General features: G+C 37.5%; 1 protein-coding gene across 1 annotated transcript; it reads right to left on the bottom strand.

Annotated features, from left to right (window-relative positions):
- Positions 1-27,550: 27,550 nt before the first annotated feature.
- On the bottom strand, positions 27,551-60,822 carry LOC149181226 (protein DSS1 HOMOLOG ON CHROMOSOME V-like). Its single transcript, XM_089416516.1, has 2 exons — positions 60,589-60,822; positions 27,551-28,026 (listed from the first exon to the last, which is right to left on the bottom strand). Exons 1-2 carry the CDS (start codon positions 60,689-60,691, stop codon positions 27,896-27,898), a joined length of 234 nt encoding a protein of 77 aa, XP_089272642.1. The 5' UTR covers positions 60,692-60,822; the 3' UTR covers positions 27,551-27,895.
- Positions 60,823-72,089: the final 11,267 nt, after the last annotated feature.

Genomic DNA, 72,089 nt, shown 5'->3' with positions numbered 1-72,089 from the left:
ACTACCGGACTTGGCTGAGGTCGATGGTGGTCCCTTGCCATGACCTTAGACAAGCTAGATTACCACAACAAGATTACGGATTAAAAACACATAAATTTATAAGTATAGAAGTTGATATCATTGTATTAATAGTCTTCAGTAATGCATAAGTACAATGGTTCCAAACTAAATTAAAACAAAGTTATGTAGTGTTCATAATCACAATTCTTCTTTGCTTCAGCTCGCTAACCTCTAACATTGGTGGTTGGCCCTCTTAGAAATATTATGACCCAAAGATAGATGTAACTAACTAATCAAGAGAGATAATTCAAGTATGATCTGAGCTTAATTAAGATAATCCAGATTCTCAAGGATCACTCGTTCATTCTATCATATCCACAAAAATCTGATCCATTCTATATTTAGGTTGAAGTCGTTGTTATTATTATCATGAACATGATAATTTTCCTCAGAATGTTCATGAGTTTGACTGATGCCAATCCTCGAATAAGGTACTGAATGGACTACAGAATTAGGTACCGAATAGAGTACAGAATTAGGTACCGAATTGTTGCCTAGTGCACTCCTAGCTAGACATTGAATCATCAGTGACCTATCAATGCATTCAGGTCTCCATCCTCATATTTAAGAATCCTAACAATATGTCAATAAAACTGAGTCAAAAGAGTATAGGATGGAACAGTTTAACAAGTATAGGATGGTTCTGAGGTGTCAAAAGGAGCAAATGGTGTAGGATATTATAAAAGATAGTAGGATAAGGTGTCAAAAAGTGACAAAAGTAGTGCCCAACACTAAGGGAAGAGGAGAAAGTGAAGGAAGATCCATTGGAAGAAGAACCAGAGGAACCAGCAGGAAAGCAAGCAAAGGCTAACCAAAACACACCTAAAATTCCTTCTAAATCTCCTAAGAAATAGTACCCAAAAAAATCATCCATCGGAACAGATAATTTGGGTATTTTGTGGAGATTGCAGGGGTCTAAAACAGTAGGGTCGAAAATCATAAAACCCTAATCATGGCCAATGAATCTGTAAATGACCCTCCTGATCCTACAGAGGAGAGGTTTTCACAGCTTGAACAACAAGTCGCAGACATAAATCGTAATGTAAACCTCATCATGGAGGCCTTGAGAAATAAGTTGGGGATATTTGGATAGGATGGGGGTTCGAATGCAGAGGATAAATCATAACATGGATTAGAAGATCAAGGAGAAATGGAGAACCATTCAAAGAAAAAATCTAGAAAAGATCAACTCGATTCGAGTGTCGTGAATTAGTATATGTTTAAAATCGAAGAAAAATTAGATATCAAGTCGTACCACGGTGAGATCGATGCTCTGAAGTTGAACAACCAGTTGTAGCAACTGGAAGTTTATTTCAGCGTCCATCATATCGAGGAAGGGAAAAAGATCTCATTCGCACCACTGAAATTAGAGGGACATGCACTGACTTGGTGGGAGAGCCACACGAAAACCCTAAGGTTGGAGGGAGAACCTCCAGTAACTAAGTGGAATGATTTCAAAACCCTCATCAAGTCACATTTTTATCCCATTGGGTACATGGAGGACTAGTGGATCTGATAGCAATACTTCAGGCAAAATTCGTGCCAAAGCATATAGGAATACACCACGAAATTCATAAAGATAAATATAATGTTGGGCATCTCTCCAAAGAACCCAGATGTACTCCTCAAGTATCTAGGGGGTCTGCATTTCCATTTGTGTGAGCAAGTTATGTTATTCAAGCGAAAATCAGTGGACGAGGCTTGTATATAGGCATAGTACCTGGAGAACATAAGTCTGAAGAGGGTGCAATCAAGTGGATTGAAGCAAAAGGAGAAAAATGGTTTTGAGGAGGGAAATAAGAAACAAAAAGGGGGAAGAGATAAGAAGATAGCAGCCACAGCACACCAATGCAAATATCCTAGCAACCAGTGCAACATTGATGGCCATACAAATGAGAAGTGTTGGAAATTGCATCCAGAGCTAAACTCGAAGAATAAGAAGAAAGATAATAAGAAGAAGACTCTCATGGCCACATACTCGAGCAACCATGTCGAAAGTAGCATGGACGTGGATGAGAATATTGTTTTTACATCAGTGAAAAATGAGGTGAATCTCAGTAGCCTTCAGCAACGGGAAGAGAAAGAAATGACCGAACTCTTCCATATAAAGATACAGGTCAAGAAGACAAAGATTGATGCTCTATTTTACTCAGGATTGCAGGTGAATCTCATTGCAACATAGTTGGTCAAGAAGTTGGGGTTGGAAGTTCGTGATCATCCAAACCCATATCCACTAGGATGGGTAAATAAGGATGCAGAGTTGAAGGTAACAAAACAATGTAAAATTAGATTTTCTATCAGTGCTAATTTTATTGATGAAGTACATCTAGATGTGGTTCCCCTTGATGTATGTGGATGTTGAATAATCTAGGGCAAGTGGGATTAATGTGATTCTTCTTATCTCAATAACTATTTATGAGGCATTTTTATTTTCTTGTTAGCACAATATTCTCCTTTGCATTATTAGAGTGTGTGTTTCATATTTCATCAAATAGCTACCAAAAGAAAAGAGACAAGAACAAAAGAAGTTGGCATTCTAACAGGGCCAAAACCTCTCCCTCTTGGAGAGGAAAACCCGCACATAATTCTTCTTATAAATATTCTAATTGACGAACACCAAGACCATGACCCTTGACTTACTATGCCATTCCAAGACCAAGCCACCAATCCTCTCCTTTGTCACTACTAAGTTCTTCATCATCACTACTACTTCACTAAGGAAATAATTGTTGCACACCATTGTTGCCCCTTCGTTGATACCCTTGCTGCTTATTTCCTAAGACCAAGATCATGATTGAGTTCATTATGCTAATAAAGGATTATTGTGTGATCACTGAGCTTCTTCTTGTCACAGTGAGATCATTGTAATCCTTCTTGTCAAGACAGTGGCTCCATTCAATATGCCAAGATAGTGATATCATTACTATGAGATCATTTTACCATGATCATGTTGATGTTGTGTGTACTACTGTGTAATCTGAAATCATCTTCATTATCGAGATCATGACTTCCTTCTTCCTTTGCTAAGACCTTGTGACTGTGTTCTCCTTTCACTGGGAGCTTTATTATCATATTTAAGTCGAGACTGATATCACCGAGAAGGTTACATTATCCACTGAATATTCGAGACTCTGTTTTTCCTGCACCCATCCAAAGTTGCATAATGTGATGTCCAAAGTTTCAGAGTGATCTGAAGTTGTGTTTACTGTGGTGACCCCGGCAGGGTATTTATAGTAGTCACAACTCCATAAATAAGCTGGCATTACAATGTGGAGCATTATGTCTATTTATTGAGCCGACGTGAGTGAATCTAATTCTTTTAGGCCGACATGACTGTCTTTTATCTCGCTTTGCTGGCAGTCTTCTTCTTTGGAGGATGGTGCTTGTCTTGGAGGGCTACCTGACACTAAGTTGACCCATAGACATGCTCAAGAAGAGCTCTTTAACATGACTTTAATTCTTTGATTTTTATAGACCTATGGAATGAGCAAGAAACTCATTCAAATAATTTACAAAAATAATATTTCTTTTTCTTGACAAGTAAAAAGATCAAAATTACATTTACAGATACAGAGCCTAGTTACACTTTTCTTCAACAGTGGAGTCATGTTTGGGAGTCCATACATGTACATGTGTGATGCAATATTCATGAGGACAGATAACCAGTATCGACTCATTAAGGATGGAAATTCATTCATCATCAACACGCACAAAGGCATGTCAAAAAATTTCATTGGTAAGTGTCAACCAATCCAAGAAATTGATCAGTTCCAGCAATAAGTATGTTTTATTGTTTTTAAGAGAAAGTCAGTCTGTAGAGGAGTCAATAAGAGGCAAGGCATCCCTCAAGGGGTGTACTAAGGAACATAAACAACAATTGGAGGTGTTTTTACAAGAATACAAGGAAGTGTTCCAAGAACCTAAAGGGTTACCACCTAAGAGAGAAGTGGAGCACGAGATCCAGTTATTGCCAAACTCTCCATTGCCAAATATAATATTGGGTTGTACACACAATCTGTTATAGAAGCAAGTGAGGTGAAGAAACAGTTGCAGTGTTTGCTGGAACATATTTTCATTTAACCGATTACATCACTATGTGGATCACCCATAGTCATTGTGCTGAAGAAGGATGGGAGTTGGCAAATGTGTATAGATTACAGGGTGTTGAACAAAGTCATGCTCAAGAACAGATACCCCTGCCCAGGATAGATGATATGTTGGATCAGTTGTAGCAAGAAAAATACTTGACTAAGTTGGACTTGAAGTCTAGATATCACCAGGTTTGAGTCAAATGAAAAGATACATGGAAGATTGCCTTCAAAACCAAGCAAGGTTTGTATGAGTGGTTAGTCATGCCATTTGGCCTATGTAATGCACTAGTTACATTTATGAGATTAATGAATGATATATTGTGCCCTTTTATAGAGTCATTTGTTATTGTCTATTTGGATGATATACTGGTATATAGTGCTACCTAGGAGGAGTGTATTTCACATTTGATGCAGGTGTTGGAAACATTGAAGAAGCACCATCTGCTAGCAAATCTTAAGAAGTGTGATTTTTCACAACAACCTTTGGTGTATCTATGATATGTGATTGGTGGAGGACAACTGAAGATAGATCCTTCCAATATGGAGGCCATCATGAAATGATCAGTGCCTACTAATGTTTTTGAGGTTAGGAGTTTCATTGGAGCAACATAGTACCTAAGGATATTCATAGCCTCATTTTCAGCGGTAGCAGCACCGCTCCATGCCATAACAGCAAGTGGCAAGAGTTTCCAATGGGGAAAAGGTCAATAGAGGGATTTCGAGGAGCTAAAGAAGAAGATCAGTCAAGCACCAGTTCTGGCATTACCAAACTTGCAGCGGCCTTTTGAAGTGGATACAGATGTAAGTGGGTATGTTATGGGAGTTGTCTTGATGAAGGGAGGAAGGCCTGTATGCTACCATTCTGAAATATTTCATGGGGAAGTTCTTAACTACCCTACCTGCGACAAGGAGATCTATGCCATGGTGCAAGTTGTGAAGAAGTGGAAGCACTAGCTGATGAGAAAGGAGGTAGTAATCCACATATATCACTAGTTGTTATAGTAATTGCAGGCCCAGAGTAAGTTACAACTGACCAGGTATTACAAGTGGATGGGTTTTTTATAGCAGTTTCATTTGGTGATCAAGTATAAGAAGGGAAACACAAACAAGATGGTTGACATGCTTTCAAGGCCACCCACATCAAAGATTATAGCTTAGAGGACTCTTATGCACATGGAACCATTCACCCATGATGCATACAAGGGGGCATATTAAAAGAATGAGGACTTTAAGGACGTGTATCAGCAGTTGCAAAGTCAGAGTTATGTGCACAATGGCAACAACATTGTTGACTACCATATCCAGGATGGGTTACTCTACAAGTTGGATAAGTTATGTATTTCTAAAGGTGAGTGATTGTACTTGATTAGAGAGGCTCATACCTCCATGGTTGTAGAGAAATTTGGTGTAGGGAATACCATAGATAACTTGCAGAGGTATGTGTATTGGCCCAAGATGCAAGAACAAGTATCTAGGTTCATGAGATAATGCATGCTTTGTTGTATCAACAAGACTAGCAACAAGAAACAGGGTCTATATCATCCCTTACATGTACCTACTCATCATTAGGAAATAATTTCCGTGGACTTTGTGGGACGTTTACCAACAACTAGGAAGGGACATGACTACATGTCGTGGTAGTTGACAAGTTCAGCAAGATGTGTGTTTTAATTCCCTATAAAAAGAACCATCAATGGGCAAGAAGCACCAAACTTGTTCTTTGGACAGGTCTGGGTGCACTTTGGGATACTAAGGAGCATCATTTCATACAGGGATACAAGATTTCTCAATGCATTCTGGACTACATTGTGGGAGAAGATGGACACAAAGTTCAAGATATCTACAACATTTCATCCACAGACATATGGGCAGATAGAAGTAGTCAACAGGGCTTTGGAGTAGAATCTGAGGGGATACAACCAGAATCATATGAAAACCTGGGATGAAAATCTCGTACATATACAACATTCTTACAACAAAATAGTTCACACTTCTACAGGAAAGTCCACATTTGAGACTTTTTTTGGATATTTTCCACCTTCACCTTTGGATATTACATATGGGCATCAAGGAGTGAGGGAAGATCTTACAGAAGATGCTTTGAGGGCTGAAAATTTTATAAAGAAGATAAGGTAGATCCATCTACATGTACAAGAAACACTGCAAAAGTCGCAGGAGAAGTATAGGGCTAGGCATCATTAGCACAAAACAGAGAAATCGTTCAATGTGGGGTGACAGAGTATAGCTGCAGTTGAACAAGGAGAGGTTGCAGGGACCTGGTAAGAAAATCAAGGCTTTAAGGTATGGTCCCTTTGAGATACTATAAAAGGTGGGTAATAATGCATATCGACTCAATAGACCACCATATATGTGCATTTACTCAGTCCTATATGTAGAGAATTTGAAACTCTATGAGCCTTCCATGTGAAACTAGGAAGAGGAACAGGTCCTACCTTCTATGGAGGATTTGGCACTAGATGCTCAGGAAAAGTTGACAGAAGATATAGTTTTTCAGAAGAGATCCAATACTACAAGACAAGGGCAACATGACCTATGGTAGATTAGGTTGAAGGGACAACTTCCAGGCAAAGCTAAATGGTACACCAAAGAGAAGGTGGAGGAAAATTTCCCTCGCCTCATTTAGTAGAAGCTTTTGGGGACCAAAAGCCTCCCAAAATGAGGAGGTGTGATCCAGATTGGATCATTATAATTTTTTTCATCCATCTTGATGCAATTGGAGTGGAAAAAGTGGAGGAATTAGCTCACGAGACCATTTTTACTAGCGGGACCTAGTTTGGCGAAACAGGGTTTGAAACCTTTTGGGAGCATTTTAAGGCATCAAACGATTTTTTTTGGTGGTAAAACTTTTTGTGCTTTAGCATTGCAATATTTCATGTTATTATACAAAGATATCTTTCCAATGGCGCAAGAAGCACATCAAAGTCCGTATGCAAAAGTTATGCTACTCAGAAGTTGACCTTTCTGTTTTCACACCTATAATTTGGGATAATGTCACGTCAGCCCCCATTAATCATGGAAAAGGGGCTAGCCACGTGACAGTGATGTAAAATACTCTAGAAGAGTTTATATTGTAACTCTAGTTAAGAGTTGATGCAGTAAAACTTAAACACTAGTAGGGTATTGGGCTATGTTATAATCGAACCACTATGAGAAAGAGACATTCCATTCTTTTGAGAGCATTTTATTCCATAGTTGAGAAAAGATAGCCAAGAGGGATAAGGGGTAGAGCACATTGGGAGGATTTGTGCACTGTAGTAGCCCACGGGCCATAGGTGTTGCTTCTTTGTACCTACAGCCATATTTCCAGACAGAGAAATAGAGGGAAGCAGCCTCACCTTCCAGTTGGGTTTTCTCCCAAAAGGGTTTCGTAAAGCATATGGCGTGTCTTATGTGTGTATGAGCTTATTTTGTCGTTCTCTACTTTTCTACATAATTTCCATTTGCATGCATGCACTAATTACAGTTAAATTTACAGATCTAGAGTTTTAAATAAACTATAATAGTGTTGAAATTCATAATTTTAATATATTATTATAGATTTGTTGTGACGAACTATCCAGTGGAATATCCACGGTAGTTTACAAATCAAAATCCAAATTGGTTTGTAAGGGATATGCACGGGTAAAAGGAATTGATTTTGAAGATACCTTCACTCCCATAGCCAGAATGGAAGCCATACAGATGTTCTTGGCATATGCTTGTTCCAGAAAGATCAAAGTATATCAGATGGATGTTAAATCAGCTTCCTTGGATGGAGATTTAGAAGAAGTGTAGATAGAGAAACCCGAAGGATTTATACTGAATAATAAGAAATACTATGTTTCCAAGTAAAAGAAAGCACTATACGATCTCATGCAAGCCCCAAGAGCATGGTATGCCTGCATGGACAAATATTTGCAGAAGCAAGGCTTCATAAAAGGAAGTGACGGCAGCAACTTATATTTTAAGATTGAACAAGACAACGTCATGCTCATAGAAGTGTATGTGAATAATATCATCTTTAGCAGTGATGATGACAAGTTGAAAAAGAAATTTGTCGATGAAATTCCAAAGGAATTTGAGATGACCTTACTCGGAGAATTAATTTTCTTCTTGGGACTTCAGATTTCTCAAGAAGAAGATGGAATATTCATCTCTTAATCTAAGTACATCAAAGACATGTTGAGGAGATTTTGAATGGAGGATTGCAAACGAGTTAGCACTCCTATGGTGATAACATAGTTACTGATCAAACGGGAACTATTACCTCAAAATAGGTACTCGAGGCCAAAAACCCCAAAAAAACATGAAAAACAATCCAAAAATGAAAATTGTTTATGCCAGAATGATGTTTTTTTAAGGGTAAATTTTCAAGATTTTTTTAAATGGAAGTAAAAACCATTTTTGTTTTGAAAAATAGATGAAAAAACACCCTTAAAAAAAAGTGTTTATTCTGGAATAACAAAAAAAAAATCGGGTTACAATTTTGACATTTTTTAGTAATGGAGTTAAAAATAAAATATCCGGACTTTGAAAAAATGTAAAATTTCAACAATTCTCGAACATGATGTTAAAGTGTTGGGCATGGAATCCCCCCACAACATGTTTTGGGGCTTAAAGCCCAAGTTTTGGTCAAAGGTTTTGTAACGCTCCGCGAATTGCGGGCGCGAAGCGCCAAGTATAGGTTAAGTCATAAGGTTGTCTGCCCTAAAGTAATATAATGTAATGTAAAGTCATATCAACTTGTATAAATAGAGCAAGGCTCTAAGTTGTAAAGATAGTTAATAGAGGAATTGGAGAGAAAGAACACGAATGGTTCAAGCTTAGGGTAAGATTCTAAGTATATTGGGACGTAGTAGTAGGAAAAGGCTCTGCAGCTCAGTGCACAGAGGCCTAATAGAGTCCGCAGCTGAGTGCGCGAACCCCTGCAGCTGAGTGCGCGAACCCCTGCAGCTGAGTGCGCAGGGCAGTGTCAAGTCTGTAATCTAGATTGAAGATTAATAAAGAGAAGTTGATTCCTATATGTTGTGCATTGCCTTCTTTACATTTATATTGTTTTATTTACCGCGCACACTAATATGATTGTTGAATATGTTGTAATAATCATTAATATTATATAAACCAGTAAGTAATCGGATGATAACAGATTAAATAGCAAGTAACTTTGGTATTACACGGGTTGCGCACCGAGTAGGGTTGCGAGGAAGCAACACCACAGGTTGCGACGGGATAATAAGTGCACGTAGCGATGGGTCAAACCGCGGACCTCCAGAAGCTCATCAGACATCCCCAAGGTGCGGAAACCTGGTTCTAGCACCCTCCCATACTACTTCGGGTGAGACCTCAGTCCGCACTCCGCGGACTGTTGTCGAAAGGACCAGTAGTACTGGGATTTTCTTAGCTAAATCACTTCTGAACCTGGGTCATGCCCATACAAGCCAACATAAAGATAAAATATCATGTCTTGAATCCTGATAATTCCAACTATTTCCATCCATGTTATTAAAAATAAAACATCTTGACTCTAAAAAACCTTGAAATTGTAATTGTTTTCAATCATAGCATTAAAGATAAAATATCATAATTCATAAACACCTTAACATTTTGACAAATTTTCAACCTTGTAATTAAAAACCTTCAGTTTGTAACACATCTCAACCATGAAATTATGGACAAATTATATGACTAAAACAATTTTTAAAAATGAACAAGTAAATGAAAAATTCATTATTCCAAGAGTAATTTTTAGTGATGGAATTAAATATAAAATATTCTGACCTTGAAAAACTGTAAAATTCCAACAATTCTCGGACATGATGTTAAAGATAAAATATCATGTCTCGAATATTGATAATTCCAACTATTTCCATCCATGTTTTTAAAGATAAAATATCTTAACTCTAAAAAACCTTGAAATTGTAATTGTTTTCAACCATAGCATTAAAGATAAAATATCACAATTTAGAAACACCTTAACATTTTGACAAATTTTCAACGTTGTAATTAAAAACCCTCAATTTGTAACACATTTTAACCATGAAATTATGGAAAAATTATATGATTAAAACAAATTTTTAAAATGAACAAGTAAATGAAAGATTCATTATTCCAAGATTAATGTTTATTTCAAAGGCTAAAACTATAGCTCTTTTCAAATTTTAGCCTAAGACAACTTATCCTATTGTAAGAAAAACCTAAAAATCAACCATCAAAATGAAGTGTTCTTTTTAACGAGGCATTAAAATTTCAACAATTTTAAAACTATTTATACCAATGATAACAATAAATAATATCATGGCAATATCACTATATAATTTAAAAAATCAACATTAATTTCTTATATTTATTTACTTTTAATCAAAATATCAACTTTCGTAGATTGAATATCACATACATTAAAGCATATAATCCAAAAAACATAGAAATGACCTATAACTTGATGTAAGATCATATGGAAGTAAAAAATATTTATTTCAAGTTACTATGCAAACATCTCGAAAGACATGAATTTCTTTTAATTAAAACATTAAATCCATCAAACACAGAAATGACTCGTAACTTCATGTAAGATTATATGGAAGTCAAATTATTTATTTCAAGTTACCATGCAAACTTCATTTACATAAAATGTCTTAGACATTTATTCAAAATCATCCATAGGATCTGGCACACCATCAGAATCTACATCTTCAGATGAATGACTATATGTGGATGAAGATGACCCATATTCTTCCCTTTCATCAACTAGAGCCCCATCTAAATCAACATGCATGCCCACCATTTCAGGTTTCAAAAGTCTTATAGATCTACGACTAGGTTTAGCATACTCCCATCTCAACATTGTTCCTTTTGGTAGTAACTTCTTCAAAATATCTATGGCCTTGAAGCGAAGAGTTCCTCTCTTTGTTAAATTGAATTCATAGACAAGTATGTCAACATCCTCCAATTTTAACAGGTCTGTGTGACGACAATTTATATTTGTACCCTTTATTTTTCTCTTTCTGTGAATTTTTTTATCAACTACCATCTCTGGCTTGTACACAACATTGAATGGGTGGGTATTTGTGGCATACCAATGTACCTCAACAGTTGTAATATTTTCATTTTCTATAATGACTTTATAACCTTCGCAACCCAAAATGGATAGCCAAGTGGATCTCCATCTGCTAATATTGCTATCATGCAACCCTCCTTAACATCCTGCATAGAACCCTTGTAAAGGTCTTCCATGGCTTCACATTGTGCACGCAATCTTCTAGAACCAATATAGATTTCTCTTTCCTCTTCCTGTTGAGAATTAATTATGCCTTGAGATTGTTGTTTTTCAACAATATGTCTTTCCTCCTGTTCATTTGGCATATTTTGAGGCCAAATAAATGGAGTCTTCAAAAGTGTATATTCATTTCCTGGTACCGAGATGATATCACTTTGATCATTGAAAAAAGACTCCCACCAAACTGAATCAGCGACATCAAAGTAGTCATACGTATCTCTAATACACTTTTTTATTTCTTCCAGACATTCAAAATAATTTATCTCTCTCTTATGCCTTCGTGCATTATTGAGTTCAACAATTGATTGTAATAATATTATCTTTGATGCAAATATTGGATGATCTGGAATGAACTTCAAAAATGTTAAACCTGATGAAGGCCCCCATTCTACAACAGTTGAATGCTTATTTCCCCGTATAAGTGTTTTGCCATCATTTTTTTTGATACGAAATTGATGTTAGAAGCTAATGTCATTAATTTGTTTAATTTATTTCTCCTCACCATGCGATCCCAAAATAAACCTTCGCATGTCAATAGTTTCGTCCAGCACATGAAAAACAGGCTCTAAATATGTGCTTTATTAATACATTCAATTAATGATGGAAGGCTCCCAAAATTCTTGCTCCTCAATGTTACTGAAAAAAGACTAAACATCTGATCAATATAGTCATGAGTGTTCCCAACAAGAAAGAAACCAACCTTTACCTTTTTGAAAATTCCCAATTGAACAAGCATGTTTAGATATACAAAAAGAACTTGATTTTTATTTTCATGGCTTGTGTTGTCCAATTGCAGATACAAAACTTCAGGAAGAATACCAGACCAATGAAAAAGCACATCATGGATTATATTTATGGTAAGATTTGCATCATTATAAATATTTGGAGTTGTGAAGTAAACCCTTGGCAACATCTTCCCATTAAAGACCATACAACCAACCAAGTGAAATTGAATAAAATTTTCTTCTTTTAAATTTTTTGGTGTGTGGCAAAAATGTGGTAGAAGTGCTTTCTTTTGGTCCATACCATCAATTATCAAACCCAAATATTTATTTGGATTATCATAACACTTTTTTCTATGTTTATACAATTTTTGTCTTTCACTTGTTTGCTGATTGCGATGCTCTTGAAGTGCTTTGACAATGGAATCTACACATAAAATAAAATAAATCCATTAATAAATATGTTTTCATAGTTGATAACTATCAAATTTTTAAAAATAATGTTATGAATGCATACCTCTTTCTGCCCCTTGAAATTTCTCTTTTTTATTTAAGAGAAGCACATGTACTACAAATCCCCATCCTTGTCTTCTTAGGAATACGAACATTGTTGAATTCGTTCCTCCATATCCTTGTAAAATATGAATATGTAATAAAATTACCATCTCCTTCAGCACCTTCTGCATATTCTCTATATAAGTTTTAGATTTCTTGTCTTGAGAAATTATCTGGAATATGTATTGTGTCTTTATTTGGCATACACTCTCCATGCTTTGAAAAGAAGTCTTTCATCCATGACATTGCAATAATTGATAATGGTCCAACCTCTCTTTTATAACATATTTCTAAATAATATGTAGGGCCTCTTTCCAATCTTCTTGGATTCTTGACAAACGAAAATTACCAATTGAATGCAACATTTTGAAAGCCTTTCTACAGATCAATACATTCCCAATATGATAATCATAACCTGTCAGTGCAGATTACATGTAACCCACTAAAATGTATTTTACATGCTTTTATTCATTGACAAATATTTCTTCCTTTGCTCCAAAGAAAACTTGAAATCCATATGTTTCAAGCAATCCTTTCGACAACATTCACTTGAAATCAGTTCACCAACAGAACTTCTACTTGTGAGATATTTTGTCCTAACCCTTGTATAACTAGAATATTTTTTATTGATATGAAAAGGCCTAGTCCTACCCTTAGATACAATATTTGTTTGCAACATCTCCCTCATTTCATTATTATCTATAGAAGCATTTTCATCATCAGTAGGAGGAATATTATACTGACGAAGATAGTTAGAAAATTCATCACCGTCATTGCTTGGAAAATATTCATTACCATCCTCACATGAAGGAAATTCTTCACTACCAACATCTGCGCTTTTGAAATCCTGACTCAAGCGAAATTCTTCACCATCTTCATCCCCACTTTTGAAAACCTCCCTTGGAAGACTCAATTCATCATCACCGCGACTACCTTTGAAACACTCACTCAGAGAAAATGCATTACTGACATTTGTGACTCTAAAATTATCATTTGCAAGAAACTCTTCATCCTCCCCTTCATCACTGGTGCTCGCATAATCCTTAGGATTATGACTAAGTGAAAATATGACTCTCTATTCATAGTCAAATTATCATTTGCACGAAATTCTTCATCCTCCCTTTCATCACTAGTGGTTTCATAATCCTTGGGATTAGGAACAAGTGGAAACTTTGAATTTCTATTTAATGGAAATTCTTCATCCTCCCCTGTGTCAATGGTGCTCTCATAATCCTTAGGATTATGACTAAGTGGAAACTTTGAATCTCTATTTATTGGAAATTTTTCATCCTCGCCCTCCCATTCATCAGTGGTGCTCTCATAATCCTTAGGATTAGGAATATGTGGAAACTTTGAATCTGCAAATTTTTCATCCCCCCCTTCATCAATGGTGCTCTCATAATCCTTAGGATTAGGAATATGTGGAAACTTTGACTCTGCAAATTCTTCATCCACCCCTTTATCAGTGTTTCTCTCATAATCCTTAGGATTAATACTATGTGGAAACTTTGACTCTGCAAATTCTTCATCCCTCCTTTCATCAGTGTTGCTCTCATAATCCTTAGGATTAGGAATATGTAGAAACTTTGAATTCGCAAATTCTTCATCCCCCCCTTCATCAGTGTTGCTCTCATAATCCTTAGGATTAGGAGGAAGTGGAAACTTTGACTTTGCAAATTCTTTATCCCCCCCTTCATCAGTGATGCTCTCATAATCCTTAATATGATTAGGAGGAAGTGGAAACTTTGACTCGAAAAATTCTTCATCAATGTTGCTCTCATAATCCTTGGGATTAGGACTATGTGGAAACTTTAACTCTGGAAATTATTTATCCCCCCCTTCATCAATGGTGCCCTCATAATCCTTAGGATTAGGAGAAAGTGGAAAAATTGACTCTCTACTCACAAGGAAATTATTTTCACTACCCTTCATCAATATTGTTCTCATCATCCTTAGGATTAAGACCAAGTGGAAAATTTGTCTCTCTATTCATAGTGAAAGAATTCCTATTAAATTCATCAAAATGAATAGAGTTGTTGCATGACGAAGATGTTGATGCTAAAAAAAGAAAAACTTCACTATCAGAAGAATCCATGACCTTCAACCAGAAGATGTTGAATGATACAAATGCACTCTCTCCCAATGACAATATATAACTTAGAGATTGAGAATTTCCCTCTAAAGTTTCCCCCCCAAAAAATTTCGCCGAAATTTTTCCCTCCAAAAATTTTCTATTTAAATATTTCCCTCCAAAATTTTCATCTATAATTTACTTGAAAACATATTACTGAACTTTTGGTTTTGGAAAATTTCACCCTAATTTCTATTCAAAATATTGATAGAAACTCAAAATAATTTTTCTATTTAAATTATTTAACGTAGACTATGTAAGTAAATTAATTTTTATAATTAATATTTTTTTATCCCATAATTAATGAAAACTAACATAAAGTTATAATAATTATTTATTTTAACAAGATCGGATAGTGGATATATTACCAAAAATGGGGTGGAGCAAGCTCCTATTGCATTCGACTATAGCGAAAAGGGAAACCAAACATTGAGAATGTGTTGGGAACAAAGTCCCTTCTCCTGTGCTTGTATTCAAAATTTCATAGATTTTTGTAGCTATTCTAGAGTACTACGTAACATTTTGACCTACTAGTAAAGCAATTTTACATAACATTGGTTCTCTTTTAGATTTTCATGGTTTGTACATTGACTATTCCTGAGAGGGTTGTTTCTTCTTACCATAGTTGACAGAGTTCTCGCCTTCTTGGCTCATGGTGGTGGTTTTGAAGTATGTCATTGCCTCCTCTAAATGCTCACATTTATTTTTAAGAGCCATGATCTCTTTTTTCTGAACTTCCATGTTCCTCTTCTGATAGCTATACTCCATTCTCATTTCAGACCTGATGTCTTTCAGTGATTCTTGGAGTCTAATGATCATGAATTTGTTCGTTTTCCATGATGGATATGCATCATTCCTTGCTGCCTTTTCTATGGGGTTGAACTCCATTTGATTCACTTCCTTCTTTGTCTTTTTGAGCTACTTGTTGTTCCTTTTGTTGTTGTGATTCTTGTACCTTGTGTTACCTGAGGTGATCCTTTTACTGTTGTATCTGCCTTCTATTCCTTTGTAGTGAAAGTCTTTGTTGCTTGCTGGAGAGATTATATCTTGATGATCCTAGGGAGATGTAGAACAAACAGAGAGGGATAAAACTGTGAGAGTGAAAATGAGCGGAGGGCACAGGTGATTTCTAGTGGAGAAGCGAGATGGATTGAGGAGTCTATGTTTAGGCACTGCAACAGGCCTAGGACTGGATGTAAATGGATATGGAGTGAGGATGTAGTGGAGTACAGGAGAGCGGAATTGGAGCAGGAGGGCTGGGCTTTTTTTGCTGATTAATGATGCCGATGCGCAGGAGAGGAGTCGAGTGGAAGCTCAGTGAGGGAGGAAATGCATGAGGTAGAGCAGAGGCGGTGTGGAGCAGATGGAGAGAGCATGTTTGGGATTAGAGTTGTGAGGGATAATGCATTTCCAGTTATGTTTAAAAAGACTAAGAGTTATCCAGTACCTGTCCCTGATAAGATGTATTGTTGTGGGATTCATGCGTGATTGATCACGATCGTTCTTACTTCCAGATTGCTTGATGGTTTTTTATTTCCCATGATTTTTCCTTTGGAGTCTCGTGACCGTCTGATTGCTTTTGCAGTGGTATCTTTTTTATGATCTCTTGCTGTCTTTTTGTTTATTTTTTTTGGAAATGTTCATTGTTTCTTTTTATTGGATAGATTCATGCTTCTTGACATATGGGTGGATTTATGGAACAGAGGTGTAATATATCTCTTTGTTCTCCCGTGTGCTCCCTTCTGCTCTTTCAACTGCTTGGTTTGCATAATGATCTTCCTGTTGATTGTGAGTTCTTAGTATGTGTCTAAAAATCACATCTCCTGAGCCTTCTAAATTCTTCCTAATCCTCTTGTATACTCTGTTAATGAATTCATTGCTAGGATTTTTGTCTCGAGCCATTACCTCTATTGATATGGTTGAATCTCCTATTATGATAGGGTCTTGATTCAATCTTTTTTTAATTATTATTGCTCCCATTAGGAGACTATAAGCTTCAGCCTTATTGTTTGAAACTTCTCCAAGTCCCCATTCATAAATAACAATTTATTTCCCATCTAGGTCGAGGATGATTCCTCCTGCCCCTACTTTCCCGGGATTATGTTTTGAAGCCCCATCAAAGTAAAGACAATGTCTTTTTTTATTTTTTTTCCATGTTGTAAATTCTTCTTCACTCAGTCTAATTTTCCAGCTATGTGCTGGAGGTTTTTTCTTTTGTCATGTTTGTCCATTATTATTTATTATGGCTTTATTGAGTCATTCTTTCTCTTCTTGTTGAATAATTTTGCAGTATGTTGTTGTTATTCCTTTTACATTTAGGATTTCAGAAGTTAAACCCCATGTTTTGGAGAGGATTTTCCCTATTTTGGGGTCTGGCTTTTGAAAATGATTTTGTTTCTTGTCAACCAAATTTTCCAACATAGTACTGCTGGGATGCATTTCCAAATCCTTTGTATTGTCACTTATTTCTTCTTTGTTGTATACAAGTAAGCCTTCTCCCATGGTTGGAAAAATCCCGGCAAAAGCTTTGCGAAATTTAGGTTGATTTCAAGAGGACGTGTGAGTTGTTTCCAGCACTCTTTGGCTAGAATGCAATCCTAGAATAAAATTTGTATGGTCTCTTCTGCCTGAAAGCACATTGGACATCTAGGACCTTGGAAGCCTTTTTTTTTAAGTTTTCATTAATTAAGATCTTTCCTTTTAAAAGTGTCCAGGTCAAAATTTTGATCTTAGGTAAACTTTCAGACTTCCAAACTGTCTTCCAAAGACCCCAATCTTGTTGGTTTGGGTGATCTTGTAAAATTTTGTATCCAGTCTTGACTATATATCTTCCTCCACTTGGGTCCCAAAGGAAGTCATCTTCTTCATCATAGCTTATGGGTGTTGCCCCCTTAAGGAACTGCCTTAATTTGACCCATTGCACTTTCAGATTTGTAGGGATTGTTATATTTTTCCATTCTTGCCAGTCTCTCTGATTCCAAACAGATATTGAGTGTAGAGTGTTAAGACCTTTTTCTCTCATCCATTTCTGAATGCCCTCAAGTTTTGAGTGAGTTTTTAAAGGCTCTTCCCCCATAGTTCTATCATCCCAAATCGAAATTGTTTTTCCGTTGCCTGGGATTTTAGAAATATAATTGCTAATTAGAGGGATTGTCTTTTTCACGAGCTTCCAGACTTGAGTGCACGGTCTTGTTGGGATATTTTCATTCAGCAAACTTCTTCTAGAGTTGTTCATGTATTTTGAGGCGAGAGTTTTTTTCCACCAGCTCTCTTTTCCTGTGATCAGTCTCCATATTATTTTCATTCCCAGGGAAGCATTCATGAGGCCAGGTAGTCGTATTGATAAGCCTCCTTGTTCATATGGTAGTACTACTTGTTCCCACCTGACCAAACTAAATTTTTTGTTTTCTTGTTTCCCTCCCTGCCATAGAAAGCCTCTTAGAATTAACTCCATTTGTTTGTGAGCACTTGCTAGAGCCAAGATTATTGCATATTGATAGATTGGGAGCGCTGCAAGAAGTGATTTTATTAATATCACCCTCCCTGCCATATTTAACCACATCATCCCCCAGCTCTGGATTTTGTTTTTCATTTTTTCAATCTGTTTGGTCCATATTTTTGCCTTCATGTTTTCTTTGGAGATGGGGAGTCCCAAATAAAAGAAATGAGTCCATTTTTCCTGTATGGGGATGTCTAGGATTTGTGAAATCCTTTGCATGATTCTGGGAGAAGTGTTCCAACCATATATTCTGCATTTTGTGTTGTTTAAGAGCCCACCTGAAACCTGTAGAAAATCATCAAGTATTCTTTTGAATCTTCTTGCAATTATTGTAGAGGCCCCTCCCAATAATAGGGTGTCATCCGCAAACAAGGAGTGGTTTATGGTCTTTACTCCTCTTGCTATTCGAAGCTCAGTAATACTTCTTTATTTTCTTTGTTTTTCCAATGTTCTGCTTAGAGTTTCAGCCATTATAATATATAGAAAAGGGGAGAGCGAACATCCTTGTCTAAGGCCTCTTGTGCTTTGAAAAAGTTCACTGGGCCTTCCCTTTACGAGAGGTGCAATCCATGGAGTTGTGATGCAAGCTTGAATGACCTCTATTATTTCTTTAGAGAATCCAAGTTTTTTTAGCACTGCCACTAGATATGGGAGGTTGACCCTGTCAAATGCGTTTGCCATATCCAGTTTAATGATTCCTTTCTCTTTTCTTTGCATGCTGGAGTGTACGGCTTCCTGTACAATAATTACATTATCTATGATTTGCCTGCTAGGTACAAAATCTCCTTGGTTTTCAGATATTATTAACGGAAGTACTTCTTTGATTCTATTTGCAATTATTTTTGTGATGATCTTGTAGGAGGAGTTGCAAAGTGAAATGGAACGAAATCTATTGAAAGTGGAGGGGTTGGATTCTTTTGGAACTAGAGCAAGATAGGAAGATTTTGTGTTGCTTCCTCTTTTTTTTGTAAACATTTTTCACCATTCTTAAGAAATCCTTTCTTATTATATTCCAATGAAGTCTATAGAAAGCTATAGTGAAACCATCTAGCCCTGGGGCTTTATCTGGATGAAAGCTCCTTATGGCTACCACTACCTCCTCTTCTGTTATCTCTTTGCATATTTATGAGTTTTGCTTTTTTTTTAATTTTTTTTTGTACGTTGAAGGAAGCTTTCATAATCAACTACCTCTTCACTAGCTGAAAGTAAATTTTTGAAATGCTTGTGGGCTGCTTTTTTTAGATCCTCTGCTCCTTTGACCTGTTGTCCGTCAAATTGAATTTTGTCTATCTGATTTTTTACTCTTCTTATTTTAATGGTGTTGTGAAAGAAGGTTGTATTTTTATCCCCTGCATTGATCCAAAAGCTTCTAGATTTCAATCTTACCTCTTCTTCCTCTTTCCTGTTTTCCCTATATATTTCCCAAAAAATCTCCTTCTCTCTTAAATAATCTTTCTTGTCCTCTTTATTTTCTTTTTCAGTTTGTATGTTGTCCATTTTATTTTGCAGCTTCGTTTTCCTTTCTTTTTTTATATTTCATTTGCTCTTGCCCATTCCTTAAGCTTAGCTCTTAAATTTTTTAATTTTGTTTCCCAAATATATTGGGGTGATCCCGAGATTCTTGGTGCCCATGTTTCTTTGATTAGATTTCTAAATTTTGCATTGTTGTCCCAAATTGAGTTGTATCTAAATGGAAGGGGTCCTTGGTTTTCCATTTTGCCCATAATTATTGCCACCAGCTTGTGATCAGATGTCGTGGTGTGAAGGATTTTTTATTTAATTGAGTTGTAAACTGCTGCTATGTTTTCTTGAATCAGAATTCTATCCAGCCTTTCTTTTATGTTATTTTTGCCCACTCTTTTGTTGCTCCAGGTATATTTTCCATTGTTTGGAGGAATATCTATTAAGTTGTGTTGCTCCATTATTTTTTCCAAAGCGTCCCTAGATGGGTCTGTATGATATATCCCTCCAAACTTCTCTTTTATACTTCTCACCAAATTTAAATCCCCTCCAAAGATTATTTTCCCAGTTTGTATTTCATTTAGAGCTTCCTTTATGGTGTTCCAACATTGCTCTTTTCCTCTTTAATAATTGGGAGCATATATATTTATGAAGTTGTACTTCTCTTTTGTGCTTGTTTGCTTTAGATCTGTTGTATCCAGTGTTGGTCCTTCTTTTGTTGTATCATTTCCCAGTGTCATTTTTTCCATATCGTGAAAATTCCTCCTGTAGCCTATATTGCTTCCCCTTCATAATTTTTGAATTTTTTTATTATTTTTTCAGTTTCTTGACTATTTGTTTTGGTCTCCTGAATCATAAAAATGTTTGGATTTTCTTTTGCCAAAATGTCTCTTGCAGCATTTTCTTTGAAGGATGATTCCAATCCTCGGCAATTCCAGAAGACCATAATCATTATTTATTTGTTGGATGGTGCAAGGGACCTTTCCCTCTCTGCTGGCTTTTGTCATTGTTTCCTGAGCTTTTTCCCAAAAAGGAGTCCATTGGTTGTTGCATACCTAGTACCATTTCCTTTGCTGCAGCTTCATCCCTCAGCTCTTTGTTGGACTTCCTTCCTGCTTTTTTTTATGTTTAGTAGTTTGAAGGGATTCCTTTGACTAATTTCTTGTTATAATTCTATCAATTGAAGGAGGAGGTGGAGATCAAATGTTTGAGAGCGGAGGGGATGCCGGGGAGTTGTGAGGATGAGGAGGGGATGGAGGTGTTGTGAGGTCCAAAGGCCCAAAAGGATTTAGGCTAATGAGAGAGAAGGTGTTGTCTGCTTTTGGAGATGGAGGGAGGGGGTCCGAGGAGACAAGGGGTTGCAATAAAGAATGAGGAGGTTGTTTAATGGATGTCTTCTTCCGTTTAGCCTACTCCCATTTGTTTTTTGGGTTTTCTGAATTTTCATTTTCATTTTTTTCTTCTTTTTTTTACATCTATTAGCAAAATGACCGTATTTGTGACATACATTGCATTTAAAAGGAATTTGCTCGTAATCCAGCTGTTGAATGTGCATCCATTGATCCACTTTGATTTTGATCACCTCTGGAAGCCCTGGAAGCCCTTTCCCACGATTTACTTCTACGCATATTCTAGCACATGCATGCTTATTTTCCTTTGTTTCACACATATCCATGTATTTCCCAACTTCATTTCCGATGGCTTTAACTAAATCATCTCCCCAACAGTGTAGGGGGAGGTGCGGCAGCCTGACCCAGACTCGGACAGCGCTGAGCACATCCATTTCTAGATCAAAATCTGGTGTCCATCTGTTTAGATACAGTGCTCTTGTATCCATGAAGTATGGACTATCCCTAAATATCATATCGCGATCCTCCTTGGTTTCGAAGTGGAAGGTGTAGTATCCTCTTCCACAAAACTTGATTGATATTTTCCCAGTTATCGACGCATTCCAGTTCCTTTCAACCCATTTCTGGACCATTTTGGGTGGGGCCATAACCCAGTAAACTGCCCAACTAATCCACGTTCAGTAAGGGATAAAGTTGCTCTACAAGGGAGAGTAGGGTGGAGGGAGATTTCGGGAATGTCTTCCAATCTTTTAACAAACTTGGTTATTGACAGTTGATTTTTGGTCGAACCCATTGCAGAAATAAGGGAGACGAATGCTTTTGTAAATTCTTCAGTTTCCTGTTGGTGATCTGGGAGGGGATCTCCATCCTCTGGAGGATCCATTTGGTCCAAGGCCTCAGCAGCAGGTCGTTGAGGAGTAGTTGTGACTTGCATTATTCTAGCTGGGGTTCACTGCGCAGCTCAGTGCTCAGCAGCGGCAGCAATCTCTTTTTGAACTTCATTAGGCTTAACCTAAAGCTATAATATTAACTAAAAAAAAAAGTAAAATTTAATCCCACATTCAAGAAACGATAAATCAATCCCACAATCATCACCATAAAATAAAATTCATCGTTTCTATTCATTACATCACATCAAGCCTTCTCGGTCTTGTTAAAAGTTTGGAGTGATTTTGCGGAGGAGCTACATTGGAGTGTTTTTACAGGAGAAACCACATAAAAGACTCTTTTTAAGAAACTTTTTAAGAAATAAAAAAACGCGCACACACACACAAATTTGTAGGATTTTTAGAAGAAAAATTAAGAATTTTTTTAAATTTTTAAGCTTTTGAAATGAAAAATAAGTGTTATTTCTATTTTTAAATTATTTTTTTTTATTGAAATTATATTTATTAAACACTATTAATAAAATTTATTTTTTTTATTCTTATTTCGTTTGTTATTTTAAATTGATTTTTTTTACTTAAAATATATATGTTTGAAAGTATTCAAAAAAAATTAATTTTAATTTAATTTAAAAAATAATATTTAGAATTTTGTTTTTATTTTTTATATAAATTTATTTGCTACATGTTTTTTTAATTATTAAAAAATAGTTTATAAAAATAAATATTTTTTATTAAATATTATAAAAAAACAGCCATTTTTTTATTTTAATTGAAATATATATATATATATATATATATATATATATATATATATATATATAATTATAATTTTATAATTTTTTTTTTTTATTTTAATTTTTAAAATTTAAAATTAGAATTTACTTTTAAAAATAAAAATAAAAATAAAAAATCAGCCTTTTAGCCGTTGGCCGGGGGCACAGGTAGGCAGAGGGGGCTGCATGAATTGGTCTGCAGCCCTTTGGACCAGCGAGGATGCATGCAGCGCCCCTCCACCCACCCAGGCCCCCGGCCAGCCGCCAAAAAACCAATTCTTACAAAAAATAATTATTATTATTGTAATTATAATGTTAATTTAAAAAAATTAATAAATAAATATATTTAATATTTTTTTAAATAATAAAATAAAAATTATATATAAAATTTTAATAATAAATTTTTTATATAACTTTTTATTTTGAAACGGGTATGGTACCTGTGACGCATTGAAGATTTAATTCAAAGATCAACAAAGGTTTGTTTTCGGCCCTCTCCTTAAAGTAGATCATGACTGTTTCTAAGCAAGAAAATTCGATGTCAATATGTGCCAATACTATGAACAACAATAGAAGTCTCAGCACAATCAAGCAAATTTACGTGAAAGACTTGATCTAAGGATCAGCGAAAAGTTTGAAGTGTAATCTGAAAGCTATTGAATGGCTAGGGCAGAGGTTTAGCACCCTCAATCTATAGTCCAGATAGTTGATCTTTTGCGAGAGACCCGAGCAAACTAAAACTCATCGAAAGGAAGAGACGACATGGAATTTTGTCAAAGTTTGTGATCATTATTCCTCAAACATTGGGTCTGTGGGCTTGTGAATCTGTTGCAAATTCAAGCACAGTTACAGTAGATTTATATCCACTAATCACAAGTTAATAAAGATATGTTTTATCTCTACAATTATTGATTCTTATGGTCGATGTCACTATTGGTTATATTGCTCTATAAATGGCACAAAGTTCGAACACTTTTCTGCCAACAAGACATTAGTACAAGATCACATATCCTTGAGTTCGAACACTTTTCTGCAAACAAGACATGAGTACAAGATCATATATCCTTGAAGCAAAAGACCGGTTAGTTTGGTAAGGGTTTTATCAACAATTGTATGGTTATATACCTTAAAAATTTGTTGATGATTTTGAGCATCTCAAATATGTTTTGAAGGACAGAGGTATATAGTGACATTCTCTTCAGATTGAACACTGCTTGTAGTTATTGATGAAGTTTGTAGTAAGGGTCTTTATATCTTATAGCAGTTGTTTGGGCTTTATCATCATTTAGCTACAAAAGGGTTTTGGCAATTCACAGCAGTTTCATCATTCTATATGAAATGAGTTGCTTGAAAGCATCACGCTGATAAAGGTACAGTTGTTCAACTCTCCTTTGTCATCATTTTTTTACAGCACTCCGACAGAAAGAATCACTTGGTCAGGGTTTTGACATTTGCGTAAAGGTTTCATCATATGAACAATATTGTACATCTGAGATAGATTGGCAGTAAGGGTTTTTGTTGAAGATCATTGTAAGTGGGTCATTATCTTTGGTACGAGAACCCACAGTAATTTGTTTATTTTACTATCATTTTCACAATGGTTGGGTGGTGTTAATCAAGTGATTGGAGTCACCTTCATGTTGTAGCCTGAAAATACTTCAGAGTGGCAAGGTGGTGCTAGGGCAAGTTGAAGCTTGCAAGGCGTTGAAGCGTCTTTCTAGTGGGTGTTGGTAAAACAAGGTGTGGAAGCATCCTTTCAAGAGTTGGAGTTATCTGATAAAACTAAAACGCTTTCTCTAAATTGTTAGGGAGTTTAAGCTTCCCTTTCAGTTGGAGCTGAAGCATTGATGTACTCATAGTATTATTAAAGAAGTGTTTGATCATTTTTCTCCCGAAAGGGTTTCCACCTAAAAATTTTGGTGTCTGTCTTTGATTTATGTTTTTAATTTGATGATGAAAATAATTAATGCTCCGAAAAAATAAAAGATAAACTAATTGTAAATGAAATATTGATTCACCCCCCTCTCAATATTTCCAACAAAAAACTGAAAAATATTTTTGTTTTCTTCCCTGAAAAACTATTAATCCCTAGAGATGATATCATCATCATAAATCTTATCGATTACTTTAAAGTTAATTTTTGTTAGTAATTTTTTGTTTTGAGGTTCATTTTTCACCTCAAAATTCCTCTAATGAGATTCCATTGAAATTGTGACATGTAATCCCCAAGCTCTATCGAGACAAGCAACAAAGAGGCACCAACATTCTACACATTTTCTAGATGAGAGCTAATGGTGGTTGAATTAAAAGGCAAGGGGTGGTAAGTGGTGGTCTTCTCAAGTTCTCAAGCAATCATTTAGTGGTATGATCCCTCGTTGTTGCAAAAAACCCTAATTTTCATCGATGTAAAAGTTCGAGCGATTATTTAACCAAGAAGCATTCTAGCCTTTTTTTTAATGTAATCAACCCTTGCTATATTGAACCAAATTGCCAAAAGGGACATGGTGCTATATAGTTGATCATTGCTTGCTCAAAGAGATCTATAAAGAAGTCAACCATGGATACAATGATGACATTCTAGCCCTAACTTTCTTCGCTATTCAAAATCAAGTTTTAGTGTCCCCCAAGAATGAAATTAAGGGAGTTTATTAGCACATGACATCATAAGTGCACCTAGAAGCCTTGTGTTTTAGAGAAGGTCATACACATTACGGAAGTCAATATTCTAAGCTCTACAAAAAATCAACATACATACAATGTTACGACGTGAAACAATTAATAAAATGAAAGAAACTCTTTTACGCCATTAAAAGGCCTCCAAAAAAGAGTCCTACAAAGCTAGCATATCCAAAAAAAGAATCTGAGAACATAATTTACAAAGAGTTTACAAGCAACAACATATTTCATTGTTTCTTGCACAAGAAAAACATCAAGCTTATGAACATTGAGAAGTTTACACAAGGATCTCATCTTATGGATTGACCCACGTCCCTAATATTTATGGAGAGGAAAATCATTAATTAACTTACTCGAGGGATTCCATTGCTTCAAGTACCCCTAAAATTGTTTGTTGTCAGCCTTTTTGAACCTTTATCCATGTTTAAGAGATAGCCTTCACTATGTTTACATTCCTACCCACTGTGTTTTTTGTCCAAGGTAAAGAAGGGCTTGTTTCGCGTCCCAAGAGAGGCAATGTGAAAGGCTTCTTAGCTTTGTATCAAGTGGAATGTAAATGAGTAGACTTTTCCATTTCAAAGGAGGAAGCAACTTCAAATGAGAGAGGAGAGGTGTATTCCAAGGGGATTTCCTCAATTATTGGGTTAAGATCAATATGAGAATGGAAAGAGGTGGAGGAAGAGAGTATCACTAAGGTTGTAGGGGCATGTGCAACCAAAGTTGTAGGAAAAGGGGGTTAAAGAGAGGGTAGTGGCAAGAGATGTTAAAGGACATGGGTTAGAGAAATTCGCTTACCAATGTTGTAAACAATGTTGTAAATTCACAAATTAGGAAATCACGAAAGTAAATTAGTTTCCTCTACCAAATTTAGTCTAACCTTAAAATTATCTTGCAATAAAAGTTGAAATTCCAATTACATTCATCCTAATGTGTATTTAACTAATTTTATATCTACATGTGTTATTTCACAAATGTGTTCAATATTTTTCTTTTAATAGATCACATTATATTTACCTTAAACCCTCATCAATATCTTTACAAAATAATATAACTAATTTTATATCTACATGTGTTATTTCACAAATGTGTTCAATATTTTTCTATTAATAGATCACATTATATTTACCTTAAACCCCTATCAATATCTTTACAAAATAATATATAACCACCTTTGTACATGTTTTGAAGATAACCATTTCATACATTTCAAAGGTCAAGTTGAAACTCATGGATTTTAAATTTGTCATTAAGTGGTTTTTCTCAAAATCCTATAAAGGTTTTCTGAAAATACCACCCTAAAATTGGATCTTGATAAAACTACTTGAAATTTGCAATCTTCCATGACAAGCACAGCACATGTAGCAAATTTGGATTTGATAAGGGCAATCCAAATCATCTAAAAATAATAATGACGAAACATTTTGTTTCTGCCCGTTGATGGCAAAGCAAGGCTTGATAGACCCAATGTAACTAGTCAATATCTGTAAGGGAGGAAGAGAATCTGCAATGTCAACATCTTAGAATAAATATTTGTAACAAACCATCCATTTTGTTGTCTCTATCGTCTACAATTATCACGTTTCTACCTTAGATGAAAGCTCAGTGTCATAAACCAACATTCATCTAGATCTCATTAAACAAGACATCTACATATCAAGAAAACTTTTAATTATCCTCGATTTAAAATTGGCCATCGAAACCAAAAGAGCCAATATTGTGCCATTATACGACACGTGCGAAAAAAAACAACCACCAGGCTTTGTTTGATTTTGGAGCATTTTAGTTGAGGCGACACACGCAGCCTGCCTTCACCATTTCTTTCTACCTTGTATTCAGGAAATAAATCATTACAATTCTAGCAAGCAATTTATCATCCGAACCCGTGGATACATCTTTAATCATATTGTTTTCAACACCGCATTCAATTATACATAATTTTTATTAGCTGGCATCAACTACCATGCCTTCACAGATTATAGCAACACAGTCAAAATCAATGTATACCATCTTGCAAAGCACTCTTCCCCACAAGAATACTTTAATGGCAAAGGTCAGCAAATGTGGTAAAGCATCTCTCAGTAACATCTATCCTATTATATACTATAATAATAAGAAATTTACACAGTAAATCAACATGGGACATAAAAGTATTCCACAGATAAAAGCAGTTATATCTAATGCAATGATGCGTCCATGGAAAGAAGCCCACGAAAAATTCACATGTCAGAAATCACAACAGTGAGTTGTATGTAATCAATGCAGAATAATCTGAACAACTTTAACATAGATAACAAAATAGCATCAGTAATTGCCTTTAGACAAAACTTGTTTCTTTTAGCCCAGAAACAGGAACAAACTGATCTATGTATCCCTGAATACAAAAACACAGATGCCCTAATCAGTAGAAGATATTGAGCATCAGTTGTTTTCTGAATTGCTCTCTAGCTCCTTCCTTAATTGCTGAGAGAAGTCATCATTGACATCATCATCATCCCAATCATCTTCCCACTGCTGCAAAGCATCGTTCTCCTCTTCCTTATCAACCCACTCTGCAAAATCCAAAACTACCAGGCTAATTACCCAAGTATAGCAGCTACTGGGTGAATGCAATTAAGATTACTAGTGCAATAGTATGAATTTACTATAGAACCAAGAGTTGCAATATATGGTCGAACTGAACTCATTGTCCTGGAGATGAAATAACCAACAGATAGGTTGTGTAAAAATGCAGAAATTTCAATGACAGGCATTTGACATCCCAATTACTAAATACAGAACCGTCAAAAATATTTAAACTTACTATAGAACATTATCATTCCTTAGAAATACATAGGGTTTTCCCTCTCAAAATTGAAAATATTTTTGAATGATGTCAGCCATATAAACAAGTTATTCTTTAATAATCATTATGCCTTCCCCAGTATTCTAGAGGCTTCATCTAGCAAAAAAGACTAAAAATAGGATGCTTAAGCATTTCCTGAGGGGAAAACAAACTCTTCATGGCTTTGACTCATGGTATTTGCAATTCTTTGGTGTACAAGAGAACAATTTCATCACACCCTTACAATTATTATACTTGTAAATTTGCAGACATTTTTATTATATGATGTCATATTGATGATTGACAATCTTGATAACATCAAGCAACACAAGTAATTTATCCTTAGTAGTTCCACAGATGAAGTGAATATGTGAAATCAGTCTTGAATCATTTTAAAATGTCTTTATATAATTTGACAACAAGAAGCCCAAGGGCTTAAGCCAGGCAGAGTTCGCCATGTTGTCAGGCATTTGGCTATTCTGTGCCAATGGGTGCCTTGTTCAAATTCATCTAGATTAGACACACTATAGTATGCCAATGGGTTTACTAGGAATGCCATTCACAACTATAGGGAAACATCCCTGGGATTTCCCCAAGAGGTTTTCCTTGGGGAAAAGAACTGATGAATGGACAAAGAAACAAAGTACATGTTGGAGAGGCAGTGGTAAATTCAACACAAAATAACTACATTTATAAGATGGGAATGAAAACATATCAATGAGTAGTTATTTGGCACTATTTAAAAGCAAGCAACATAGGTAATATGTCATGGTAGTTCCACAATTGAAGTGAATATGTGAAATGAGTCTTGAAACATTTAAAAGATCTCATCTCACTTACTTGTACCAGTGTATGTTGGAAACTGCATGAGAAGACCATTTTATTTTGACATGCCCTATCAATTATGAAAACCATGGTCATTATCGTTGTTTGTTCATAGGCTCCCATGGCCCAAGGGATTTTGATGAAAATAGGGACCAAACACATTACAGGCTGTAACAGTAGTCCAGTGAGAGAAAGCGACCTCAGGACTAGTACTACAAAAAAAATAAGATTTCTCTACGACCAGAACTGCTACAAATAAAATTATTTTAATTTCACATCTGTCAAATTGAATGTGTCCTCCCTGTGATCCATGGCATGAAATGATTTGATCACAATAAAAAATAAAGTAAATTTACGGCTACGCCCATGTCAGTTTCTGAATGTTGAAACACACAGATAGGAATTTACTAATTTAGTTTTGCAAACAGTGAACACACAGAATTAATTCATGTTGCACGATATAGCAACCCAGAAAGCTCGAGAGTCAACTACTTGTGAATCTTCAAGCACGTATTGCGTCTTTGTGCATTGCGTCTCTGTGGAAAAGAGGTAAGAGTCACGAATTGCGTCTCCTGCACACCAACGAACAAGGTGTGTGTATCAAAGCTTCTCTTTGGAAACCTCCAGCCTCCTGCACACACGCCAGTGAATGCCCCTCAAAAACACCAGCGATTCAGCGAATGCCCACCGTCTCAAACCAAATGCCGCCATCAAACTGTTGGGTGAACAAAATGAATGGCAAAGTTCTAGGTTTTACCTTTTGACTTTCAACAAATTTTGTATTTAAATTTTTAATTCAAAAACATTATTTCAGTCCACACGAACCCTAAAGAACCCGATTTTGGGGTTCCATGCACCCATTATCGAGGTTCGGCACACCCTAAAAGACAAACGAACCCAAATTTTTTTATTGGAGAACCTGGTTCTTACTAGCCGAACCAGGTTCTTATGGGTTTGTTTCGGAAGCACCCATACCAGAATCTGGTTCTTGGGGATGAGAACCCGGGACGGTTCAAGAACCCCACCCCTTGGTTCACGAACCCGTGCAACATAGCTATATTTATATCCAGGATTGCCAAACCAAAAGTAATCAATAGAAGCCTTGTATTATACTTGTAAATGGAATCTAGACTGCTATGAGATCTTTATCGACTTTTCTCACAACCAAACATATGTGTTTCATGCATATGACTTGGTTTTTGCATCACTAAATTAGCACAATGATTTACTTGATGTTCTAGCTTTAAAAACAAATCTAATTTATTCGTTTATGGTTACGCTTCACAGTTAAGTTTAATGCATTTGGCTAAATTTATCTTAAGATTTGTTTTCCATAATATAACTTAGTTTAGAGATCTTGTACCCAACACCATTAGTATCGTTGCCTAAAACATGTACACTAGAACCTATGGGCTTGGAATCTGGATGTTCAGTAACGTTGGTGACCACCCACATAATTTTGTGCTTTTTGTGCACACTAAACCATATCCCGAAGCCTAATTTTCTCTTAGAAAAAAACTTAGTGATAGCTCAACTATGCATTATTCAGAATTATGTTCACTCATCTGACAGATGTAGACTCAGTGGAAGATTTGCACGTAATCATGGAGGATTTGGTTACAGATTTGTCTAATCATGCCACAAAAGACAGTACAACCTCCAAGCTGAAGACTCCTCTATGTCCTTTGCCTGTGTACACCCCCACAATCACAGTTGAACCAATTGCAGAAGCCCAAAAATCTAGTCCAAATGCAATCCCCTACATCCAATGCTAGTACTAGCACCTCTCTAGTTGTGACTACCCCGACAGTTGGCAAGAGCGACATATCACACACAAATGTTCCTCCATTATGAAGGACAACATCTTAGACTTGGTCATCATAACATCGCGCTGCAAAATTGGCAAAATATCAACAAATGCAAGCACAAATCAGAATCAAACTCGCAATCATAACAATTAAATTCAAGATCATCGAAAAATTATGAGATGTTTTAAATATGGTAAGTGGATTCATGTTACAGCTAGTTGTTCTTTCAAATATGATGAACAAAGAGTATGCATCTTTTGTGCACTAGGTTATCATGACTCTCTCAACCTGTGGGTTTACAAGAAGCTTATGTCTACATTGTCACATGCATCAATCACCAGGGGTATGGAAACATTTAGTCAAAACCCTCTACCAATGCTACAATGTCCACACCTTAAGATACTCTAAGGTAAGAATAATAGTGTTGCAATCTTTCACAATAACAAATTAGCTAAGATATACAATCTCATGAATGTTCCATCTCCTCACACTCCACAAATCATCCAACTGACACAACTTTATGATGGATACACAAGGAAACTAAAATGACACAAATATATAAAAAAGATCTAGCTTGTACATTACAATGTTTGTGACCCTATTCAACACCTCAGCCATCCCCTAGTTTCAACGGAGATTGATCCTTCCATCCACAAAGAATATGATCTACATCTTGACCTCACTAAATAAGCTTGAGATCAAGAAGGATACTCCTACACCTAATCTGCTAGCTCTCTACCAAATAATCAAGTTAGACATACTTTCATCCACTTCGATAGACTTCTAGTCCCCTACACTGGTAGATCAAGGCACCAACATGATGTGCTCACTCACTAATCTATAATGGCTTCTTGATGATGTGTGATGCCAACCCAAAGATGGTGCGAGTATTGTTGAAGAGCATGACTAGTAAGGTAGGAGATTCTATTCAAAAACAAAACTTCTAGGTAATGGATATTGAAGGTAACATCTATAAAGTTCTACTTGGACAACCTTAGATAGAAGATATGCTTGCTTTCCTCAAGGTGAGCAGAAAATAAAAAATATTGAAATTGAAACAGAGCACTCAAAAGATGAAAATCTCCGTGACAAATTCTAACAATACGTGATTGAAAGCTGCAAATTGACAAACACAATATTCGAAACAAATAACACAATAGTCTTGAAGTTAGATGTTGAAGTTGCAACAAAATCATGTGCTTCATTGTGCCCAACTAAATTGGAAGAAGAACAAAACCCAAAAAGGAAATTTGTTAAAATGAATGTGTATCCCATCAAATGAAAAATGATAGCATCACTTGATAAGCTTCCCAACAACACCATCTCAAGTATCCACTACCACGATTTGCAACAATCACATAATAGACTAAATGGCATTTTAAATTCAACTCCAGCAAGCCTAACAATGAAACAACATTGCATGACACCAACATGTATGCCCACAACACCACTAACAAAAAATTCTAGCACATGATCCCACAAATTGCCCACACTTCATCCGTTGACACTCTTATCAAAATATTCCCCACTAAATCAACTCTTATTTCTCATGTGTGGAGCTAGTTGTGTCTACTTTCCAAATAGATTGTAGAGTATGCAAGACCTTAACCCTAATCAGAACACTAAAAAGCTAATAGGGAGAGCTATAACTGTTAAAATTGGCAACTAAGGCCAAACTCCACATGGATCATCTTATTTATGAAAGCTGATATTTTTCTTGGATTCCTCTCTCCGAGAGGTGTAAGATTGATCTAAATATCGTCCGATTCTGATATGTACAAATGAAAATATGAATTTATTTATGTTATGGACAAATTGTCAAGATCGGCCAGCAAACTCATGTAGGCTCAAAAGCCCAACAGTCACGTCTATTCATCCTCAACATTGCATATAAATAGAAGGTGACTTGGACTCATTTGGACACGCTCATCTTCACACATCTCTCTCTCCTCATTGATTGGGTACGCATTTCTGGGCAGCATCTCTCTCCACATGTGCGAAGGACGAATTTTCTGTTTAGGGCGTTGACTGCATTGACCGAATTTTAGGGACAGTTTGACCAAGCGTTGACCAGCAGTGTTGACCTGTTTGACTGCAATTTTTAGTGGAGAAATTCTGTCCCAGCAGGCTGCATTTCTGGGAACATAAATCGAGGCATTCCGTTGACTTTGACCAGGGTTGACTGCAGCTAGGGCTGACCGCAGGTTGACTGTTTGACCAGATTTTGACTGGACTGAATTCAGACTGTTTTAAGGGCAATTTCAACTTGCTGTTTGAAGACCGAAGTTGACTGAAGTTGACCAAATCTTTGAGGGTCAAATCTGCCCTGTTGACCAGCATTGACTTTTCTGGTTAGGACTCTTTTGCTGCTGTTATAAAATATCAAATTTGTAAATTGTACTCTCTCTGCTGAACTATTGAAGACTATAAGAAGAATTGATCAAGGGTTTCCCCACATTGGGGTTTGTCCCTGGCTGGTGCACTCTTGTCTTGGCTTGTCTTCTACTCTTTATGTTCTATCTGCATTTTACTATCATGTTGATGTGATTGCTAAACCGGATATTGATATTGGGCTGATAAAGAAATTGAAGTAAAATTGCTCTAAAGCATAGATCATACCAGTGTTGCGGGGGAGCGCCCCCCCCCCCTTCGAACCCGCTCCCGAAGCGCGCTCCGGGCGGGAGCGGCTCGGGAGCGGGTCGGGAGCGCGCTCCCAAAATCGCTCCCGGACGGGAGCGATTTTCGGGAGCGCGCTCCCTTAAAAAAATTTACGCTCCCTGCTCTGATAGGGAGCGTTTCAGGGAGCGATCGCTCCCGAGCTCCCGGAGCGTTTTTTAATGCCCGGGAGCGATCGCTCCCCGATCGCTCCCTAATCGCTCCCGGGCATTAAAAAACGCTCCGGGAGCGATTTTTAACCGGCCAGGAGCGGTTCGGCGGAAAAAAATTCCGCCGGACCCGAAAAATTAAAAAAATTTAGCTAATTTTTTTTGTTTTATAAGCCCAATGGGCCAAAAACTTGTCATTACAACTTTGTTGAGCAAGTGATTGAGAGCTTGAGCAAGAGATTGAGAGCTGGAGCAAGAGCTGAGGAGCAAGGAGCCAGAGCTGAGGAGCGAGGAGCAAGTGCCAAGGAGCGAGGAGCAAGCTTGCAGAGGTATGTAACTTAATCATTTAGTTAGTTTAGCTGGTTAGGTAGTTAATTTGGTTAGTTTCATTTACCTGTTTGAGTTTAAAGATCATTAATTTAAATTAAATTAATAAATTAAATGAATTAATCCCAATAAACTAAATTAATTTGCAGATTCAAGACTCAAACCCTACAAACATCAAACACGATGGACCTGAGCATTTTTATTGGCATTTTCCTCTTCCTGGTCCCCTTTCTGGTTATTATGGTGGTGGAGAGTAGGAAACGGAGGGGGCCTGACCCTGAAGAGGTGGATGAAGAAGCCGGAGGAAGTCAAATAGGTGAAAACCCCAGTGAGGAGGATGTGGAGGGTGAACATGAGGGTGAAAAAACTAAACAAGACCAAACTCCATTGTGGAAATATGTTCAGAGGCCTGAAACAGGGAGAGGGGGTGGAACCACTAAATTTCATTGCCCCCATTGCAACACTGATTTCACAGGCTCATACACCCGTTTGAGAAGACACCTTTGCGGGAAAAGGGCATGGGATGGAGAGAAACAAATAGGAATCAGAACTTGCAACGGGGTGTCAACAGTTGATAGAGCCAAATACATAAAGGAAGAGGAGGACGCCCAATACAAAGCAAAAAGATCAAGGGGTTTCTTTGAACCAAGCTCACAAAGAACTCCTTCAGCATCCTCCCAAGGCAGTGGATATGGACATGGAGGCTCAGGGTCATCATCTTTACGCCGTAGAAGCATATCAGATTTCCTTGATGAGGGGTGTAGGAATGATGTGGATTCAAAAATTTACAGGTTCCTCTATGCAAATGGGATACCATTCAATGTTCTACGCTCACCTTATTGGCACGAAATGGTTTCTGCCATAAATGATGCCCCTAAAGGATACAAGAGCCCTGGGTATGACAAGGCAAGAACAGTTGGCCTTGATCATGAAAAAGCAAAAATATCACATTCTTTGAATAAAATGACAAGTTCTTGGACTGACAATGGGGTGTCCATTGTATCTGATGGATGGACAAATGTAAAAGGCAAGCCATTGATAAGTGTTCTTGCTGTGTCCCGAAGTGGTCCCATTTTTCTAGCTGCACATGATTACTCAGACAAGTTCAAGACCGCTATCAACATTGCAGAAGCATTGCTTGAAACAATTGAGCGTATTGGCCCATACAATGTCATCCAAGTCATCACTGATAATGCTCCTAATTGTAAGGCAGCGGGAGCAATTATTGAGGATAGATACCCGAACATATTTTGGTCTGGATGTTTGGTTCACACATTGAACCTTCTGTTGCATGATATTGTCAAAAACAAAAATGAACAATACCAATGGATTGGGGATTTGTACAAGAGAGGAAAAAAAATGATAAAATTTATTACAAATCATAGCAATACCCATGGCCTTTTCCGCAGTCACTCGAGATTGGAGTTGCTGAAGATTGCGAGGACTAGATTTGGTAGCTATTACCTCACCTTCAGGCGCCTTTTGAAGGTAAGAGAGGGTTTAGCTAGCATGGTATCAAGTCCAAATTGGCAGGTGTTAAAGGAAAGGGCTACAAATGTAGCTGACATTGCAGGTTTTGATACGGTGGAGGAGGCCGCTCTTGATGGGCAGTTTTGGACAGCTGTGAGACAGGTATTGGATTTCACCAAGCCAATTTATAACATGATTCGGTTTGCAGATACAGACAAACCGGTGATTGGCGAGGTGTATGAGCAAATGGATACCATGTTGGGGGAAATAAAAGACATTGTTAATAACAGAGATCCCGACTTGTACAATCTGATTCACGATTGTGTGTGTGAACGGTGGAAAAAGCTTAACCTTCCACTACATTGCTTGGCGTATATCCTTACGCCAAAATACTACTCAGATTCTTGGTTGGGCAAACCTGCAGCAGGGGGTGGTGTTAGGACCAAACCCCATTTAGATCGAGAGGTAACTAAAGGATATCTGGATGCATTAGAAAAGTTGGTGCCTGACAGGGAGGAATGTGCAGCTGTGTGCCTTGAAATAGGCAGATACTTCACTGGCAGTGGTTTGTATGGTAACTTCCATGCAATGGACGACAAAGATAAATTTGATTCTCTCACATGGTGGGAAACATATGGCGGCGACGGACTTTTGCGAAAATTGGCATTGAAAGTTCTTGCACAGGTTGTAAATTCTTCTTCTGCAGAGAGGTGTTGGAGCACCTACAGTTATATACATAATGTGAAAAGAAACAGGCTCAACGAAAACCGAGCAGAAAGCTTGGTTTATGTGCACTACAATTTGAGGTTGTTGAGCCATTACTGTGATCGGGCCAATGAAGATCCCACATATAAAATTTGGGACAGTCACCCTGAGGACGACAATTTAGAGGATGGCATTGTACATATGGAAGAACTAGAAGATGAGCTTGTACGGGATGAAGCTGAAGCAGCTGCAGCAGCCATGCCACCTCCACCTCCACCATCCAGTAGCAGTTCTCGGGGCCCGAGTCTTGTTCCATTGCTGTCGCCACCTCCATCGACACCCTCGCGTGGAGGCTCGAGTTCTGGTCGTCGGTCTGGGAGGGAGACTCCTAGAAGACCGCCAAGACCTACTTATACTCCTGGAGACTCTCGTGGCAAGGGCCACTTGTAGATTTACAATTTACTTGTCTTTTTTAGTTTCTATTAGACTTGTCACTTTAGTTTTCATAACTGTTCAGTGTTGAGTTTTGAGTCCTTGACTCTTGACTCTTGACTCTTTCATATCATTATGACATTATGATATTTTTTGTAAACATTATATCACTGTGACAATGAAAATTTGAAGTTTGAAGTTGGGCCTTGGCAATTATAACTCATTGGTAATGATTGTGAATTATGAATATGATGCTTTGTGAAAGACTAAAGTTGTTTCATTTCATCTCATTATTCATGTTTCATTTTATAAATTTTTAACATTTCATATCATGTTAACAGTTAGAAGTTAGGACTTAGAAATATCTTCGATATTACTTCTTGTAATGGTTAAACTTGGCTTACAAGTACAACTTGTTACTTTGGTGATCAATGATGATAAATGTTATTGAATTGAATGTTATTTTAATTTATTATTTTACTAAGGTTGATGACGATTATAATTTCTAGATGATTGATGTGATATGGTTCAATGATCAATTTATGTTTTTTTATGTTTTTTATGTCTATTTCATCATTCTACATGTTTTTGTTGACATATATGTATCAAAAATTAAAAAATATAAAAAATATATATATTTTTAAAAAATCGCTCCGGGATTCGCTCCCAAACCGGGAGCTTCTGAAAATGGTCGCTCCCGCTCCCGCTCCCCGCTCCCGCTCCCGCTCCCAAGTAACACTGGATCATACCATTGTTGCCTAAAATTAACATGGAATCAGAGTTGAGGTGAAGACAAAGCGCAAGCAAGAGTGAAAGAGCAATCGCCAAAGACAATTGGACAAGGACAAATTACAAAAGACTCAATGGGTTCCTCATCCTACTTCCCAGCAAAAGACAAGCTCCATGATAAATCTGACAATCATGGATGGAGGATGTCTCTTGATTTGACCTTGGAAGAAAAAGAAGTGATGGATTATGTGCAGGGTAAAATCCTTTAACCTCCTTCAAATGCACCAGCTGCTACGAAGACCAAGTACAATAGGGCTGAAGTCAAAGCGAAGAAGATTATCATGGATTCCATTGACGTATTGAATTGAAGACTTCCAAGGAGATCTACCGACATGTTTGAGGTTAGTAATGCTAATCAAATTCTATTTCTCATGAATAAGTTGAAGGATATCAAGAAGGGCAAGGACGAGGACATTCAATCCTAATCCTTGAGGATTACTGAGATCAAGAATGATCTACTCTCGATTGGAGAAGTCATTCCTGACAGGGATCTTACTCTCACCACCCTTGGAGGACTTCCACCTGAGTGGTATGTATTTAGAACCACTATACCCAACAATGATCAAGTTCCAGGGTTTGAAGAATTGATGTTGAGATGCATTCAAGAAGAAACAAGAATGGTGGAGCAAGAAATGCCTTCTAATAGAAGCAACCCCGATGCATGCTCCGCTCATGCCAAGAGGAAGAACAATGCAACTTCAAAGAAGCAAAGTCAAGGAAGACCGGGATTCAAAAATGGAAGGAAGGGAAGATGCTTTGTTTGCAATAAGTTTGGCCACTATGCAAGGGAGTGTCCAAATAGAAGGGATACATCGCATGATGATGATCACAATCATTCCAGGGACAACTTCAACAACAACGATCAAAGGAATGGCAGGACCAATGGCAAAGGAAAAAATAATGCAAGACATCAAGGAAATGGTCGACCCTCCAAGAAACCAAGGAACTCCAGGTATGAAGAATCTAATGTTGTTAACAATAAGTGAAAAGAGTACTATCTTATATCGGCCCTCTCCACTGCCTCTCCTCTGGACACTTTGGGAAATTGGCTGATTGATAGTGGTGCCTCAAAGCACTTCACTGGATACAAGGAAGCCCTCTCTAATCTGATAGAAAAGGAGACAAACTTGGAGATCATCCTTGGAGACGATGCCACCTATCCCGTGAAAGGAGTAGGGAATGTTACCTTTCAATTGAATCAAAGTAACACTATTCATTTGCCAAAAGTACTATATGTACTCGATCTCAAGAATAACCTGGTGTCCATTTCAGTGATGGATGATAAAGGATTCAAGGTGGCTTTTATCGATGGAAAGGTATGTGTTCGGAAAAGAAATTTTAAAGATGGGTTTACTCTTGGGTTCAGGGTTGACACTTTGTATCAAGTTGGAGGAAGTCCATTGGGAGCCATGTCTTGCGACACATCTCTACAATCTAAACTACGGCACTGGAGGTTCGCCCATCTTCATTATAAGGCTCTACCCGATGTGAGATAGATATGTCCAAGTTCAAAGTAGAGCATGAAGGTGTATGTCCGAGATGTGCCAAAGGAAAACTTACAAGGGGACCATTCCCCTCAAGTGATAGCAAGACCACAAATATATTGCAATTGATCCACTCTGACATATCTAGTATGGTGCCCGTAAACTCTTTGGGAGGATACTTATATTATCTCACCTTTGTGGATGATTACTCTCGCAAGACGTGGATCTACTTCTTAAAGAAGAAGGATGAAGTGTTCAATTGGTTTCGACACTTCAAAGCCTTGATCAAAAACCAATTCGAGAAGAAAATCAAGATATTTAGGATTGATAATGGGACCAAGTACAAATCCAATGAATTCCAAGATTATTGCAGAGAAGTTGGCATTAAGAGGGAGACTACAATGCCATACACTCCTGAGCAAAATGGTGTGGCTAAAAGGAAGAATCGCTCTATTGTAGAAGTTGTTCGTGCCATACTTCATTATCAAGGCCTTCCGAAGTTTCTATGGGCTGAAGCTACAAATACCACATGTATGTTCAAAACCGATGCCCTCATCAAGCATTGGACTCCAAGATTCTTGAAGAAATTTTCACTGGTAAGAAACTGATGTCTCTCATTTTAGAATTTTTGAAAGCCCCGTATATTTTCATGTGCCGAAAGAGAAAAGAAGCAAATTGGATGCATCTGGGAAGAAAGGAATCTTTGTGGGCTATACTGGTTATTCTAAGGGATATAAAATTTAAGTGGTTGGTCAAAAGGAAGTTGAGATAAGTCATGATGTCACCTTCGACAAAGATATGGCCCTCAGGAGGATCAACAACCTTCCTATCCTAAGGAAGGACAAAGAAGTTGACACCGGAAATCAAGATGAAAAAGAGGATGAAACAATGCCTGATGTTGATGAACCTATGGATCCTATTGATCTTCCTCCTCATGGGCCTTCCTCCTCCAAGAGGAGACCCTCATGGCTTAGGGAGACTCTCAAAGATGTCGAGAGACACATTGCACCAAGGGGGACTTTCCGCGAAAGCAAGAAGTCGATCAGGTATCAAGAATATTTGACCACCATGAGCATTATCATTCAAAATGAGCCTTCATCATTCGAAGAAGTCGTGAAGCAACAAGTATGGAAGGATGCTATGAATGAAGAATACGAGTCAATTATGGAGAATGATGTCTGGGATGTGGTTCCTAGACCCCAGGACAAATTGGTTGTCACCTCTAAGTGGCTCTACAAAATCAAGCATGGACCTGATGCAAGTGCAGAAAAGTTCAAGGCTCACTTTGTTGCTCGAGGCTTCTCTCAAAAAGAAGGTGTAGATTACAATGAGATATTTGCACCTGTTGCCCGATACACCACCATCCGCTCGATTATAGCCCTTGTTGCCTCGCAAGGATGGAACCTACATCAAATGGATGTCAAGATCGCTTTCTTGCATGGTTCAATCAAAGAGGAAGTCTATGTGGAACAACTCAAGGGCTTCAAGGTTCATGATTGGGAGTCTCATGTATGCAAGTCGAAGAAAGCTCTCTATGGATTGAAGCAAGCACCCAAGCTTGGTCTGAGAGGATCGATAGCTATCTAATGAAGTTGGGATTCACTAGAAGTGAAGCCGATCCAAACCTCTAAGGTTGAAAATGATAAACCTCTCATTTTGGTACTTTATGTGGACAACCTCTTTCTGATAGGTGCAGACCCTCTCATTCACAAATGTAAGAGGAAATTGGCTTCTGAATTTGAGATGAAGGACCTAGGACCGATGCACTATTTCCTAGGGTTGGAGGCCTGGCAAAAGCCAAGTGAAATTTTTCCTCTCTCAAGGAAAATATGTTGTGAAGATATCGGAAAGACTTGGGATGGTGGACTGCAAGCCTGTGACTACTCCGATGGAACTTAACTTTAAGAAGTTATGTGGTAGTGTTGTTGGACCTGAATTGGGAAATGCTTCTGAGTATCGTCAACTCATAGGAGCACTGATGTTCTTGGTGAACTCCCGTCCGGACATATGTTTTGCAGTTAACACATTAAGCCAATACATGGTTGAGCCTCATCATATACATTGGATTGCTGCCAAGAATCTTCTGAGATATCTTCGGGGCACAATCGCTCATGAACCAAGATACACTGCCGGAAATATGAGGCTGCATAGTTATTCTGATGTTGATTGGGTTGGCAGTGTGGTGGATCACAAGAGCACTTCTAGATGTTGTTTTTCTTGGTATCTACTTCGATATCCTAGATGAGCAGGAAGCAAAAATCAATTGCCTTGAGCACTGTCGAGGCCAAATACATAGCTGCTAGTATGACCTCCTGTGAAGCTGTCTGGTTGAGGAAGCTCTTCAGTGAGCTGTTTGGACATGTGTTCTATACCACCGTGATCTTTTGCAACAACCATAGTGGGATCCGATTATCAGAGAATCTCGTGTTTCCTGATCGCTCCAAGCATATAGATATCAGGTACCACTTTATTCAAGATATGGTACAACTAAGAGCAATAAGGCTCCATCACATTGGGACTGATGAGCAAGTCATTGATATTCTGACAAAGCCCCTGGGGAAGGTCAAATTCTTGGCCTTTTGAGAACGACTTGGAGTCGTGGAGAAACCCTCTTACAAGGGTCCTGTATGAGATGGACATTGAGCTCTGGGAGCTCTGGGGGGCTTGGGGTACTTCTTGGAGCGGTGAGCAACCATAGGGTGAGTAGATCATCCTTCCCCTAGTGGTTTGTTGTGTACAGGGTGGGTGGTTCAGCCTTCCCCTGTGATACCCCTTGGCAACATGTAGGCAGGATGAGTGGTTCATCGTTCTCCTGCCGAGACATCCTACCCATGCAGTCTAGGACTCATGGGAAGTACCTCTCATCTAGCCAATGAAAATGAGGATAGGGACCATAATACTATCGATGGACGCATCGTGTGCTACCGTACTCCCTATGCTAGGATGACCGATATTGATCTCGGATCAACTGGAACTGACTTCGGGTCAGTAAGAGTGGTATGAGACACTCTCTTTTATTTGGGACCGACTTCAAGTCAGTGAAGAATCGTATGATACATTCTCAATCACTTCTTCTTCATAGTTCAGCAAAGCAGTGCAGAGCAGTGCATTGATGGCAGAGATAGTACAGATTGGCAGATGGACTAGCAGGTGTAGTTCTCCAGTACAGATTGGCAGATGGACTAGCAGGTGTAGTTCTTCGTAGTTGAGAGGGAGTGTTAAAATTGGCAACTAGGGCCAAACTCCACATGGGTCATCTTATTTATGAGAGTTGATATTTTTCTTGGATTCCTCTCTCCGAGAGGTGTAGGATTGATCTAAAGATCGTCCGATTCTGACATGTACAAATGAAGATATGAATTTATTTATGTTATGTACAAATTGTGAAGGTCGGCCAGCAAACTCGTGTAGGCTCAGAAGCCCAACAGTCACGTCTATTCATCCTCAACATTGCATATAAATAGAAGGTGACTTAGCCTCATTTGGACACACTCATCTTCACACACATCTCTCTCTCCTCATTGATTGGGTACGCATTTCTGGGCAGCATCTCTCTCCACACGTGCAAAGGAAAGAAAGGACGAATTTTCTGTTTTGGGCATTGACTGCGTTGACCAAATTTCATGGACAATTTGACCAAGCGTTGACCAGCAGCGTTGACATGTTTGACTGCAATTTTTAGTGGAGAAATTATGTCCCAGCAAGCTACATTTTTGGGCACAGAAATCAAGGCACTCTGTTGAATTTGACCAGTGTTGACTGCAACTAGCGCTGACCGCAAGTTTACTGTTTGACCAAATTTTGACTAGGCTGAATTCGGACTGTTCTAAGGGTTGTTTCATCTTGTTGTTCGAAGGCCGAAGTTGACTAAAGTTGACCGAATCTTTGAGGGTCAAATCTGCCCAATTGACCAGCGTTGACTTTTTTTGTTGGGGCTCTTTTGCTGCTGTTATGGATTATCAGATTTGTAAATTGTACTATCTCTCTCTGCTAAACTATTGAAGACTATAAGAAGAATTGATCAAGGGTTTCCCCACATTGGAGTTTGTCCCTAGTTGGTGCCACATCTTGTGTCCTCTTGTCTTGGCTTGTCTTCCACTGTTTATGTTTATGTTCTATTTGCATTTTACTATCATGTTGATGTGATTGCTAAACCAGATATTGATATTGGGCTAATAAAGAAATTGAATTAAAATTGCTCTGAAGCATAGAACATACCATTGTTGCCTAAAATTAACAAACCCTAGCAGTAAGAGGGGATAGTGGTTTCATTCCTTTTTGTTCCATATCCAAGCAGTGGAAAGGAGAGAAACAATAAAACGAAGGTGAGAGAAAAAAGCCAACCATATAGAACTTTCTATCAAGCCATAGTGTCTATTTACTCCATAGCTAGTTTTTGTTGTAATTGCATTGTAATTCCTAAGAATAATACAAGCAAGGCATTATCCTTTATTTCTACCCAGAGTTTTCCCTCACATGTTATTCCAAGGCAAATCCAACTCCATGATAAGATAAGTTAACATTATTAGTGTCCAGCAAATGACCACAAAAGATTAATGTGACTAAAAAAGTACAAAGTGGGAATGCATAAGTAGTTCCTAGAGCACATAAATAGAAGAATTTCAAAGATCTCAAAGGAAGGGCGAGACAAAGAAATAAAAAGAATACAAAGGTAAAAACCCTTCAATAACATGTCAAGGGATGTTGGAACTAGCACTAGAAGCTATGGTCCAAAGAGGGAGGTAGAGGAAGTAGTCTCCAGATCTAAGTCCTTAATCACAATGAAGGGACCACTGCACTATTTGAGAAGGCCATTCAAAGACCACCCAGAGTTGAGGCCTAATTGTGTTATCCTAGGAGGGATCCTAAGGACAGCACTACACCAAGGGAGGGCATAACTCCTAACACTTGAAGACAAGGGGAAGAAACTCCTAATGAATGACCAATTCCTTGAAGAAACCTTGGAGGTAGTACTTTGGGCCTAGGGAGTTTGTCTCTAGCCCTCCTACAAGCACTTTATCTATCAGTGTAGTGAAGTCTATGTTGAAAGTCAAGATAGAGGCTCCTTAGATATCTTGTGGAAGTAAGTCTACCCACTAGAGAGGTCAGGAATAGATCTAGGGTTGCCTTGATCTAATATCAAACAAAGCATGACAAGGAAGAAGGATGTGATCCCCTTGAATAGCTCTAGACAAAAACGATGCCGCAAGTATTGTGATCAATACCTAAGAACCTCCTAATAGAAAGATCCAAGCACAATATGGTGTTCTATGTTGTGTTTTTACTATTGTAGTTCTATTCTTATTTCTCAAGTAGTTTAAAAGGCATGAATGATGTGCTTTTTAGGTTTAAAATATAGCTCTTGTATTGGTTGTGGTAATATTAAGATCTATTGTAACTAACTATCCATTCGAATATCCAATGTTTTTAACAAATTAAAGAGTTGAGCTCAAGTAATAGATAGCTCGCCTTCAAAAGCACTTGCCCCACTATCTAGATCAACACACCACCTTGATGCAATGCTTAAAATTGTCTTCTACCAAGAATGCAATGGACAAACAAAACAAAGATATTGTGTCGAACTCAAGCAACAGATAGATCACGTGCAATAGCACTTGGCACACTCCCTAAATCAACACTCCACCTTGATAAAATGGTTAAAAGAACCTTCAACCAAGAATGCAATGGACAAATGATTAAGAGAGAGAATATTGGACCCAAAATGCACAAAAGTTGTTTAAAAAATCATATGCAACCATGGCTAGCTCCACCTACCCATCTAGTGAATTACTAGAGTAACATTAGAGTTAGAGCTCGTTCATATATCTCAAAAGAACATGCTCGATCAAATTCAACAACCACTGGTTTAGACCCTCTCTAGCTTTGCGACAACAACCAAGCTTCAACAACAATCTTTGGATGTCTCAAAGTTCAAAATGCGAAAACTATGCCTCAATCATCTTTGTTGAGATCATTCAATATCACCAAACCACAAGATTGACAAGAAATACGAAGAGCTAGCACTAGTTGTGTTCCACTTCATATTGACATATTGATCAACCACACACGCACATGAAGAAAGTTCAATTTATGAAGATAGGATAAATTGAGGTTCAAGTACAAAATGAGTTCAAGATGCAGATACAATCCTCAATGAACCACCCCTATAGCATAGATCAAGCTTTTGTATACCATTTTAGTTTGTCCTTTGTTGCAAGTTATTAATTGTTCTCAACTCAAAACTCCTACCAATAAGAACATGTCTCCACATTTTTTGTACATGAACCACCACAATGATATCTAAATCATGTGTATGATGGTTAATCTCATTCTTCCTTGAGTTTCCTCAAATCATAGCATACATGTCCTTAGGCAAGGACTCCTCCACCCTTTGGATGTATCAATATTCATAATAGGGTTTTTAGTTTACATTAATACACAATAAGATTTCTATTTTGCATCAAAACACATAATAATATTTTTATTTGGATATGTTATCCTCCAAATCCTATGGACCAATAAGAAGCTTCTCAACTCAAACTTCCTACAAAGGAGTGTCTCCACATTTTCTATCCATGAACCACCATAATGAGCTCTAAGTCGTGTATCAATAATGATACTATGATAGTTCATCACATATATGTTATGCTCGATCCTAGCACTAATAAGAAGTTTCACAACTCAAACTTCCTACAAGTAAGGTAGTGTCTCCACATTTCTATAGAGAACCACCATAATGAGCTCTAAGTCATATATGATATTTCATCACATTCTCCTTGTGTTTCTTTGACTCATAGCACACAACATGTCTATCATGGGGAAGGAGTTTTGCTTTCCTCAAATCCTTCACAGCAATAAGAAGTCCCTTTGACAGTTGGAAACTTTCTTTGCCCTCCAGTGTCCACTTGAACTTCTCACCTTTCTTTTGAAGTAAAATAACAAAATAAGCAATTTGAAATATTGTAGTATCCCATGAGACCCATGAATGATCTCACGCACTCCATATATTCAAAGGTCCATTGATGAAAAGAGACTAGAAAAAGTTCAAATCCAATTCCTATAGTTATGGATATAAGTGCAATCAAAATTCCTAAAGAGTTATACATTTGTGTATCGATGAGATCATTTACTCTTTCTTGAAGCTCAATATTTCCCCTGTATAGGCCATATAGCCAAGAAAGACCATAAACTAGGAACACTTCCTTGAAGTTGGCCACTCCATGATTGCCTTAATCTTTTATGGATCAACTAATATAACTTTAGAGATGATATGTCTTAAATAATGAACTTGCTTCTAATGTAATTCAAACTTGCTTATGGGCTTATATTATCTCAACATTTTTAAAACAAACCACAAATATTCCTCATCTTCTTTTGATTTGGTATATGTCACGATAGCTAAGCTTATTAGCTTTCCATATTATACTAATGAATGGCTAAATATTAGGCTTTTAATGGTTGGTTCAAGGTTAAAGTGCCCCCTTGCACACATCTAGTTTCCTCAATCCCTTACAATAGATTGTTGTCAATGGTTAACTAGAATGGAAGGATTCTCCACGCAAGTTCCCAACGAATTTGTCCAAGTACTCATTAAACACATTATTTGTTAGAAATAATGTTGTAACACATCTTAAATGTTGTAATGAATATGTCTTCATCTTTGAACCCAACTCTAATAATAACCAAAAATTATATCTTTCTAGAAAAAGACTTTTGCTCTAATTTAGTTAAGAAAGTGATGTCATCTTATTCTTAATAGTAAGAATGACTACTTCACTCTTGATAGTTACTTCAATCAATCCTTGTAGGTTGTAATCTATGTTAGCATTAATATTCCATCCCCTTTCTTCACAAAAAGAATTGTTGCTCCCTATGTAGAGACAATTGGCCTGGCATATCTCTTATCAAGAAACTCTTGCAATTCCTTTTTCAATGCCAATAGCTCTAGTGTGTCTATCAGACGTGGTGCTTTAGAAAGTAGTTCACCCCATAGAACAAGATCTATTGCAAAATCAAATTCCCTTTTAGGAAGTAATCCCAGCAATTCCTCCAAAAACACATCCTTAAAATCCCATAAGACTAAGAAGTCTTCAAGCCTAGGCCCGACATCACTAGGCTTTAACATGCACTGCAAACAACTAGCAACCTTTCCTAAAACACTTCTTCAATTGCATAATCCATATCTACCTTACAGTTATAGACTTAAGAATGTCTTGAATAGCTTTAACTTCTTGCATTCCCCTCAATGTCGATGCAATCAAAACCCTTATTGTAGTAATCAACTTGACTAGATTTGCATTACTATATATAGAGTAAAAAATATGGAATAGTGATCATGTTTGACTATGTCTCCAAGAAAATATATGAAGTGAGTGAGTAATCAATAAAATCTATATTGTATAAATATGATACGTGTTAACACATGTTCACTAGACTAAGCCTCCCTAATTCCCCCATGCAAAGACAAAATAAGCCCCAACTTTTGCTGAAGATGGTGATATTGTTGCTCCAATGTTGTCTAGGACAACCACTTGGATTTGAGTGGACAGTGCCTTTATGGTCCACCACACAAGACATAATTCAACAACGACTAGAGCATATGGTGTAGACATCAATAAGGGTATCTTCAAGAAGGGAAGGCTAAAAAATTGAGATTTTGGCCTCCGAATGTGTCACTAGAATAGAGTCCTCCAAATGAGGTGCCTTATACAACTTCAATTAAGCTAACATTCAACACATCGTGAAAGCCAAGTTGAGGTGGGTCATTCAACCGTGAGGGCATAAAAGACCCATTGTTGGATGATGTATGGACCATATCTGATGTGCTTGAGCTCGTGATGAAGACAAATTTAAGGGCAGCAACCTATAATAGGCCTAGGACCAACCTATAAGAATATGCATTATCATTTGAAATATATAATGGTAATTGGAGCTTACCAAAAAGACCCATTTGTTGGATGATGTTGTATGGACCATATCTGATGTGCTTGAGCTCGTGATGAAGACAAATTTAAGGGCAACCACCTATAATAGGCCTAGGACCAACCTATAAGAATATGCATTATCATTTGGAATATATAATGGTAATTGGAGCTTACCTACAAGAGTGATTTTGATTGCAAAGCCAGCCCTTAAAGGTGTAACAGCCTTAAAAAAAGGAGCTTTTGGGGGGGGTGGTTGTACACACACATTTGAAGGAGGCTTAGAGGTTTGTTGATATTGGGTTTGAAGACTTATGTATGTTGAAGGAACTTGAATGGCTAGATGTTATGAGCACAAGCCTTTGCTTGAAGAGTCCCCCTTTTCTAAGGGTAGTAGGTGTAAAATATGTACATGTGGCTTGAAAAATCCCCTACAACGTATTTCTTTGGATAATTTAATTAGGCAAGAGGGCCTGTTACCCCTCCATAAGGTAGATTAGGTGCTTTTAGCCCTTGAAATTAATATTTTAATGTATAGGAACTTGGAACACATTCTCTAAAAATAGAGGTGCACGTCCTCTCATTTTCTCATGGTTGGATTGGGGGAGAAATCCCTTAACCAATCTGAAAATTCTGAAAATTTCTATTTTTCTTTGATTTTGGCTATGGAGGAATAAGTAGAGTGACCTCTTGGGGGATTTTGTTGATGTGGACAGTCTTCTTCTCTTTGATGCATAATAGCAGTTCTTGATGAGGAAGACCTTGTTGATGTGGATAGTCTTATTTTCATGGAAGAATATGGTAGATCTTGGATGGATGCATGATAAACAAAGTTATCTTTTCCTTGGTTTTTGTTAATGGAGGATGGTAAGTGTTGGATGACAACTTTTATTCCATCATCTCTCTTCGACAAAGTGTCCACCAAGTTCTTGTGAGATGACCTAAGTGGAGCTCACTCCCTTATACCATTATTGAAGATTGTAAGATGCCTACCCCAAACGTCTAGGGTACACGAGTAGGTCTTCCTTACTCTTTGAAGCTATATCTGCTTCAAGCCTCTTTGAACCTCTCATCAAGCCCTTTTGAGATGACATTAGTGGAGATCGCTCCTTATCCCATCTTTAAAGATTATAGGACACCTAGTTCAAACCTCTAAGGTAGACAAGTGGGTTTTCCCTAGTCTTTGAACCTACATCTACTCCATTTCTTTCCAAGTGTGCTACTCCAACCCATATACCCCAAAAATATAATGGCAAGCTAAGGCACTAATCTTCTATCCATATCACCTTTTTCTTTTAAAAATCATTTAAATCGTTTTATCGACGTTTACACTTTGAAATCACCTTGTAATTTCTTGATTGCATTTGATTGGGGACCTTTCTTGACCCTTTTAACTCAAATCCTTAAGTTACCTTCAAAGCACTAAAAAACCCCAACAATCCTATATTGGGAAGAACCCCTATTGAGTCAAAGGAGAGCTAACTAGAAGTGTAAAGAGAGTTGGTAAGGTGACAATGGCCCCCTCTTGAATAACACAAGGTCTCATACTTGAGCTTTAAGTGTGAGATTTTGTTGTAACAATCCCTACACTCTCTCTCTCTCTCTCTCTCTCTCTCTCTCTCTTGCCCTAATTGTCGTGTGTTAAGCCATAGCCCCTTGTCTTGTCAATGTGGCCATTCACGTTCATTTTTTAACATTTTATTAGATTCTAGCATGCTTCACATACACATTAAATTCAAGTTAGGAAGAGCATAATATTTTCAATAGTTTCTTTGTTATTCACATTGATAATTACTAATGGGATCTTGACCATGGGCCTGTTATCACTCTAAAATTTCCCTAGAGTTGTTATGAAAGAAATAATAGAGATAACCACAAACCTACTTTTGTGATCATAATCTAGCCTTCCTAATACTCAGAGAGGGCTCTCTTTTTATGATTTAACTTTGTTTAGTTAATTGATTTTAGGCTAGTTATTTAGGCTTTGATTGGGTTTTGATTTTGATTTGGTGGTGGAATTACTGACTTGAATGAATAGAGGGATGTCTTTTACTGTTGGGCTATGGGGTCAAGTGTCAAGAAAACAAGACTGGATCAAGTTCTAAAGATAGTGTTTACAGGGCAAGGTAGCGGAGTGAATTCAGATCTTTTAGGCTGGATGGTGAAGTGGTTTTCAATTGGGGCCAAGGAGCAATTAAGGGTTCCTCAAACCAGATAATGAGGGGAAAGGTAGGGGTCAATCGAAATTAGGGAGCAATGAAGGATTCCCTACTCTGGATATCAGAAGAAAACATTAAAATGATTTAATTGTTCAAGACAAAATGTACTTAAACAAATTCTGTAATAAATTTCCAATTATTTCATTCAATTTAGATAACTTGCAAGTTTGTGAAACACTTAAGAAAATAACAATTTGACAAACAGAAAATACTTGATTGGAGTGGCCCAACACATGAATCCTGTAATGCAATGTCTTTATTACTCAATCCAGTCTGCTGACTTGAAAAAACGGTACAATGAACCCTTAGGTTTCAGATCAATACACCTATAGAAATGTCTAGCAATCCACCCTCTATACTTCGAATTATGAAGTATTTATATAAAAACTTATTACAAAATATGCCAAACTGTCTTGGGAATTATTCTAGAAAAAAGAAATATCTTCATGCAAGAAGATAGAGACAGATATGTAACTGTTGCAAGTTGTCCCTGTTTATTTGGCTCTGTTGTCTTATGCTTTGATCTTTTGTTGTTTTTTCTCCTTTTTTGTTGGTCTTCCACGCTAACTGTTCTTTTTACTTTGCCCTTTAACTGATACTCTTTGACTGGGTAACCTGCTAATTTTCTTTGACTGTTCTGTATCCACTTTTACCTTGCATTTTCATAGTAAATCATTTAACTTTTCCCAAGTCTTTGTGCCTGGTAATTTAATATTTACCATTCTTCTGTAGACTTCATCTGCTTCTGTGTATCTTGCAAAGGTGGGCTTGTTCACAAAAAGGTGTTTTACCTCATGCTGGAGGTAAAATAGGTTCTCAAAAGTCTGGTACAAAACTTTTCTTGTAGGCATCCCTTTCATAGAGGAATTATTGGCTTGATCTCTTGCCACTTCTCTGATTTTCCTGTTATAGTCTTCATGTGGCATTAATCTGTCATTTATTACCAAGGGATTTGGCAGACCTTTCTGCCTCAAAGCATCAAATTTAACCATGAACCTGCCTATAGCCAGCTCCATGGTTTGGCATTTGTCCTCAAGCTGCATCATTAACTTCCTCTTGGTGAGCACTTTATTTACTTCTAGTATAGTGCTAGTCTTGTCAGCTATGTCCAACTCCTGCAATTCATATTTGTTCTTGGAGTTAAGGAATTAGATTATTCTCAAGGCTTCTTCTGGCATATCTCCAAGTTCAGCCTTAACTCTTTGAATTGCTTCAGTAGCCTCTTTGACTAAAACATTTTGTTCAAAGATGACTTGTATAGATGGCCAAATATCATTGACAGAGTCAATGATATTGTCCCATAGTTGTTCTTTTGCTTGGGCAAGTGGCTCCTTTAATGTTAATTCTTTTTCCAAGTTTTTTATTCTCTCAGTCAACCTATTTGACTTTTGTACTTCATTTTTGTGCATAATCTGAGCCAGTTTCTTCTCATCCTCCAGACTTGTTATCTGTTCTTTGAGTTTATTTATCTCAGTGATCTAAATGGATATGTCCTCCATGGTTTTGACTAGTTTACTCACCTCATCACTTGGATGAGTTGCTGCTGTTGTTGAACCTGTTGCTGATATAGATGTTGTTGCAGCTGGAAGTGTTGTAGCTAGTGGAGCTGTTAGGGCAAATGAAGCTGCCAAAGTTGATGGAACTGTTGTTGTAACTGTAGGAATAGCAGTGGTTGTGGCTGTCTCAAGGTTGGCCTGTTTCAACTGTATCAAACTGTCCAATTCATTCTCCATTTCTTTCATTTGAGCATTTAATTAGAGAATGAGATCCATCATCTCCTCCTATTGGGTTTGGCTCTCTAGGACCTCCTTGGTTTGTGGATGTTCTGAATGAGGCAGCTTCAGTTGCTTCTTCAAAGCATCAATATCCTCATTTTTCTTCTTTATCAATTTTTCTGCTGCCTTGATGTCACTTGGATTATATCCAATCTCAATCACCAAGTCTTCCAATGACTTGATTATGTTATCCTTGGCCTGTGAGGATGCCTTTTTTAGCTTATACTGTGCTGTGATGTTGTCCAATGAGCTTTGAAGTTTCTCAATAGTCAGTGCTTTGTTAGTCATTGTGGAGTAAATCATCTCACCTGCCTGCTTATGGAATTCAATTTGGTCAATAGGGTGAACATCCCTGGCCAAAACTTCGAACTCTGCCTTCCTGTAGTCTGTTGATGATCTGGGCTGCTGAACTATAGGCTGCATATAGGTCATTTGCATCTTACCAGTTTTAATGTCAAAGGCTGACATTAATCTATTTTGATTGGCAGGTGTTTGTTTAAAGTACTGGGCATAAGTTTCAGCCTTTAATGCCTCATTCCTCAACTTAATTTCCTTGTACTTCTCTTTTATATCTTTCTCTCTATCCACTGGTTTGCTGGATGAAAAGACTTCAATACTGAGCTACTTTTCAATAATTTGAGTGTTTGAGGTGGAGGGCTGTTGAGTTTCCTCTAAAACTGGTTTCCTCTGAAACTGCTGCACCTTTACTCCTTCCAACCATTGTGTCAGTATCAGTGATTTCAACTGTCTCAATCATGTCTTCTTGCTCAGTTACAGGATTAGGCTTGGGCCTCCTCCTGTAATTGATCTCAAACATGTCATCTGTAGTGTCCATCCCAAAGCTAGAACCTTCTTCCCTGGTTCTTTTTACATTTTTGTCCTCATTGGCTGGAGTTTGTAAAATGGGAGTAATATTTATCTGTTCCTGTAGGGCTGGAACCTATAGAAAGGAACTAGTATCAATCTGCTTTTCCACATCTATTAAAGTATTCTCCACATCTATTAAAGTGTTCTCCAACCATTCTGACTGTTTGGCATATCTTTCAATATCTGGCCCGGGCTCATGTATGAAAGGGCTTAATTTGAACTTGAGCCTTAACTTGTTTATGACTCCATTAGGGTCATACTACCACATGAAACTGCTTTTGAAGTTCATTTGTTGTAAGATTTTCTCTGCCTCTTGTCCAGCTTTCCTATTGTTACAAATAAAAGGGCCCAATTGGTTTTTGATCTTAAATTGAGTCTTCTTCCTAGCTAACAGGAAATTAACCTCATCAGAGTTTACAATTTCCCTTAAATACTCTAATGCAAATATCCTCATGGGGAGGTATTTGGGCAGCTTGTAGAGAGTGAGTTGGCATCCATATATCCTGATTTTTGTGTGGTCCTAGTATAGATACCAGTCTCCCACTCTACTGTTCTTAGCCAACTGTAAAACTCTCTTAATCTCATCATTGATCCTAGGTTGATAGCTACAGGTTAGCATGTTTACAACTAGATGAACAAATGAATCAATGAACTCTTTACAAGTAAAAACAGTGGAATATCTTTGGATCAATGGTGTCCAAAAGATGACAGATCTTGGATTGCCCTTGGTGTCTAACTTTTGGATGTTGACTAGAAACTTGTCTGACTGAAAGTATAAGAACATGTGAAACAATATTGATGAGTATTTGAAGACTCTTTTATTTGGCAATCTGATAAACTGTTCATGGATTCTATCTGCTAAGAACTAAGCAAAATTGTAAACTGTAGTTGGAGGCTTGCCTGAGCAAAAAATTGAAAGGGAAGCAAGAACAACCTCCTCCACATGCTCATCAGTGGTGTATCATAGAATGCAAGAGAGCATGGTAATAATTTGTCTGCCTCTCTCAGAGAAAATGGTCGCAGCATATGGAGGACTATCTGTAGGAGTATGAAACTCCTCTATGATGAAAGTCTGAAAGATCTGAGCTTTCTTGGGAAGGTCTAGCTTTGTGTAGAGTTCAAGTAAGCCTTTAATGGAAAGTGGGGTCTCATTTGGGCTTGGCTGGATCTGCAACATTTGATTTATTAACTCTACAGTAATAGTGAACAAAACTTGTTGGTCAAGGGTGACTATGCTTCTTTGACTTGGAACATAGCAAGCTTGGCAGAAGTGAATGATTTCTAGGAATAGGTGTACCTATGGGAACAAGTACTTGGGCAAATTTGACTCCCATAGGTAAATTTCATCATTTTGGTTCAAAAATTTGTCTTTACTCCACCAGTGGAGATTCAATAGATGGCTAGGGGAAGCAGTGTCTTTAATTTGAAACTCTCTGTCGGCCAATGGGAGGTGGTCAATATCCAGGTGAGGGGTTTGCAGAGGTCTTACATCCAGAGAGCTTTGGGAAGCCATAATTTGGTTTGTTCAATGGAATTACTTTCTCTGTGGCTTTAGGGGTAAAGTCAAAAGGTTTGGAACAATGGAGAGGGTAATTACAATCTGTAGAAAAGGGTTTGGATGCACAATAAGTTTTTCTTCAGTTTAGGAAGGTTTTTTAATTAATTTAATTAATTAACCTTTTAATAATTATTGTGCATAGTTCAAATTACAAGGTTGTTCTGGTTCTTTCAAGAATACCTGGAAATTTGCAATTTGGTGCGCAGACAGGGTTCTGTGGTGGCAGCAGAGGCTTCTGAGGCTTCAATTGTCAATTTACTGCTTCAATTTGGTGTCTGCAGCGTCTTCGGGTGGCAAAAGGTGGTTAAATTGGTTGCTTAGAGGTGCAAGGTATCGAAATTGGTTAACAGAGGTTTGCAGTAAAAATGAGTGAAAAGAGAAAAATGGGGCTTTTTCGGCCTTTTAACCAACAACGGTTACATTTTGGCGCGAGAATTTGGTAAATGAACAATGGGCAGTTTTGCTTTTACGCGGGGAGGCGGTTTTAGGCCATATCGCACCGCTTTTGGGTGGGGGCGGTATTTTTCGCGAGCACGCAATATAACCTAGTGCCGCCACGTAACCAACAGTGCTCGGCCAAAACCGCGAATCTCACGTGCTTTTGGACCGTTAATTGTCAAATTGTGAAACTGCACGATATAAATATGCGCCGTTGGATCTGGGGGTGGGAGATCAGAGGGATATCGCGTGGCAAAGTTGCACGAACGGAGTTGGAATGTGGTTGGCGAGGCCCGAGGTCTAATTACAATGAATTGTAATTAATTAAAAAAGTAATGACGGGATTTTAATTATAAGCGATGGGTTAATAAAGGTGGGGACCATGGGTTTATATGGCGGAGGGTTTTAACTTTTAACTATACACCAAGGTTTGGTGAGTTAAAGGGTGTCGGGGAATTATAAAGCGGGATTTTAGAAAATAACTTAGGATAAAGGGGTTTAGTGGGTTTTTAAGGGGAAAAAAGGAAATTAATAAGGGGGGAATGTATTATTTGTGATGGGAATAGGTTTCACACTTAGGGAAAGGGGTTTTGGGAAGGGGGAATGATTTTTTAAGGGTAATGTCTAGGGAAATGTGTGAAACAAAGGGAAAAAGGTAAAAATGAAGGGAAAGGGTTTTTACAAGTAATGAAGGGAAAGGGTTTTTACAAGTAATGAAGGGATAATGAGGGGAAATTAATAAACTGAGTATATGGGGGGTTCTAGTGAGATGAGGGGAAATTAGTAAAATAAGCTTTGGTGAATGTCCTTTCTCTTTGACAATTCCTCCTGCACATGAAAAATAGGATTAAGCATGATGAAAGTGCTTTTTGACTTACCAACCTTGTGCACTTGCAAAACTTCTTCTACCTACCCTTTATTTACCCTAGCATTTTCTCTTCATTTATTGGGTGCATTTGAGCTTGCGGTCACTCATTATTATTTTCTACCTAACTACTGATCTGCCAAAATTAAATAGTTTGGCTAGATCTTTATCCTCTATCTATCAACATGAAATTTAAAGCATGATTGAATCAAAATTAAACTATTTGACCATCATGGATTGTGGCATTTTTGACAAGTTGCACACAATCTTATTTTGCAAAGTAAAATAAAAGTAGTGGCATTTGAATTTGCACACTTTCATGATCTATTCTTATCTCTTTTGGGGGTTCATATTTTTTTCATTTTTGATCTTTTTCTTTTTTTTTGTCCTTTGATTATTCTTTTAGGAAATTTTTATTTTTAATATGGGAAAACATTTGCAGAAAAGCAAAGGTATGTACAATATTACAAGACCTAACATAGTCAAATCAAAATTATGAATCCTATTTTTACCACATATGTAAAATGTTTACACCATGGAATTCCCTCAACTCAACACCAAAGCAAAGTGCCATAAGATAGCTTGATGTTAAAATTGGCAACTAGGGCCAAATTCAACCTTGGGACAGCGCATTTGATGGAGATGATGATTACATTAAATTCCTCTTTTCGAGAGGACCAAAATTGATATAAAGAACATCTCATTTGGACAAGCAAAAGTGTGATTTTGAATTTATGCCCACACATGTGCAAATTGTCAAAGTCGGCCACATCATCATGTAGGCTCAAGAAACCCAATGGACGTGTCTCTTCAAACACAGCGAATTGTATAAATACAAGTGACCTCACACCTCATTTGGCATCATCATCATTCACACATTCTTCTCTCTCCTTCTCTCATTGGTTCGTACAACTATTGGGCAACTCCTCTCTCTCACACGTGTGGCAAGAAGGACGAGTTTTCTGGGCTGAGTTGCAGGACCAAAAATTACAGGCAGCAGACCAAGTTTGACCAGCTTTGACTACAATTTTTGGAAGATTTTTTCTGTCTCTTTAGGCCGCATTTCTGGGCACAAAAATTGAGGGAATCTGAGCAGTTTGACTAGCATTGACTTCAGGGTTGACTGCAGTTTGATCGCAGAAAATTACAGCTGTTTTTCTCTCTCCTTTGACCGAGTTTGAACGAGCTGTTTTGGGCTGACTTCAACCTCCTGATCAAGCCAAGTTTGACTGGGGAAATCCGAGCTGTTTTGAGGATCATTTATTGCTGATTTGACCAGCATTGACTTTCTCGCCAGGGATGATTTGACTGCAGTTGACTGCAGATTTTGATAGGGTTGTTTTGACTTTGAATTTGGCAAGTCAGTTTGACTTTCGTACTCTCTCTCTGTGCTGAACTTTTGATATAATAATAAGAAGATTTGATCAAAGGGTGTTCCCCATCTTGGGGTTTTTCCCTGGCATCCGGCCAAATCTGGTGTTTTCTTGTTTTGGCTTGTCTTCTGCATATTGTTTTATGTTCTATCTACTTTTACTGTCAATGTGTTTAATGGTTAATGTGATTGCTATTGGAAATCTAAATTGGAAATTGCCATTGGGCTGTTTAAGAAACATTGAAGCAATTGTGCTAAGCATAGAACATACCATTGTTAACTAAATTTAACACTTGACTCAACACTTGTGTAAGGCATACATATGAGCTACAACTTAGGAAAAGCATAATATTTCCATTGCCTACTTGCTATTCACACTAGTATCCACTAGGGGGAATTGTCCTTAGGCCCACATTGAGAATCTACATGACCACATAAGTATATCACATATGTACAATGTCCATACCATGGGATACCCTTGAGTCAACAAACAAGCAAACAAGATAGCCTGGCCTTGACTCAACGCTTGCGTAAAACATGCGTGACTCATATCCAAAGAGGTCACTAAAAATAAATATTATAGGAGATAAGGTAAGACGAGAAGTTTGTTAATGTTTAACAAAAAACAAAAAGGTTAGAAATTATTGAGAATATAACAGTTTAGAAATTGCACTCTCCTTTGCACTAGGTTAGAAATTATTGATAATATGACAGTTTATGTGACACAACTATGACAGTTTTGCAGTTGTTAATTTGCAAAACCACATGAAAATGGCAGGAAAGCAAACTGTGTTTGATTTAATAACACTTGTAAAATGTTAAGGATCATTTAATAACATTTGGGAATTGTTAAGGATGGGTAGAAATTATAAACGAATATATTTACAATGCTTGCAATTTGCTCTTGACTTGCCAAAAAAACTCAAAAGCTAGGTTGCATGGAGATCGATATAAAAATGAATCAATTTTTCCTGGATTTTTTGGAAAGCAGTTAGCGTGTTTTAGGACTTGAAGTTAGGGTTCTTTCTTTTAAGTATATTATATTTTCGCCTTTCTTCTCTTTAAAAAAATATTCCCTTTGCAGAAAATTGTATAAAAAGCAGTTTCGGCATTTTGGACCAGTTTCGGGACCATTTCCTGCAGCAGATCCAGGGCAAATCGGGTTCATGATCTGATCCAGGATCCCCAAATGCTGGCTACAGAACAGCCGAATCTGGTAACATATCTCCAAAGATAGCAACCAAATCCAGAAATTAGAATAATTCATCTATCCCTTTAATAGAAATTTCCGAGACTAAGGACCTTTTAAACTTGCTTCACTGCTAAAAAGTTACAATATGTTTTCCAAGAACCTAAGTGTTGTCCTCTGCCTAGAACAATGGACAACGTTCAATATAATTGCAACTAGAAGCCTTATTGCACCAAGGACCCGTGTATGGGACTTCAGTCTCTGAAACTAAAGAGATAGAAAACAAATCAAAGAGTTGGATCAACAAAATAACAATAAAGAATCATTGCCCCTTGCCTCAAACAGATTATCTCCCATATCAGCTTCAGGGTATTATATATTTTTCAAACTTGATTTGAGTAGTGAATCACTGAATATCATTTAAGTTTAAAAGCAAATGATGCTCAGAAATCAATATCTAAGACAAAAATGCACTCATTTGGATGGTTGGTAATGCCATTCAAATTCAGTAATGCTCTTGCTATATTCATGGGACTAGTGAACAAAATCTTCCAAGATTTCTTAGATGACTTTAGCGTCATCTATGTTAATGGCATCCTCGTCTTTTCCAAAAACTTGGAGCAGCATTTAGAACGTATCCAGAATACCTTAGTAGCTTGTTGACTAACATCAAGCAAATCTGTCTAAATGTTCTCTCAGAAACACAAAAGCATGATATTTGGGTTACATTACCAATGCCAAAGGTGTTGGATAATGTCCAAGTCCTACTTGACTTGCCTACTCCAAAAACTAAGCTAGAAAACTTCCTTGGCTTAGCCAACTTTCATTGCAAATTCATTCTAAGTTACTCTACTTTTGCTCTTCATTTACATAGATTAATTAAACCAAAGATAATAAATCCTTTTTTTGGGACCTCTAAGAGTCTAATCAGGATCAAACCTCAACAAACCTCAGGCAACATCTTTCTTTAGCCCTAGTTCTTCCTCTACTTGATTTGTCTCAAACCTTTGAAAGTGAAACTAATGCTTTGAAGAATGCCTTCGGTGTTTCCCGCAACTACAAAGGTAATCCAATTAGTTATCACTTAGAAACTCTCCCCCACCAAATGCAAGTTCAGAGTCTGAGGTGTTTCCAAATTCTGGGTAAGAGGCACCTGCCTGTACAGAGTCTACTGAATCTCATTATCCATTAGTTGTACCAGCGAGGCCAAGTGAGAGGACCTAATGCTTCCACAAGAGACACCTGCCTGCACAGAGCCTACTGAATCTCACAATCCATCAGTTGTACCAGCGAGGGCAAATGAGAGGACATAATGCTTCCACAAGCCTAGCCAGTTGCTTGCACATTTCTCACAGGCAAGGTCCTGAAAGGAACTTTCTAGTAACTAAGCCTAAGAGAAAATAATAAATTATAATCCTTGTACGAAAGCAATGAAATCCATGGAATTGAAAGTAGGCGGGGTTAGTTAATGCAAGGGAAAATCTTATAAGCTATTTATTTTCTTCTTAAGTATTAGTTACCAACACAGATCATTCACCATTGTTTGACAATTGGTCAAAACATATCAAGTATGTCAATTTCACATGGGTTCATATTGCATTCGTAACTATTTCTTTTGCTTAAAAAGTATAAACATTATGTAGATCCAAAAGAACAGTCTAAAAGGAAAAACGCCACCACAAGTGGCAAAAAACTTACCCAACCAAAAAAAAAAGTTCAAAGAGAACAGCTGATGAATTCCTCAATACAACAAGAAAACCCAACAGATATATGCCACTGTCTTGCAGAAAACAACCAAACCAGACCAAACTTACTGCCCAGCGAAAACTAATTAAAGTGCCCTAAAGATTTTTTTACAGTATTTCCTCTTATCCTGATGCAGCAAATTCGCCCGTCCCTAAACAGGCAGCATATCAATTGATGCAGGCGCGCGAGATATTTACTACACTAAATTCGCTCAGGACTTACACCTAGCCCCACTGCAAACACATGCAACCCTTAAGGGGGGAACGAATCACTAGAAAACTTCAACCCTGATGGGGGTAATAACATCGCCCTGCCAACAAGCCCCCTTGACAAAAATTCCGAAAAATAAAAACCATCTATTTAACAAAAATCCAGCAACACAAACGCACACAACGAATTATGCTCACAAGTAAAGCAAAATCCAACCATGCCTAATTAATTGAAACATAATAACTGAACATTCCTGAGCAATGGAATAGAATCTGAATGTACCCCAAAAAGACAAATTTAAGAGGAACAGATATCCAGACGCCACCCTACACAGGCTGTTATGCGAAAATAAAATGTATGTTTTGTACATCAAATACAAACTTTGTAGTGATATTTAAGTTAAAATTACAGTCGGCCAGGTGTAAACCTAATAGCGGGTAAAATTGGTGAAAACCAGACACTGACCTTCATTTTCGAATTCCTCAAATTCATCATCGTCTTCGAAAAGATCGATTTTGGGCTCTTCAGGAACCTCCTTGGGTGCATTTTCTGGAGCAGCAGTTGCCATCTTCACCAGGTTCAGGTCTAAACGAAAATGTCTTCCTTAACAACACAGTTCATTCAATCGGATTGTCGACCTATATAACGTTTGGGTAGCTAACTGCAACCCTCAATTGTTTTGGAAAATATATGGTTTAACTAGATCCCGATTTATTTATTTTTATTTTTTTTAATCACATGGTGAATCGGTAACTTAACTGCGAGCTCATGTGACTTACCATCAAACCACACATTGATTTATTAAACATGCCTAAAGATTAAAAAAGTTGTGTGGAAATTTTAGAGGAGGAGAGAAAAAGGATCCTCACACCAGAGTTGTTAAAGACATTGCTTATATGCATAGCGAAAAAGGTATCTTCACACACAAGTTTTAAACCGCCTTGCTTCTTTTCATTATAATTGGCATCGTTGGTGTGCTAAGGATCTTGGCGGTTTACTCTTTTTTTTATTTTGTTTAGGTGGGAAAATTAAATCAATAAATTAATAGTGACGATTTTTTAGTTGTGTTTATGAGATTTTTAAACCATCTTAGATCCATTTTAACACTGGATCAAATCTCTCGAGGTGTAAACTTATTTTTTGAGTGAAAACTTGAGGAAAGGTCTGCACCTCGAGAGATTTGATCCCTCTCGGCGCTTGATAGATTTTGTGTTAAGATAGATCTAGGTTTCAGTCATGTGTGGTCATACAAAATTCGTTGAACATTTAATTATATTAATCATTTTAAATATACTAAATATGTCTAAGATTAATTTGGTCAATTTAATTTAAAATTTGCTTAGTTACCTCAGTTTGTTGAGATGAGAGAAACTGTGAGTAACTTGAATGATGAAAAATGATGAAATGCAAATTTTGAGTGCAAAGTGTCAATGAAAAACTTTTGATAGATAGAAAATGTGAATACTAAGAATATAGTCAATTACAAACAATCTTCATTGCAACTATTTTCTTTTATTGTTCCTATTGTCACACCTTTTATTTTTTCCATTTTCTCATATCGATCATATGAAAAGAGTAGTTGGAATCATAGACCATTCAAATATTTTTTCTATTGTTCATTTTGTAACACCTATTATTTTTTCCATTTTCTTATATCAATCATATGAAAAGAGTAGTTGGAATCATAGACCATTCAAATATTTAACTCGAAATATTGTAGTAAACAACATACCTTGTCTCTGTTGCTCTCGAATATTAATAGTAGTTTTCTCCAAAGTCAATCATTGTAACTTATGGAGTGTTAAACCCCAAATAGTTTTCAATGGTAGTTACTTTTTATTACTACGTTGAAATGCGAAGTAATTAACAATGTACCGAATGGGAATAATAAGAATGTACCCAATTATAAATAGTTTATAGTTTCAAGAAGCAAACATTTTATTTAGGATGAAATTTCAAGTATTGTATTTATGGTTGAATATTTTTTATGTGCTTACATTGAGAGAGTGTGTGTGTGCTTTGGGGGTGAGAAAGAGAGAAAAGGGAAGATAGAGGTATAGATGAGGCGGAGAGAGGGAAGAAGAGAGAGGCAAAGACAAGGAGGGAGGAAGAGATATATATATATATATATATATGGAGAGAGAAATGTTAAAGAGAGAGAGAAGGGGAAGAGAGAGAGAGGGAGGGGAAAGGGAGGGAAGGAGAGAGAGATAGATAGATATAGAGAGAGTGTGTGTATGTTTAGGGGCTGAGATAAAGAGATAGAGAAGGAGAGACAATGGGAGATAGAGATATAGATGGAGGAGGTAGAGATGTGCTTACATTGAAATCAATGCACAATATTAATCTAATTACTTTGAAATTAATGTACATCATACATCTTATTGCATCAAATCAGAAATCAACATCTACACTAAAATCAATGCATCTAGTGCAAACAATCAAATAGGATTAGAAATCAACATCTATACTGAAATCAATGCATCTAGTGCAAGAAATCAAATAGGATTAGAAATCAATATCTACATTGAAACCAATGCATCTAATGCAAGAAATCAAATATGAGTAGAAATCAACATCTACGTTGAAATCAATGCATCTAGTGTAAGGTATTAAATATGATTAGAAATCGACAACTACAATGAAATCAATGCATCTAGTGCAAGTGATTAAATAGGATTAGAAATCAATATCTACACTAAAACCAATGCATCATGTGTAAGCAATCAAATAGGAGTAGAAATCAATATCTACATGAAACCAATGCATCTAATGCAAGCAATCAAATATGAGGAGAAATCAACATCTACGCTAAAATCAATGCATCTAATGTAAGGTATTAAATATGATTAGAAATCGACATCTACATTGAAATCAATTCATCTAGTGGAAGTAATGAAATAGGATTAGAAATCAATATCTACACAGAAACCAATGCATCATGTGCAAGCGATCAAATAGGAGTAGAAATCAACATCGACATTGAAATCAATGCATCTGGTGTAAAGTATTAAATAGAATTATAAATCCACATCTACGTTGAAATCGGTGCATATAGTGCATGTGATCATATAGGATTAGAAATCAACAACTACATTGAAATCAATACATCTATTTTAGTGAAAATCTAAAATATTCATGACTTTCTAGATCTAGCTTCTATGTTTGTATTTGTCCTTGTGAGACTCTTTCTTCTTCCCTCTCTCTCTACCTTCCATTATGTGTCTATCTACCCCCCACCTCTCCTTCTCTCTCTTCCCCTCCCTCTCTCCCCCGTCGCACTTTATCTGCCTCTCCCTAATTTTCTCTATCTTTCTCTTCTTTCCTCCCTCCCCCTGCCATCTATATTTATACCTCCTTCCATCTCTCCTTATTTGTCTCTCTATCTCAATCACCCTAAACATATTTTACGCTCTCTCTCTCTCTCTCTCCCCATATCAATCTATCCATCCATGTATCTCTCCCTCTTCCTTTCCCTCTCTACCTCTTCCCCTTCTCTCTCTATCTCTCTCTCCATCGATATCTCTATCTCTCATCTATCCCTTTTCCTTCCTCCCTCTCTTTGCCTCTCTCTTATACTACCTCCCCCGCCCCATCTATATCTCTATCTCCCACTGTCTCTCCCTCTCACCCCAAAAACATACGCTCTCTCTCTCTCTCTCTCTCTCTCTCTCTCTCTCTCTTGCCACTCCCTCTCCACCTTTCTCTCTATGTATTTCTTCCCCTTCCAACTCCATCTCTTTCTCCCCCTCTCCCTCTCCCTCTCCTCTCTCTCAAGTCTTCTCTCTTTTTCCTTCCTCTCTCTCCCCTTCTCTCCCACATCCCTCCGTCTCTCCCCCCATCATACACACACTCTCTCTCCACCCTCCAACTCTATCACAATCTCCCTCCCTCTCTCCTTCTCTCTCTCCCCCTCCATATCTATGTCTCCCTGTCTCTCTCTTCCCCTTCTTTCCCTATCTTTATCCTCTCCTTTTCTCTCTCTTTCCTCGTCTCCCCTCTCCCTCATTCCATCTTCATCTCTCTCTTATCAATCCCTCTCTTTCCCCCTCCAAATCCATCTCTCCCCCTCCTCACTCTCTTCCTTTCTCTCTCTCATTGTGTCTCTCACCTCTATGTCTCTCTCCCACACTCTATTCCTCCTTCCATCTCACTCTCTTTCTTAAATATCATTCCATTGTATTGTATTTAAGAAAGTATCTAAATTAATAAAAAACATAATTCGTTGTAAAATATTAAACCTATATTGTGGATCAATCATGTTAAAGAAAATACAATAATAAAAAAATTAAAAGAATTACGCACTATATTTCCTCTATCATTGTTAATCACTTTTATTTCTCACTTGGCTTGGATCCTTGGTTAAGATGCATCTATCCTAGTTCATTATAATATTATTTATATCATATAAACTTGACATATGTATATATAAAACTATTCTTATTTTTTAATTTATTAAAACCTCCATTTAATCTCAATGAAAATATTGTTAGTCGTGAGGATGGAGGGTTTAGATATACCTCAAAAGTAATTATAACCATTTTGCTCTTAGATTTAATTAAAAAATGTTATAAAATTAAATTAAAATAAAATACTTGTCAAATATTTTTATTTTTAAATAAGTTATTGTTTTTGGGCATGTGGTAGTGATAAGACATGGTATTGTAACAATTAAAATCCTAGATCCATAACATAATAATCAAAAGTCTAGATGACCCATGGTATTGATAAATCATGGTAGTAGCCCATGGTATTATAATTTTCCTCCCTCCTCTCCCTCTCTAATCCACGGTATTGATAAACCATGGTAGTAGCCCATGATATTATAATTTTCCTCGCTCCCCTCCCTCTCTATCTTTCTCTTGTGGGTATTGGCCCATGGTATTGTAAAAAAACCTACTTAGAAGTTAATAATATCCATGGTAAATATTCATGATTAAAAATATTGTCATATTGTAAATATTAAATTTTTATCTGCTTATTAATTAAATTTATAGATAGAACACATCTATACTAATTGTTACAAATATATTGATTACATAAAAAAGTTGTGTGAAAACTTTACAAAATGAGAGAAAATGGATCTTCACACAAGAACCGTAAAACAAATTGGATCTTCACACAAAAGTTTTAAACCACCTTGCTTCTTTTCACTATAATTGGCATTGTTGGTGTGTGCTAAGGATCTTTCATGTTTAATCTTTTTTTTACCGTGGGAAAATTAAATCCATAAATTAACCGTGGGGACAAGCCTTTTACTTGTGTTCATAAGATTTTAAATAATAATAGTTTTTATGTGATTTATAAGATGTAGATTAGTGGGTTTGTGTGGCTTTTAGTCTTTTTTTTTACAAGAAGAATTGGTAAATTGGCTTCTCATCAAGGAGATTTGGGAGTGAGTTAGTGGGACTGCTTCAATCCTGAGTATTGTCCGCAAACCTTACTAGACAAGTAAACAGAGTTTTAAACCAAGGTGGCCCCTATATTGGTTGGAAAACGCCTTCTGATGGAGGACATCCAACCTAGTCGGTTATGTAAGGTTTAGTCCTTATCCAATTACTTGTTCAAATCTTATGCGAAGAGGTTGAAGGTGGGAGATTTATGAGGTGTAGATTAGTGAACTTGTGTGGGGTTTAGTCCTTATCAAATTACTTTTCAAATCTTATAGGGAGAAGTTGAGGGTTGGAGTCATTTATGGGGGGTTAATAATTATCCCACAGGGTGTCGAGGCTCAATTAAGCTTGACATAATCCTAGTAAATGTAACACCCTCCTCCCACATCTACCAAAGCAACTAGCCAGCTGGGGTAAACATGCGACGAGAGGCCACTATGATATGATTCGACCTCCTAAGTCACGTTAAGGAAGTGGAACCGATGGAAACACACCATACAAACATTCAACATCAGCTTCAAGACCCTCAAGAACCAATCCAACACTTCAGACAACTTGCCCTTGGGTCCCACTAAACTTTTGGACAACTTAAGCCTCAGTCACTCTCATGCTATAGGCATGACAGCGTCCAGAAACCCAAAGTCACTCTCACAGGCTTACCTGCCAGCATCTAGAGACTAAATTTTTCAATTCTACGCCAGCATCCCCAGGATTTGAGCCACTATTTCAAGCCCAGAGCCCAGGTCACTGCCCATAATTGAACCATCTCTTCAAAATAGTAAAATAACGTGGAAATGACAATGTTAAAGCAAACACTTGTTTAAGACCTTGACTGGACCCCTACTAGCCATGATAGACATTTCATCAAACATATCACGAATATGTAATCTATAGGTGTAAATAATAGTTACGAGCATAGGTGTCTCATACTTAGTTGAGAATCGCCAAGAACCATTGATGTCTCGACACATCAATTGCCATTCCATCCATTAGGTCATAGATACATTGATCATTCAATTACAAGTAAAAACCATGATTAAAGCCATACATGGTTGTTGTCATAAAACACATACATAACCAGCATAATAGTAATAGAAATGCTTGTGAAAGTGCAGCCATATAGACCACATATAATCCATCAAAATATTCATAGAAATACAAGGAGAAATAACCTTTCGTTAATGATGCAAAATCCAAACCCAGGATGGGACTTCCATGTTCCACCTGACCGTAGAATGGTTGAGCCAAATCTCTCTTCAGCCATTCACCCCCATGCCATATTCCAAACATGAATGTGGGATCTCATAGAACACATCAATCAAAACTCATCTGGGGCTTCCAGAAGCCATCCACCTCAGCCCATCAAACAATGATTCCACCTCATGGTAGGACATCACAAAACCATCATCAGATTGGTCTCCATCCAAGCCTTCCAGGGCTTCCAAAGTGGCTTTCCAACCTAGGCTTCTATGACTAGTAAGTCAACCCACAGCTTATACAGGGATTCCAGAGTGTTTTTCCAATCAAGGCTTTCAGGACTAGTAACTCAACACACCAAGGGCTTCTAGAGAATTTGTCCAACCAAGTTTTCCAGGACTAGTAACTCAACCCAAGCTATTACAGGGCTTCTAGAGCGTTTTTCCAAGCAGGGCTTCTGGGACTAGTAACTCAACCCAAGCTAAGGAAACATGAGAACCAACCAAAAACAAATAATGAAAGTGAACCCACAATCACCATGGCTATCCAGGAAATGGCAAGACTAGGCAATCCATTGTCAATATCGGGCATCCTCCATGCCAATGACAAATCACAACCAAAAATCCACATGCATATGCCATGCATGCCAAAACTAGTGAAGGAAACTTACATGCAACTCGGTACCTACAAGAAAATTTGATGTAGTTATTGATCTCAATGCCTTCTTGCACTTTCCTGCTCTTCCTTTACCTTCTTGCTCCAAGAATCCAAGTATGCCACATCCTCCACGAGTGCTCCAAGAAAACTCTAAGTCTCAAAGAGTATGAGAGAGAGAGGGAGCTCCAAAACTGAACTGGCCAAAGATAACCAACTAATCCTCTAATCAACATCCCCAATAATCTGTGCCTCCTGCACATTGTATATCTGTGCTCTACAACCCTGATTCTGCGGACAATCTCTCATGCGATGATCCTTGCCACAAATCCAACACTTTATGGGCTTCCAGCTTGTCTCCTTGTTATGTTCTCCTTATCGAAATCCTTGTCTGCTATCTGATGTATTAAACTTCTTAGGTGGTGCGACATTCTACTTATTACCTGTATCTTGTGGTCTTACTCACTTCTTGTCCCATTTGCCTTTGTTCTTTGCATTATCTCTCAAGTCTGGCTTAGTCTCAATTATGCGCTTCAATTGTTCATAGCAATGCTTCAGCTTCTAGATGGCCTCCTCCAATGATCTAGGCTCATCGAACTCAATCCTATCTTTGAATGAAACCAATAATCCACTAACGAATCTCTGAATCTTAGCCTTCTCCTCCTTGAGGTAAGGCACATACCTCAGCAACTCCAAGAATCTTCTAGTGTACTCATCATCTGTCATGGATCCCATCTTTAGCTCATAAAATTAATTTGCTTTGTCATCAAAGTATCTCTCTGATAGGTACTTCTTCTTGAATAGCCACTCAAACTCACTCCAAGTCAAGTCTTCCTCATTTACACCTCTGACATTCTTCACATCTTCTCACCAAATGTTTGCCTTTCCTTTGAGACTGAATGTAGCCACTCTAGCTTTAATTTTCTATGAATAGTCATGCAATCTAAAGAACTTCTTCATGTCTAGCAACCACGCCTCTCCATCTTGTGATTTCTTTATCGCTCCATCAAAAGTAGGTGGCATTGCCTTCTTAAACTCATATGGAAAATATACCTTATCATTCCTCTTGTAAGGATGATATTGATGACGATCATAGTGTTTATCTGAATCGAAACTAGAATCATACCTGTGTCTATCCCCTCTCCTATCCGGAGTGCCCAATCATCTGCCATCTTTGACTGTGTCATCTCTATCTGATATGTAACCACCATGTGATCTACTACCATATGCCCCATTTGTTTTATCCTCCTACTCATGGTTGATCCGAAGCAGTCCCTGTCACTGCAAATCTAACAAACTTTGAAGTATGACTGCATTTACCTCTTCTAAATTTTCCCGTGCTTATATTATTATGTCATTATTTTCCTTACAACTCCTTATTTCTTCCTTTAAAATTTTCAGTGTAACTGCCAATCGAAAGAGTTCCCAACACCATATTGCTCTTCTGATTCATAGGGAGAGTCTTTGTAGTCAACCATCTTGCTAGCCATTTGATATTTCTTCCTGCAAGGTATATCATGTCAGCTAAACAAAATCACCGTAAACCAACATACCTTAGTATAGCTCGGGGAGGATACCTTGTTTGCAAGATAAACAAATCAGTGTGATACATGTATAACATAATCATGACATCATATAGAAACATAAAACATAAGCATATGACTATGAAACTATCATTCTAGCTAAGGTCCAATCATCAATGCATGACCTCAACAACAACACACACCATGACCTCATGCATGACAACCACCATCATTACATCACTATACACTTGACCACATGCAAACATGAGCATGCATAAGTGATGCATAACCATCCACACATATGCATAAACATGTATGATCAAGCATGCATGAACGATACTTGAAATCAAAACTGCAAGAATGATACATGCAACCAAGCATACAAGAATGTAACCAAGCATACTACAACAATACATGTAAGCGACATAAATTGACATGTAACTAGTCATACAATCACTACTTTGCATCCAACAACAACAACTTCAGGTTTCACATGACGACATCTCTTCAACCATGATCAACATCATGCAAATGCAACAAACACATGGAATGAAAGTGTGAGAGACACACATGCAACTAACATGCGTGCATGACCAACACATAGCCCATCTAGTATGAGAGGTGAACCATGCTTTGATACCACTTTGTAGCACCCTCCTCCCACATCTACCCAAGCAATCGGCCAACCATGGTAAACATGTGACGAGAGGCCACTATGATATGATTCGACCTCCTAAGTCACATTAAGGAAGTGGAATCGACGGAAACACAGCATACAGACATTCAACATCAGCTTCAAGACCCTTAGGAACCAATCCAACACTTCATACAACTTTCCCTTGGGTCCCACTGAACTTTTGGACAACTTAAGCCTTAGTTTCTCTCATGCTATATGCATGACAACGTCCAGAAACCCAAAATTGCTTTCACAGGCTTGCCTACCAGTGTCCAAAGACTAAATTTGTCAGTGCTATGCTAGCGTCCTCGGGATTTGAGCCATTTTTTCAAGCCCAGAGCCCAGGTCACTGCCCATAATTGAACCATTTCTTCATAATAGTAAAATAACATGGAAATTACAATGCTAAAGAAAATACTTGTTTAAGACCTTGACTGGACCCCTACTAGCCATGATAGACATTTCGTCAAACATATAAAGAATATGTAATCTACAAGTGTAAATAATAGTTATGAGCACAGGTGTCTCAACACATCAATTGTCATTCCATCCATTAGTTCATATATACATTGATCATTCAAATACAAGTAAAAACCATGATGAAAGCCATACATGGCTAATGTCATAAAACACATACATAACCAACATAATAACAATACAAATACTCATGAAAGTACAACCATATAGACCACATATAATCCATCAAAATACTCATAGAAATACAAGGAGAAATAACCTTTCATTAATTATGCAAAATCCAAACCCAGGATGCGACTTCCACATTCCACCCGACCGTAGAATGGTTGAGCCAAATCTCTCTTCACCCATTCACCCCGTGCCATATTCCAAGCATGAATGTGGGATTTCATAGAACACATCAATCAAAACTCATTTAGGGCTTCCAAAGGCCATCCACCTCAACCCATCAAACAATGATTCCACCTCATTGTAAGACATCACAAAACCATCATCAGATCGGTCTCCATCCAAGCCTTCTAGGGCTTCCAGAGTGTTTTTCCAACCTAGGCTTCCAGGACTAGTAACTCAACCCACAACTTATACAGGGCTTCCAGAGCGTTTGTCCAACTATGGCTTCCAGGACTAGTAACTCAACACACCAAGGGCTTCTAGAGCGTTTGTCCAACCAAATTTTCCAGGACTAGTAACTCAACCCAAGCTATTATAGGGCGTCCAGGACTAGTAACTCAACCCAAGCTAAGGAAACATGAGAACCAACCAAAAACAAATAATGAAAGTAAACCCACAATCACCATGGTTATCTAGGAAATGGCAAGGCTAGGCAATCCACTATCAATCCCAACCATCCTCTATGCCAATGACAAATCACAACAAAAAATCCACATGCATATGCAATGCATGCCAAAACTAATGAAGGAAACATACATGCAACTCAGTACCTGCAAGCAAATTTGATGTAGTTGTTGATCCTGATGTCTTCTTACGCTTTCCTACTCTTTATTTGCCTTCTTGCTCCAAGAATCCAAGTATGTCACACCTCCAAGAGTGCTCCAAGAAAACTCTAAGTCTCTAAGAGTATGAGAGAGAGAGAGAATAATGAGAGAGATCCAAAACTGAATTGACCAAAGGTTACCAATTTATCCTCGGAAGCCTTTTTATGAATGAGGCCTCTATTTCCTTTATTTTCCATCATTTTCCTTCAATTTCCTCCTCAAATGCAACTTGTGACCTTTCACCTCCCTTTCCTCTTAACTTCCATTATTTTCATAAATAAATGTGCTAAAAATGTCATTTTGTCTTTCCAAAGCCTTAGCCATTGCCTTTTCCAACTTCCTTAGCCATAAACAATCACAGGTGATCCCCATCACTAGGATTTTGCCCAACATTCAGCTTGGAACAAGTCTCCCATCATCCGTGCTTATTATTTTGCCTTTATTTACTCTTATTACATGGAATTTTCACTAGGGATGTTACAAAACCCTCCCCCTTGGGGGAACACCGTCCTCGACGTTCAACAACACCTATAACCACAAAACTGTTGTAAGCAAAATATACTGTCGATGGAGCTTTATAGCTTAGCTCGTTGCAATATTTACAATTATTATCATGCTAAGAAGGAAACTAGCATGAAAATGTAACAACATTACACCATAATGACATAACACCCATACCGCTTATTGGAGCTTTATAACATAGCTCATGGTGGTATTTACATCCATATACATATGTACATAAACCAACATCACCAAACATATACCAAAATCAAACCAAAACACCAAGCCAAAATTGCTTTGCCTCAACTGCCAAACAAGGAAAGATACATAGCCCGCATCTGATCTGCCATCTCCCATGTAGCTTCACTGGGCCAAAAGTGCTTCCACTGCACCTTAACTTGCTCTATTGCTCGGTTTCGGAGCATGAGAACCTTCTTCTGCAATATACACTGAGACTCTAGTTGGAATTATCTATCTGGTTCCACCTGCAATACAGACCAATCAATAACATGATGAACATCTTTAACATACTTCTTAAGCAATGACACAT

The sequence above is a fragment of the Pinus tabuliformis genome, chromosome 3_2 (assembly GCF_031772625.1).
Source record: "Pinus tabuliformis cultivar Carrire ecotype Pingquan chromosome 3_2, CPIR1, whole genome shotgun sequence".
In the NCBI taxonomy this organism is placed as follows: domain Eukaryota; kingdom Viridiplantae; phylum Streptophyta; class Pinopsida; order Pinales; family Pinaceae; genus Pinus; species Pinus tabuliformis.
Note: the sequence above shows the minus strand (reverse complement) of the source record. Positions and strands in the feature narration are given on the sequence as shown.

Coding starts and splice junctions, on each gene's coding strand:
- LOC149181226 (XM_089416516.1), bottom strand. CDS start 60,691: ATGGCAACTGCTGCTCCAGAAAATGCACCCAAGGAGGTTCCTGAAGAG. Junction 28,027..60,588: donor TGAGGAATTCGAAAATGAAG/GTCAGTGTCTGG, acceptor TGGATTTTGCAG/AGTGGGTTGATAAGGAAGAG.